Source organism: Paramacrobiotus metropolitanus, unplaced genomic scaffold (assembly GCF_019649055.1).
Source record: "Paramacrobiotus metropolitanus isolate TYO unplaced genomic scaffold, Prichtersi_v1.0 Parri_scaffold0000052, whole genome shotgun sequence".
NCBI lineage: Eukaryota > Metazoa > Tardigrada > Eutardigrada > Parachela > Macrobiotidae > Paramacrobiotus > Paramacrobiotus metropolitanus.
In genome coordinates, this window is record NW_026570272.1 from 916,304 (window position 1) to 986,367 (window position 70,064).

A 70,064-nucleotide genomic window follows, 5' to 3' on the forward strand; every position below is an offset into this window, starting at 1 on the left:
GGATTATTGCATAGAATACAGGTTTGCTCGTGACACAATCGTCCTAGCTCTTGCCGATCCTCACAGGACTCGCGACCGGAAGTTGTGGTTAGCTCGTTCCTGAGGGATTCCTGATCTTCTGTGTTCCTGATTCGTTCGTCTGATTTCCACCTTAGTTCTTCTGTTACAGTTTGAGAGTACGAGTGCCTACCGATTGAGCATTACAGGCGTGGAAGAGTAAAGATTGTTCATGGAGCCTTAAACGGCGTGAACGCTTATACACGACAATAGTTATTCGTGGGCCACTTACAATTGTTAGGTACGAGGTGCTGGTACTCTGGTAGCAGTGACACCGATAAGGAAATGCTTCAAAGAAAGTTGTTAATTGCATGCAGACTGGCGGTTTACAGTTTGTTTACTTTTAATCGTGATTCAGCGCCTGAGTACGTAAATTTTACGATCGTGATCAACACCAGCATCTTATTTGCACAGTTATCATACTGTATTGTAGGCTAGCTGCTTATTTTAATAGTAGAACTAATAAGAACTAACTAATTTTAATAGTAGAACTAGTAGATGTAACTTGACTAATGGTGATAACAACGGTGTAAGATAGCGACGAGATGTTCTTTATATAATTTTAATATATATTTTTAACTTAAATACTTTATTCGCAAGGTGTGAATATGTGACTGTATATATGAGTTTCACTCAGTGAATGCAATCAAATAAGACATCAATTTATTCACATTAAGTTTGGAATACGAATTTCCAAGAGGTAGTTTTTTACTGATAAACCCGTGGCTTCGAAAACCTCTATTCAAACAGGGAATTAGGAGATACAACAGTGCGTAACGGGTTTATATGGCATGTACTTATAGATACAATAAGGCGACTCAAATACAGAGTATACGTATAAGGACAAATTGAACATTTACAGAAAAGGCGTTAGACCATATCAGCTTGTATTAAATGCTAGATAAAAAATCCTCATGTGTCCATGTATACAATAAGTTTGGATGGCACTCATCATAGCAGTATCAGCCTTTCACGGCTTTATTGTTGCGAATACAGCTTTCATGCATAGCTTGAAAAATTTCAGATATGTTAAGAATAAATGGAAAATATTCAGCAAAACCACACCAGAGAGGATCGCAAATTTACGCTCCGTGTTGAAATAAACAAGTTCTTGGCTTTCCCCAGCAAAACCGGCTGCAAAAACTGTCACTAATGTAAAGGAAAAAATTAAGCCAAACGTTATTACAAGGCAAAACATGCAGCAACCAAGCGCCGTTATAATATGAAGTCCGGCAAGTTTCCTGTGGGTTTGTGAGATTTTTAAAGCGAACAGTCCGAAAGCGGTGGGACAATCAAACAGCAACACGATCCAACAGGAATCCGCAAATCTTTGCTCGTACAGATATGCAGCTACAAAATTAACAAATACATGTAGTCAAGCATAGAAAGCCCATGAGCCGAGAAATTACGGCTTCCTTACCGACGATAATTAAGCAAAACAAGATCGTCGTGGAGATGTACAAGCTAACGGAACGGACAAAAATCTTTTTCTGTAGCTGCTGCCGTGGATTTTGTTTACTCCATATCGCCGAATCCTTAACAGACATGATGGTCGATCATTATTACTGAAAGCTGCGGTCATAAATTTACTGACTCTGGTTCAAAATTTAATCATAGTACAATAGATTAGTGGATTTCCCCGAACTTTTGTACGCATACCGTAACATCTACTATCAGTCTAGTATCTACTGCACTTGCCTGAGTATCGATTATCGACCGGTCTATTTCAAGTTGGAACAGCCACGCTGGAAAGTGCCACGTCACATCATCGACAGACACCGGCTGTCATCAAACCCGGCACACGTTCAATGGATTTAATGCAACATGCTATATTAAACCAGCTGAGAATATTGCGTTCATTTATCAACAATACAATTAACGATGCCGGTTATCGCAGCTGTGGAACGACAGTTTAAATAAAACACCGTTAAGCGTAACTTACAAAAACTAATAAAGAAAATCTAGGGCTTTTGAGTAACACGTTACAGTCTCCGGGGTATCGAAAATTTCCGATTAAACTGCAGGCAAAGTAAAATTTTAAACTCCTTATTAATATCTAATTAGCTAGGGTGACGGTATACCGAGAAATATTTGCGGATTACGTGAATCTTTAATGTCCCAGCTCATTCCACGCCGTGACGCAATCCTCTGCGAACGCGCTCGCCGTGTGAAAGCCGCTTTTGCTCCCGGTGAGCTCCTCCCTGATTTGTTAAGCCGCTGATACGTCGCAATTAGCTATTCATGAGTGGAATGTGTTACTGCCCGGTTCCGCTTTGCAATTCCCGCTCTTCCCGGCAATTAAGACGTGGCAGTCTCTCTTCCTGTCGTAACCCGCAGGAGGAGGCGGAGCGGCGGCGTTGTGATTCCCGTATTACCGGCTCTCAAGCGGCTAATCATAGATCACCGCTCCCGTACGCTCGGATTCAGTTAGTCGCATCTTCCTGTTAGACTTCGCGTAGAATCCGGCTGGGTGTTTTAGTTTGATAATTAGCCACACGATTGCCGGGTTCGGCGCGTTGGGATCTTTTAAAATAGCCGCACTTTTCCCGACAGTAATCATTCAGTTTACGACGGCCAAGTTGTAGCTCATGCCGGTATTGTGCGGTTTCGTTCACAACTAGAGTGAACTGTGAGGTTTCACTACGGCGTTGTCAACATGTGCAATCAGACGGCGATGAGCCCGGAATGTAACGGGAGTTTCTATGAATTCCCGGATTATATTGTTATCGAGGATGCACCGCTGCCGTTGTCCTTCCGTATCAGCGCGACGGTGTTGCATGCTTTGATTTTCTGTGTGGGCTCCGTGGGGAATGTACTGCTGATCTATGTCGCCCAACGGGCCATTGCTCTGCGGACACCGACCTACATTTATCTGGTACGTCGCATACTGGGTGGCGTACGCCGTATTGGTAAATTTGACCAATGGTAGTCGTTCGGGATAAATAAAGTAACAAATCCCGAAAAAAAACGAAATAAAGTACCATAGAAAAGTAACATATTCCGAAAAAAAAATCTTTTTATTCAGTCTGTTATGGTAAGAAAAGAGGCCCAATGAATCATGATAATTAAATTCTTTTTCATTCCTCACAATTTTCATTTTTTAAACGAAAAAGGCATTGGGTATTTCAACTTCGCATAAATTTTTTTGGCTTGCCATCAATTTTGAAAGTTTTAAGAATTTATTCGAAAATAAGGAAAATTGACAGCAATCGTAATTCTTGTTCAGATTGAGTTGCCTTTGTTCAAGTAATTATGCGCCGCAAAGTATCAAGAAGGTGGGATAATCAATCACATGGCGTTCATTTTAATATGACATCTTGCAGCAACCGGATGTCGCGTGCACAAGCGATTTTCAATTTTCAAATATAGCTGTACAAAATCTTTTGGCATAAGCCGCATGACAAAGTATACAGAAACGTTTTAACTTACGCATACGCAAAACGCTCACTGATGGATATGGATTTGGTACCATGTATACCTGGTTCTTTTTTTTGGAGAAATCAGCAGCCTGGTTCAGATATCTCCGCTAATTAAATTAAGTACCGTCGACACAGACTTGGTTGCTTCAAAGTACCAAAATAATATGAAACAACATAACTTGCGATCGATTTATTGAAGCAGGCCGTTCTGGGTGGTACTATAGTCGGTAATACGGTTACCGATAATGCGATTGATTTTTGTAAACAGAAAAACAGGTTGGAGAAATAGCGAAAGCTTAATAAAAGAGCTTCGAAGAAAAACTGAAATAATCGCGGAAGAATGAATTTAAAGATCTTTAAATTATTGACGGTCTGTTGAGCCCAGCAGAATTAATAAATTTGTATTTTAATTGGTATTGGCCACTGATGCGTTCAGTGTGCGTGCATTATCTTCTTCTGCGGTTACCGCTGCCGCTTGTACGGTCCAATGAGTTTCTATAACAATTTCGCGTTAATCACTCCCAAAGTGATTATGATGGGTGAAAATTAAATAAATTTTTTCTGGTAGCCGAGATATTGTGTGCATGTCGGCAATGCCCGCGGAAATAAATTGTGGGTGCGCGGCAAGCACGAACTAAACAGTCTTTAATGTGTACATTTACCGTCCTCGAATGACTGCGTCAGTTGACTTGCCTATACAAAACGTCTCCACCGTTGTAATCGATTTTGCAAAATTCGTTTAGAAGTTTAGATTGGCGAGAATTTCGAAAGGTTAATCGAAAAATTATTGGAAGATTTATTTTTATTTTTCAGGCAATTATTACTTGTTTTTCCGAATACTATGAATATTTTAACTAATAAATTTAACTTGCTTATTTTCATTTCCAACTGCTGCTTTATTTTTATTTTCATTTCCAACTGCTGCTTTATTTTTAACTGATAATAAACTGTGAATAAAGCATGGAAGAAGACGTGATGAAAACTAATTAGAGAAATGTGTTGACATAATTTTAAACCAGCTTCTGCTCCCACGGGTGGGCGCAGACAGTGCTTAATGCGAAAAGTACACGTTCCAAAAGCGCAGCCCGGCGCGTTTCGCCAGGGAATTGTCTGTTGTCCGCGCTGGCCATTGCGCTAACTCTGTGTAATACTGTGCCTTAAGTTAGCGTGAGGTAACGGCCAACTCTCGTATGACGTACGTTCCTTTCTCTTCGCCATTTCCTACATTAACCGCTCTCAATAATTAATGGGTTTTCGCAGGAATTCTCGCCAAATATTTGACCGCGATCAACACTGCATTTGAGCGTGTTTCCTGTATCTTTTCTTCGCTGGAGGAAAATCCCGCAGTAAAGCTTGTCAAAAATATTTACCAAAATTTGTTGAAAGTAGCGATGACGCGACATTAGCTGCATATGCGTCGTTCCGTGCACGTGCGTATGCATATTTTATTTACCCTTTTTAACGGCAGCGCAAAGGTCTTTTTGAACCCGGCAGCGCAAGGGTAATTAATTCGGCAGAAAGCGCAATTACGGGATGCAATTTCACATCCTCCGCGATACATTTCCGGTGCATAGTTAATCGACGCTGCGTGTGTCTGTGTGCGGGGATCCCATGACAAATTGCATTCTCCTGAGAAACCTTGCAAGAAAATCTCAGGCAGAGTGATTAGGCCCGTCCTGGTGTACCGTTTATCCCGATGGTAGAACATTAGTTTCCCGTGCATCTGGCTGCCGGCATTCTGTCAGTGAACAATGTGCCGTTAATGTTGCGGCGTGCAAGATGAATGTGTCGTATAATCAGGGTATTAGTGGTGATTATGATGCCGATGGGCTGTATGATCTTGGTCTGGTGGACAATGAGACCCTGTTGCCGTTGGCGTTCCGTGTGGTGGCCACGTTCCTGCATGCGGTGGTCTTCTGTCTGGGATTTGGCGGGAATATGGTGTTGATTTATGTTGCACACCGGTCGGCGTCACTGAAAACGCCCACTTACATTTATTTGGTAAATATACTACGAGCGCAGTATTACTGCGGGAACATGCGAGATCCATATGGTACCGGGTTCCGCTCGAATTCTTTAAATGCTTCGGATAAGATACACATTTACTTCACAAATGGATGGTTTTCATTTTTTACTTTCCCAATAAATTAAAAATTTGTTAGCTGTTAGTAAAAATTATTTTGTTGTCGAGTCTTAATTTAATATCTTTCAGAACACCGAATGCCGAGTCAAGAGTTTTACGGATGTTAATTACATGGCAACGCTAAACAGTAATTAGGCTAACCGACTTTATCCCGATGTAAAATATGAATTTTTTCTACACATTTTACCCATAATAAGTAATAACAGATTATGAGATTTTATTAATTGGTCCTTATAATTATCCCGATCCGGAATGCGAAATTCTTTAATATATTTTTTAAACGTTTTCGGTTTTCATTTATTGTGATCTGCAGTATAACTTGCAGAGTCACACGGTCTGTCTATATTTAATTATTTGACTACGTCATAGCTGAATGTCAGGTGGAGATGCTAAATCTGCTACCCATCACGCAGCGCTCCAGTCCACGTGATGCTGTAATATCAAAACAAAATCCGTAATTCAATTAAGGATATTGCGGGATGGGTCGCTGTATTAATACCGTGATAATCCTAATCGGCAAAGTCGTTTTTAAAGCAGAGACAGTCGGCTTGTAATCTGTTTACCGTTAATTCCAATTCTGCATCCATAATGGAGCAGATACTGAGTATGTGGTGTTATCCATGAAAAGATCCATTGCATTGCAAAAGGTCAATTTGCAATGATTCCCAGAAATGGTTGGACGGTGTCTTGCTTAAGTAACAGTGCTTCAGTTGCGATTTGTGCTAAGCTAAGTTCACGGCTTGACATCTGTTTCAATGAAACCTATCATAGTACGTTATAATTTACTGTACAACCTTGAACGCGACCTAACAGTAACAGGATTCAGCCAACAATTACGCCGGTAACTTCTCTATAAAAAGAATCAGCTTAATTACTTGGTTGTTTTTGCTTGCAGCTGTCGTTGGCCTACGCTGACCTTCTGGTGATTTGCTGTGCCATTCCGGAAGCCATACTGTCATATCACGTGGGGAACCGGTGGGTCCTCGGCCAGCCAGCGTGTGCCATATTTATCTTTCTCAACTTTCTTGGCATCAACGCCGGCAGCTTAAGGTAAGCGTACAACCACCCAGTTTTCTTGGGTGTCCGGAATACCTGCAAAGCAGATATAATTAGCCAGTTTGCAATTATCACCAGCGCTTCAAGCCTATTGTCCTAACCTGCTCGCTGTTGACTCATGGCACTGTAACGGAAATAATTCGATGTGATTTCTTTGGTCACAGCATCCTGGCCTTCACGATTGAACGCTTCATTGCGATCTGCCGACCGCTCCTAGCCCGCAAACTGTGCACAGTGAAGCGGACTAAGCGCATCGTTCTTTTATCATGGCTGGGCACCACCCTGTACTGCTGTCCGTGGCTGGGCTTAACCGAGCTGAAACCCGACGAAGGCAACCCGGCGTATTCGCAGTGTCGCTTCCGGTTGTCAGTCAGTGTGTACTTGATCTTCTTCCTGGCGGATCTCGTGCTGTTCTACATTGTCCCGTTGGCGGTGGCTGTGGTGCTGTATACGCGGATTAGCCGTATTGTCAAACGCCGGGGTTACTTTTTTCGTCGGGAGGATTCGGGGAAATGGCTGTCGGTGGTGCAGCTCAACCAGATGAACGGCTATGATAGTCCCATGGTGGATCTGCATCAACCGTTTGCCGCACTGGAGCATCCGGAGATGTCGGTAAATCAATCTGGAAAAGCGGTATGTTATGTATGCGGTATACAGCACGTTTATTTTATCCAAATGTTTGTTTTTCAAATACTTTGTAATAATTATACAGTTATCTTTGAATCCGTACAATTAAAATGGCTCGATTATGCTATTCTATTAGTTTTTTACTTATGAAAACCAATCGGGCACAAAACATAAAAAAATTATTTAAAAATGTTTGTGTTATGCTTTTGATTTCACAATTATCATAATTATTTGAGTTCATTTTATCGGCTTATTCTATCTCACAATCACCAAAAAGGTTCATCAGCGAAATGCGGCGCATTAATTATTTTATTGCTATCAAATGTGCAAAACATATTTTTAGAGTTCACGTTTTGAATGAACTTCGTGGACGGTTATATGGTTTTTTAAATAGCGCATGTAGAATCAGGGGAAAACTGTTTGCGCGTATGCTGACATTATTTTTGTCTTTAGGTGCAGCAGATGTTGATCGTGGTTGTGGTGTTGTTCGCGGTATCGTGGCTGCCTTTCCGCGGTATGCTAGTGTACAACAGTTTTGCCGATGAGCCATGGCTGGATATATGGTACATGCTCTTCGCCAAAACACTCATCTATCTGAATTCTGCCATCAATCCGTTCCTCTACAATTTCATGAGCCACCGCTTCAAAGCCGCCGTCCGTCAGTGTCTGTTTCCGGACAATAAGAAAGCCAAGGTCTTGGCCACGGTCTACAGAAATCCGTTAGGAAGTACTGCCAGCAACACACGCTGATCTTTTTTTTGTCCCGAGCTGTGGTCAGACGATGCTTCTATTGCATTTGTTGACAGCGGTGCTAATAAGCCGAACTATGTGGGGAAATTCTCTCGAAGAATGAGCTTTCTGTTTAAAAATAATTTATTTGATTTTTGTTGTGTAGAAGCAAAAGACCTTTGCAGATATGTGTTTATCAGCATGCTGCCGTTACGTCGGTGTCGGTCGTAGCTTTTTGCTTTTTTTATTTCATTTTTAATTGTATGTCGTTAAGCCAATGTACAGATATTGCATACGTCAATATTCTTCTGGCTTTCACTAATGATTGATTTTGTGCATACAGCTGGATGCCCGGAAAACGCCACAAAATGTTACGGAACTAAGGAACTATGCACTTTATTACAAAAGTATCAACCACAACAGCAGAAACCGGCGAAAACTTTTCGTTTTGCTTTTCAGCGGGTCAAAACACCAAGTTTTTCCCTTTTTCCCGTCACACCAGCAGCAGAAAATCCTAACATCATTTTAGAAAAACTAAGGAAGTGACGGTCATTGAAGTCGCAGAATTACATGACAGGCAGTCATCGCCCAACCCAGAGCTGGGAAAACCGATTTCTCTCCGATGTACATTTCTCATTTAGCTAGGAACAAATAGAAAACATAAGTTTAATGAATAAAACTGTCAGACATGCACATGACCGAACTTTCCGCAGAGGCACACGAATTTGGTACAGCGGAAACTAGCCAAAGCGCGAAAAAGCCCCTCTCGTTCATCGAAACTCGAACATCTATACCCCATTTTTCGAGCATTGGAAGTGTGCTAAACAGCGCACAGACGCGCCGACAACGCTGCCGTCCGATGGTGTCCAGACACCCAAAGATCTCGAGCAGCATCTAAACTGGCAAGTGCAGTGCGTCCCCGTCTTCAAGTGGCAGCTTTTGTCGAATCGGTGTCCGAGGATTATAGCGGGTGTTCAGCCGTTCTCTAAAACTGCCATCCGGAAAGTCTGATGGGCAAAACACACTCTTTTTCCTCTCAAATACGGGGTCCTAAAATAAGATAAATAGTAATGACGGTGTTACCATTACACAAACTCGACACTTCTGCACTTGCAATGCAGTGTTTTTTGTTCTTCTGTACGCAACGTACTACATCGTATTTACGACGGTAACTACGAGGGTATTTTACGAGGGTGGGATTAGAAACTATGGTAACTAACGAAATTCCAAGCATGTAGACTGATTCGTAATATCAAACTTCTTCTAGAACGTACAAGTCTACGTAGAGTGAGCTTCCTGTCTCGTCGATAAACGTAAAACAGAGAATCCTTCGTAACAGCTAACGGGTAAATGTGATAACTCCGATCAAGTTTATAGATGATGTCAGAAGATAAAACAGGAAGTGGCTCGACGCCGGCGCGGCATTTTGCCGGCAGAGCACAATCCGATAAGAAATTCGCTAGGTTTAATGAGTCGCCTGTCCAAGTCGACATCCGATAGCGAGCGGCGGATTTGTATAAAGGGCAACAGCTCACAACTACTGCTGCCATCCAGGTACACCTTTACGGCTGCATGATCCCGCAGGGGGTCGTGGAAATCAGTGTGTAAAACACGCCCAAGACACCAAATCCAGGCGCCATGAGAATGGCTTCGAATCAGCGCCTGTACATCGCCTACACCGCCTTCAACTGTCCACGGTTCGTTGGAGCACCGGAATAGCTTTCCATATTCAACCAAAACCGAACGTCGTAAAGGATATAGAAGGTCCACAATTAGCGCAACACGTGCTACACCCGCGTCGGAGTTGGCCATTGACCAGCGCATTCACACTGTACCAAGCGCTGAAAGAATATTCGCATTCACCGTATAAATGCATAGTAAATGTTTAGGAACGACAGATTAACAGTAGAAGAGTTAATATAATGTCAACGTCAGCAGGATGGTTACTATTAGCACAACATTGCAGCTCTTTTTATTTTCTTCTGCAGCAGTAGTAATGCAGATAACGGAAAATGTGGCATACGTAAATAAGACAGTTGCCACACAGTTGGAAGTTGACAACGCAATACAAATTTGTAATTATGATATGCGCGCGCCGATAACTGCTATCACTTGGCAATTGGCATTACCATATGACGAGCATGCGATAATTTGTGGGTAAGGCAATCGTCGCTGAAAGTGGAAACTTTTGGCATACCCTACAGGAGTTTTCGGAAGGCAGTTGATTGCGTCTTTACACCGCAACAAGCGGCAGACATGCTGCTTAGTCGCTGTACTTGTTGTGGCTCCTGTTCTGACACAGCTGCCGTGAGTTATGACAAAAGTTCGTCACAAACTATACAGATTTCTTGCACCGCACATCATGAAACAGGGAACGTTGTTGAATACGTTGTCATGACTAAAAACGAACATTAGCGATAGGAAGCCCTAGACTATCGACAACAATTGCTTTTGGCATACTACGTATAAACGATATCGAGCATAATCTGCCTAAAGCTAATTAGTCCCAAACGCAATATCTGCATGAGCAAGTACAGTACATCCTGGAAATTTGCATCTACTGCAAGCATTCTACTGCATTTTGCTTGCATCTACTGCAAGCATTCTTTACGTTGAAATTTTCTACCTCGTAGACTCAGAGTCGGGATGGAAAATTTAACAAAGATTCCCTTCTGAGTCAAAGTGAATGCATCTGACTGCACAAAAGCTGTAAATTCACTTATTATCCTGTCTCCATTTTAGCGCTACTTTCGGACCGTTTTGTTTTGCTGAAGGAATAAGATGTTAACTACACAGCTGGTCAAAATCATTTGAAATAAACCGGCCGCAGACTGGGGACCACAAGAAACGCGGAGGCGAAGCCGAGGCTGTTTCTTGTATAGAATAACGTGCCGAAGAACAGCACTGGAATAACATAATAAAACAAAAGACAAGCGTAGCCATCCACTGGTGCCGATCAAGCTGCCCAATAGACAAGCGTTGACGGCCGGCTGCGACGCATTGTGGTTAACCAGCAAAAATTCGTCGCAGACTGTCCACAAATTGCACAGCATGTTGCACTGACAGCTGTTATCCTGATTACCCCGTCGCAAACCAAGAAATGCAAAGCGCATCGCACAATACGCATCTCAGCCGTCTTTGATGATGTTTCGCTGTAGATGAATACCCTTAAGTTCCAGTATTCTCTTCATGAGCTGAAGCTTGTACGATAAATAGCGTGCCAGTTGATCACAGATTTCTTCCGTCTCAATTAACGCCACGTCTGCGTCTTCTGACCAATTGCTCGGTCCAGCAACGTAACAAATGCGTGTTGGCATTTTCTGTGCTCCAAGGGAAATTCGCTGTTCCATGACTCCCGGGGGCGGATCGGGCGCAGATCGAGGACGACGTGATGATTACTATGTTTCTACCCAGAAGAAGCGTCCACAACATGCACACCCTGATTAAAAGCAAAACAGCTCACACTAGTAATCAGCAGATAGTGAGAATCCAAACAGCTGGAAGGAATTCGGAAAAGTTCGTGTTTCCGTGATCATTCGAAAAAATTTTAATTTTTAAGTTACGTAGGTAATCGCTTATTGGGAAGCAAGCCCGTAATAATCCTTGAAGTTGTTCTGAGAATTGTATTGCAAGAACCGCTGCGACAACAAAACTGCTTGCTCGTTCCATCCTACATAGATCAGATAAATGCAAGTTAGCATTACCGGCTTGCTCGTAACTGAGTGATGATATCCAGGCTAAGCAGTATACACGCAGTGATTGGATGTGGAAGGTCACTGATGCCAATTTCCCCGTCGTCTGCAAATTAGGCAATCAGCCAGGATTAATATGACCGTTGACTACTGGCCCATTGCAATAAGCGAAATTTAGCGAGCATTAAACAACCATTGCAAAGTGACCTTGCTTGTTAATGCTCTGAATTCCTAACTTTTTGTTCGTATTGTTGGATTATTATTTTCCTGATATTAATTTTCTCACCTTGCTGAAACGATGCACTGCCGCATTCGTCCACGATCAGTTTAGAAATTTCTCTCAATTGTTGGTCGTTCAGGTAATTTGGCAAGCCTCTTTCAAAGCTTCTTCATTCCAGAACATGCTGCGCTTGTCAGCCTTGCCATGCCATTCGGCGCAAACGAAGGTGACCGTGTCGATATCCGCTCGCACAAATACTCGACAGCCGGACTTCGAAATGATAGCGCACATTTCGATTGCGATGTCTCGCGGCGCACCGGAACTTAATTGTGTCAAAATGCGGAGACCTGTCGAAACGACAGCTGGCATCACATGAGTCCCTACTGCCCAATGTTATACGGCATGAACGGCCCAGAAACTTCGGCATGAAATGCACCCCGCGTAGCTGGTGCGCCTCTTCGAACCGAATAACATGTTTCCGGAAAATCACTCCGCTTCGTGAGAATAAACTCGGGTCTTCGTTCGCTAGCGGCAGCTTAGCAACAAACTGTGACGCGTGCACGACACAACCGCGAGTCGCACTCGTTGGATCCGGGTTATGTGGACTGACATAGTGGAGTATGCCCCACAAGCGCTCGAAATTTCGGGCCGGTCGGAAAACCAACGGCCAACCATCTCCGTCGCGCAGAGCAACGTGGTACGAAGGGCCGTGTCCATAAATAACATTGTATAAGCGATGGTGCCACAGAAGTTTGGAATGAATCCATTGCGCACTGACTGTGGTAGCATCAAAGTCCACAAAGAAGAGGTCGCCATCAATATCTTGAACGTATCCCAGCCCCCATTGCCCGCTGTCGCGCTGTACCAGAACTGTATTCCCAAAATTTATCTGTCGCGCATCAGGTGATTGCAGTTCTCTGAAGTATTACGTGGATTCGCATCCATGCTGATCAGAGAACGAAAGGTCAACTCTAGTTGCAATTAATCGTTCCAGCCTGCATAAATTATTGATGATGGCCCATGTGAGCTAAGATTGAACACTATCGTGTGCAAACACAGAAGCGCTGTGACATCTAGTGAATGTAGTTTCATCGCGGATCTCATAACGGATTTCGTGTGACATAAATATGGGGGGGGGTGTGCTGGTCGAGCAAACAACAAGGACGTATCTGTTGCCCTGCCTCTCTGACCTAGCAAACGTTTCTGTCGGCCACAATAATTTTGTACGCTGCTAAGCAAAATTTACCATTAGTATTCTGGTATTCCTGCAAAACGGTTTTGTCAAGATTGCTTAGACACGGCACATAGTGTTGTAGGCGGCATTCTCTGCCTACTGATTATCAAGCCAGCAAGCCAATCAGTAGCAGCCTGCGTGCGCAAGCTTTCGGTGTACGCGAGAGAGACACGAAAGTAGGAGTTGGGCCCAGGTCAATCGTGTACTTCCGGTTGTCACAACTGCCAGTATGACCGAGAGGAGTCCACCGACACCCTTATTTTTAATTGTAAAACATTGCCCTCGCCATCGAACCAGGAGTATGACATGTTCGATGTTGGCTGTCGGGTGTTTGTGCGGGCGAATGTCGATGCGATCACTTTGATTTGCGCCGAAGTGCACGAAGACGCAACGCGACACACTGCGGAAGGCCAAATAACCACCAAGAGCAGTATGTTCTGGAACGACGAATCCTTAAGGGAAGCGTGTGAAAACTATCTCCATGAGCAGCTAGCGGAACAACCTCGTACCGTAGAGATTCCGTCTGAGATCTTTCTTCAACAGAGTGAGTGTCCGATCGTTGACACAGCAACAGTGCAGTACATGTACTCTTCTAGTCGTTTGTTGTACTGTCCTAATGTATTTCTGTACAGTATTCCCGCGTTTCCCATAACCGTGTTAAATAATTATCTGTCAAACAGATGTGCCTGAGCCGTCTATCAGCGTTCTCGTACACCCGATCGTGGCTTCTATTCTGCTTCATCTAGATATCGAGACCCAACTACGGACATACCGGTACGTCTGCTATAAGAACTTTCGGATTAAGGGCAGCTAACCGGTAAATGGCCCCCCGGTGATCATGATCATGTTCATCATGAATGCACGAAAACGTTCGCTTTCGCGCAATTGTTTCGTTGTCATTGTTTTATGAGATCATATATGGAAAATGGACTGTATACATTGGCGCGAAAACGGTTTGTCCGCGCGAAACTATGGGTAAAATAAAATTCCACACGTTTTGCCTAAAATCGCTCATTAGCATGAAGACCGGAGCCAGGTTTCTATCATTTTTTTAAATTTTAAAATAGTTCTTTTTAATTTTTATAATTTATTTTAACACTTTGAAACCATCTTGGAAACTTATTTCCCTGTGAAATCGGTCTTCATGCCAAATTTCCATTTTGAGCAAAAATTGAGATGACCGGTCTATAATAAGACCTTTGGTGAACCTGAATACAGTTAAAGCGTTTTGTAATTCTCAGCCATAATTCGTCAAACAGACGCTGCACGGAAAAACATTTTTCACGCCTATGTATACAAATCATTCAGCTTCACACTGCCTAAATCGATGCAAAAAAGTGTCTCGATGCTTGAAAGCAAACGCTTTTGTGCATGCACACAAATTGGGTGCCATGTACCGGGTCGCGTTGCGTTAGTGTACTATTTTCTTGTTAATGACTCTGTACCTAATCTTGCACTCCCAGCAACGGGTTTTTCATGGTTGTTTATCAGGGTATGCGCGCTATGGAGGCTTCTTCTGTTTGAACCTGGAAACAATCGGCACATCATTTTTGACAAACGTCGAACACACCAAACGAAGCACTATGATCAAAATTCCAATGTGGAAAAGCAGTTCCGCATCTTTAAATTCATGACCATTCTCAACCGCACATTGACGCAGCAGACTCAAACGCTAGCCCTAATTGAAGACCAACAGGCCGATACTCGATTGAACGGCCGGTATGGTGTCAAGGATACGCTGTCGGGTATCGGGATGTTGCTAGACGCCAAAAGCATTCGACTGCCCTTGATCATCGTGACGAATGGAAGTGATAACCTATCATCTGGTTTTTTCTTGCCCAGTAGAAGCAATATTATGTACGGGGAAGACTATGGACGTTGGACGCTGACAGAGTTAATGTCGGTGTGTGAGGAACTGGTAATATTGAATTATAACGCGACAGCAACTATCGCTGGGCCCGCTCGGAGCATATGGTGCCAGTGTCCATTCAGGATGGACCAGCAAGAACGTAATACCGAATCTCAGTCGGATGTTATCATTCCATTCCTGCGCTTCCGTTCTGGGGAAACAGCTGCTGAACACAATCGACGCTTTCTAGCCGCCGCGAACGACAACTGTCCAGCTGTAGCTCAGCGTATGCGAGACAATGTCACAGCGATACATGCGCGCTGGCTCCAGACGTTTCCCTATTCCGAGGAATGGTTACCATATCCCGACGAATGGTTGCGCATTCGCATATTTCTGACAAAGTGAGGACAAACCACACAATTGCCGACACCCTGTATACCTGATTACACGTTTACATGAAAGAATCGCTTGCTATTAAACAGGTACAACACTTTGGGTTCCAATGACGATTCACTGCGATGGAACAGCATGGATCTGCGCCAACTCGACGTGTCCGCTCTTAGCAAAGTTACTTTCGCAGCATTGATTAAATGCTTGGAAGGCTAAACCATGCTACGGGTTGTATTCATATTCCACATCGTCTGTTTCTTCCACTACGTAGTTCATACAACTTAGAACAGTGGACGTCTGGTTTGCTAGCGTTACGGCTAATACCTAAACAACGTTATTTTCACGACTTGGGTTTCCATCCGTTCTATGAAATTGATGATATTCTCATCTGCTCTTATCTGATATTCTTATCGGCTCTTCTCTGTTCTCATCTGCTCTTGTTTTGCTTGTTTGCCTCGTCTGTTCGGTAAATACAGTACTCGTATTTGTATAAGGCCTTCTGGTCCTCGTTTTGTGTAAGAAATCTTGTGGTATTCATGATCTGTATATGGTTTTCGTTTGTGAAAAGCCATTGCTTCGTAACCCTTCATAAATGCTTCAAGAAAACATTACCGATAACATTCTTAATAACAGCAGACCTAATCCGCATCAATAACCGCTAAAGTAATAAGTATCTGCTTCTGGTGAATCTTCATCCAGTGTAGATCGTCGCTTAAAGACCACATACATTTCCAAACGGGCACACAGCTGTGCGTAGCTGAAGTGCTTCGGGTGGATAACTGCGTTCGGGACATACGCCGCGGTGTAATCGGCATTATACGCATGGATCAGCGTACAGTTTCGAAACACGATTTTCTCCCAGCAGAATGTTAAATTATAATAATCCCACGATATCACTTGCCGGTATTCGGCAAGCGATCGGTCACCCGCCAGTTGTAACTGGCAGTTAGCAAAAACCATCTGCTTAATTTCTGTCCCGAAAGTCGTCTGATTTAGGATGAACTCGATTTCCCGGGTAGTCGGCTGCCAGTTACTATATTTCGCATTAATCATGCAAATGGTTTTGGTTGCTGGAGTGAGACGTGTCAGCAGAATATTCATCAGTGTGAAATACGGCTGCCGGTCGTAGTAAGGGTACGGCGAGAGGGTTCTTTCGTTCATAGAGATACGGAAATCCCGGTCCAGCAGTGGAGACACTAAGAGTGAGTCCCACCGATTACAGACACGCCGACATCGATGTCGATCGATGGTGTCCAGACAGAGGAAGACCTCGATGACCAGTTCAGTCGGCACTGTGATGACGTGTACTTCACTGAAGGGAGCTTTCGGTTCCATCGTGTTTCTTTCGTCGAATCGTTTACGAACCCAGTTCTCGTAACCGGCTATAAAGGGACGGCCAGTGCGTCTTTTAAAGCAGTCCAAAGCTTCGTTCTGCATTCAGCATGGAAAATGCTTACAGTACAGTAACTGCTAAGAAGAAGAGCGGTTAGCCAGTTTTTCGAACAAAAAATATTTTCAACATTATTTTTTTTCCGTTGGACAGCCTTGACTAACAGGCCAGCTGTCCAGAACGTTTACGTTGTTGTAGCTTGCACGCGTATTCTCACGGGTTCGCACGGGGTTTGGCTCCGATCACGGAATTCGGAAACGGATTTGGTTATACACACGTCGAAATTTCTTATTTTTAAAGTGAAATTTTATTAAAGATGCCTAGTGTAATGTATTTTGAAAACCGGAATTACTATAAGGAGTTATGGTTGTTGCACGGTTTAGCAGGAGCTGATCGAGTAGCTAAAGCAGGTAACAACTTTGGTGTTATTTTCTATATTATAAGCATCAGTTTAAATTGTTTAACTCGTTATGTTCTTATGCAATAATAGAAACGGAGAACCTATATTTGCGGTATAGTGTTTCCAGAGTACGCACTTTGGTCACAATTCACAAGTCTTCAACAGCAACAGCGAACAGTTGGTCAGCGATGCGTGCGAAAACTGGAAGCTGGAATCTGCGTGTGAAGAACTGCCGTTAGATCTGGCACGCGTTCACCAATGCGTTTGGGATAACGCGGTAATCCAAAAGGATGTGGACACGTTGTGGAATATTATTGGTGTAGATAAAAGAACCGAAGCTCGCCTGAGAGCAGTCAGCACGAAGTACGCTGGGGCCTGGCTTAACGCCCTTCCCGCGAAAGTATTCGGCAACCTCCTGGATGATCAGACTTTCCGCATCTCTGTTGGCCTATGGCCTGGCGCCAAGATCGTAGAGCAGCACTCATGTGCGAGATGTGGCAAAGAGGTTGCGGAAAACGGATACCATGGGCTAGCTTGCAAGAAGTGCATCGGGAGAAGGGAACGCCATAATGGTATCAACGATATCATACTGCGAGCGCTATGTAATGCCGGCATTGAAGCATATCCGGAGCCCATTGGCTTTTTGCGTGAAAACGGAAAGCGCCCGGATGGAGCCACGCGTTGGAAGTGGTACCGCGGACAGCCGTTAGTTTGGGACGTCACTTGCAGAGACACGATGGCGGATTCATACATTGACGCGACTTCAAAGTGTGCTGGCGCTGCCGCTGAACTGGCCTGCCGGGAGAAGATTGGAAAATACAAGTCGCTTATGGATCGCTGTAATTTTGTCCCCTTTGCATGCGAGACTTTTGGCACTTGGTGTGAGACCGGCATTATTACGTTAAAAGAGATTGGTAAAAAGTTGTTTTTAAGGACGGGCGAGAGCCGTTCTACTTGTTTTTTGTTTCAACGTTTAAGTTTAGAGATTATGCGTGGCAATGCGATGAGTGTTTTGTGCACTGTCCCTTCCCATGTTAATTGGGACAAATTCTTCATTTGATCAGTTTTGTTGAGGGAAGCTCGCCTTATACATATTGAGAAATAAAATTTTAGAATTCACAAGTACAACGTGATATTCCACTATTTATGACGATTTCTGAGCCACATGTGTTCCAAGCCTGCACGTGCGAACGTTTTGAGTGAAGCTTGTAAAATCTGAATTTACTAGTTGCGAGTAAAACAGTACTATGCTACAGAAAGGAAATATTGCCAGTACATGTAGTTGTATTGTTTACCAGTGGGGTAGGCAAGTCCAGTTGGCTGTCCAGACGCTTGACATAGAACAGCGATGTGCTGGTCGCGACAACGAGATGCACGCAATAGTCCAGATCGAGAAAGTGTTTATACTTAGCCAACAACGGCACCGTGATCCCATCCCAGAAGGAAGCCGGCAATTCACGGCTGCTTATCATAAAGTCGCCGGGAAGCACGCGCCGGCTATCCATCTCCGATGCCGACGGCGGCAAGCGAGCCTGCCCTCGCGGCAGCACGGCCCATGTGGTGCGACCCGGTAGGCGCACTTTCACCTTCACTTGGTCGTAGTGGTGAAGCCGGCCAGGATACCAGATCCACGCAAGATTTGGACGAATGCGCAGCAGCACTTGCACATCACTGCGTTCCACCGGCAGAGAATCCCATTCTGGCATCACGGGCCACTGCGAGCTCTTATACGCTCTGCCATACTGTACGATGACTGAGCGCTGCAACGGACACCGAAAGTCCACAATTAACGCATCTGGCATGACACCGACGACAATGCCGTGCTGGAGCTGTCCGTTGACCATGACATCCACACTGTTCCATTCTACGGTGGAAGTTGTGTTCTCCCCGTAGAGATACATTTCTCTAAACGTTTTTAAGATCACAGTTTACCGAAATACTGCTTGGTTTATTAGCGGTGTACGGTGCATACGGAGCGTGGTACGCTTTTCATAATACAATTAGTGCGCGGCGGAATTTTACAATACCAGTGCAGGTGTAATCTTATCAGAGTCGAATAACTGAACCAACAGCTTATCTGTTGCATAATTACAACTGGCTTTAATGATAACTTTATAAGCGTGCGCATTTTAATACCATCGTGATAAATATCAGTCAAGTAGGTACAGCGGCCTGGTATCTTAATACAAAATCGCAGTATCCGTGCTAATTTAGTGTGGAAATTATTAGTGTGAAAATCACCTGAAGAAGTAGCTGATCAACTGCAGCGATTAATAATTTATTTTGTTGGTACATCGTGATCGTGATAATTTGTTGAAGTACGCAATGGATGCACATTATCGGGCCAAGATCAGAGAGACAGCCTTTCGACATTTCTTCCCAACAACGGCAATTCTACTGCTAAATATAATAAGTAAGCCAACTATTCAATAACAATTTGTGTTTTCCCATCCAGAATTTAGGACGATGGAGATCTTTGAATACTCAAGATATATCTGTAAATAATGACTTCTTTTGCAATAGAATTGCTTATCCTTAATCAATGATTCTGCGTAAGAAATAATTTAGCCGCGTCTGCGTGATCGATGGTCCCTTTTAGCTGGCTGTTACGCAAGCAGTCAAACCTGACAGAATTCTTGCAGTAATTTCCAGGATCTTTTAATTCAACCAGAATATGCTCGATATACATTTTTTATGTATGAGTATAACTGTAAAAAGTGCGGAATAAATTGACCATCAGGCAAAACACACATGCAGCTGCAAAAAAAATTGCTCGTTTAGACCGAATGTTGGGACATTGCGTCGTCTTTTTGCAAAGTCAACCAGAAAAATAGCTTATAATACGCAAAAATATAGTTGAAATAAACTACATTGTTTTAGTTATCATAACGTACAATTACGAGCGGGACGAAGGATTATGGCCCATATTAATCTACGACTTCCTGTCGGTGTTCGCCATGTTCGCTGCTGCCGTACCACGCAAGATCGGTGGCCAGATATTCTTGGGTGTAATCACACTTCTGCACGGCTTGGTCTGGTTGCTGTCATTGTTTTTTACATTCGTTTACTTCATGTCGACATATTTGATGATCGGATTTGCTCAGCTAAGCGAAGATAAGCGGTTTTTCAATACCGAGATGAACAGAGTATTTTTACTTGGTGGGATATTTTTGTCGTTTCTGTATTTATGCTGGTTGTCCGTCAAGCAGATTTTCTACTGCATCAAAGCAATGGTTAAATAATTAAACAAAGGGATCAATTAATAAAATGTAGCATAAAATTAAAAAGTAATTCTGATTTAAATTTAATGCTGATTTTACTAAACCAAATTTCTATTTTGCTGAGATGCAGTTTATGAGGTGAAGTTAGTCTTCACGTTTGGCGCATTATTACACTTCTGGTAAGTGAACAGTATACGTTTGTATGTACGTAACGATAAGTTGAAAGATTCTGCAATATTACGACAAGAATCATTACCATGAATCATCATTATTATTATCAACATAATTATTTGACTGGTTTTCTTTCGATATTTGTAGTAAAGAATTTCAGAGCTCAGGATTATACAGAATACGTATTTCCTTGCAGTAGCACATTAAAAAAAAACACCGTTAAAACAAGAAAATAGAAAGCTTAAAGAAGTAAGACAGTTTTATTGATCCTAGTAATACTGCGCACTGCATCTTTTCGAACAACTAAGGCGTCTCCATTTTATCTGCTCTGACTGAGGTGTGTCCATAATCCACTGGTGGGGCTTTATTTCCAAACTAAAGAGGTATTGTAGCCGTATACGTACACCCTCTTTCCCGGCATTCGCCCACTTGTACAGCGCCCGGATGTGGACCGGGCATTTTGTTCTGCTTTGACCACCTCATTCTTCTCCGTAATTAATCTGAGTGCCATGTTTTTATCCGACTTAGGATTATTTATATTGCACCGGAAATTTGCGTGAAGATGTCATATTGCTCGCACGCTGTATTGTCTAACAAGTGGGGCGTTTTTTTAATAACGCCGGATGGGCGCCGCTCTCATTGCTTCACAAGTACCTATTATGATACTTCAATAATGGTCGGTCTATTTGTGGCGCCAAAATAGGAAGCCGACAATGCAGAAACACAACAATCTTGAACAGCATGTGTTGCACCTTTTCCTTGCGGTATGACGTTCGATGTACAAACACACACTCAGCAGACACCAGCGATTCGGCGAATCAACGGAAGGGCTTCGTTACTTCCTGGTTTATTTCTCGTTAGACTTGTGTGCTTTAACGTCAGTTAACGGTGCAACATCTGCGTATCAACAGTATTAGCGTATAGATCAAGCTGCTGACTTTCTTTAAAGGTGAAGTTTAGCGCACGTTGGGCGTAACCTGACTTCAGCCAATCAAGAAAATTTTTCCAGTGCTGATCTCAGGATGCAAACAATTTAAGACGACAATATTCTCTTTCCAAAGGACAGCTATACAACTGATACAAGTATACCAGCTTACTTAAAATTTTAATGTTGCATCAGATGGCTGTTGCAATATAAGTTTTTTTACTCTTCAAAAGCGGTTTTGTACGTCACATATGTCGCAAAGACTAACATTCGTGCGCCTTGCATAAACACGTAATTAATTCATTGCTCTTTAGCGCTTTATATAATATGTGGCGGAAAGAGAATATTGTCCTAAACTGTATATTAATTCGCTGACGGGCCGTTAAGGCATATTTCACCGCCTGATGGGCGTAGACCTGCGTGCTTTTGGATTCGGCCAATCCGGTAAATTTGCTAACTTGTCGACGTCATCATACAGACCTTTACGCTGGGTATTATACAATTGTGCCTTTTTTACCGGCAATCAGACGAGCAGCTTTTGGCGGCCAACTGCGCCGGGATCTTTATACCAGCGCGATAGAAGACCCTCGACCAGCGGCTTAGCGGTCACGATACGGGGATTGGCAGGGGCCGTAAAGTGCGCAGTCAGCGCCCAGCCGGCATCAACATCCGCTCCTGCTCCACAAACATTCTGACTGACTTATGGCTTCCGGAAGGGCCAGGACACAATTTAACCGTATGAGTAGCGCGGGCGCCCGCGATTGTCAGGAATTACAATACACCCGGCACACGCGCATCCACGTAACCGCAGCTATATAATCGCTTGTTATGGGCCATTTGTGTGATATTCCCCTAAATGCCGGCTCACCGTCACAACACCCTTGCTGATTGTTTATTATATACATAACACGGGATGGGAGATTCGCGGAACTGTGCAGCGTCCACGCGTTTTATTGTTCCAGCGGAATAAACCTGCTTAAAAAGGGTTAAACGGGTGATGTAGTTGGAAATGAGTTGCGATTTCCTCTGACGGTTTAAATATTATTGGTAAAAGTTTATACTGAGCCTTGGTAGGGGTGTTGAATGCTCTCACCTTTTAGCTCTGTATGTTTGGAGCCATGCATGTGCGATATGCGGACATATTTTTACCATCGTTAGCTGTTTTCTCGTTATCATGGATGTCACAACGTATCAACGCGATTCCGCCCAATATGGTGCCACCGATGCGTACATCACCGGGTCTGTTTAAATGTCGGGGTCAAAACGGATATATGTGCCGCTTGGGCGTCTCGCAGTCATCCGGTTCCAGCTGGCGGTTTCCTTATCAAAATCTTCAACTGGGTCTCTCTGTAAGTAATGGACATCCTAAAGAAACTTTTGCGACCTAACGGACGCAAATTTAGATAGTTATTTTAAATCTAACAATCGCCGGAAAAACATTTTTTTGAAGTTTCAATAAAAACAGAAATTTGTTTTAATAGGTTTAATTAAATTTAAAAATTTATCTACATCGGTTCGCATTAATCTTGTAAGTAATTAAAACAACGCAAACTATTATACTGCTTTTATACCAATTTGTTCAAAACTGGAAAGGTCAGTGTACCTCCGCCGAAAACGAATAGACGATAATGATTAATGATAATAAATTTTTTAATACTTTGATACCGAAATTAAATTTTTATGATGCAGTATTGCAGTTTTGCTTGGCTCGACTTGCAGGTTAAGCCGGCAATGGCGAAAAAGAGTTTACTGACCAAGATTCCCGCCTGGGTCAAATGGTCGATGGAGACATCGAAACAATTGGATCACGAGAAAATGGCCCGCGCCAACTACAACCAGTTCAACGCCGCCAATTACGTTCCCAACTACGACGGCGAAACCGCCGTGGCCGAGAGTCTGAATGGCGATAACACGGAGCCGTCCAGCGGCAGTCCCAAACTTCAGATCCCTTCACCCCGTTCGATGGACGCTTTCATGGAGGGTGCGGGGGCGCTGATGGATCGCGAGAGCACGAAGAAGAGCTCTAACGTGGTGTGCTTCTTTAATCCGGTGTCGTGCTTTGGTCGGCGCCAGCTGCGCTCCCGCATACGGCCGCGTTACCTTCGCTTACCGCCGCTCGTTCAACCGACTTGACCTATATTGATAGAAATTAGCCTGGATTTTAACAGCTGCTGCGCTGCTGCTTTATTGCATCACGTTATCGTGATTCTTATACGCGTTAATTTTTAATATAACCGCGCTCATGCAGATTCAAACCAGTGATGTTGTGTAAAAGGTATTTGCTGTACATACACAATCCTGTACGGATAGTAATATGGATGTATAGAATTTTGATGTCGTTTCCGATAGGACTCTTATCAGCAAGGATTCGGAAATATTCTTTTGTTCCCAGTCAGCTAGACCGGGGCATCGCGTACCGCGTACCGTTATGTTTAGCCGAACCCTTCAGTTTGTCCGGTGTGCAATTTTAATTCTTAATTTTTTTGTTTTCTGGTACCCGTTAATAATGCTACTCTGAAAGGTAGTAGCTGAAATATAAGTACAAAATACACTAATCCCTGTGGTCTAGCCCAAGTGCACTAATCCCTGTTCTAGATCTTCAGAATTCCTGGTTAAGGGCAAGACTTTCTTTAATTTATGACAAAAACCTGAAACATCGAAAAATAACATCACCGCATTGCAGCCGTTTACGATAAACATTGAAAGAATAGTGTAATCTAAACCATCCCTTTCGCTGTACATCTCATTTTTCCGATGCAGCTATCTGCGCGCTTACAGTTCAATAATGTAATACTATAAACTTGTACAATCTCAATACAAGGAGGAGCAGTTGTCAGTTTATACTTATATATACGTACTTCAGGTACCGCAATTATTAAAAATTCGTGAGCATGCTTGGCTTTCGAATCGGCTATTTCTACGTCTAAAAGCATTGCTGCAGTCACTGAATAACTGCAAAGGACTAGCAATCAGCAGTCCTGATCATAGAATTGATTAAAACCGCCCAAAACCCTTGGGTGGGTTTGACTGGGCGCGACCATAGTTATTTAACTGCCACAACGGCCACGTCCAATCCCTCGTGGGCGGACGCACAACAGGTACTGGGGATGGATGCCTTATCCGGTCTCTGTAGAAGCCGTTCTGGCCACCGCTTAGATCCGCGGTATCAAAATTCTGATCAGCCGTGTTAATACTCGTCGCCTGTCCATTGGTGGCAGAAGCCGTACCAGCGTTAGCCGCATTACCACCGGAATTGGAGGCCTTGTTGAAATTCTGACCGGTACGGCCGCTGTTGCTGTTGCTGCCACCGTTGAAACCAGTATTTGGGAATCCACCATTATTATTAGAGAAGCCGGGGTTACGGTTGAAACCGGTACCTTGGTTACCGAAGCTACCAAAATTGGAGCCTTGGTTACCGAAGTTACCGAAGTTGGAGCTGGTCTTCTGGCCTTGCTTTTTTTTGGCTGGCGGTCTGACCACCGACTTGAGCTGCGACGCCGGCATTAATACCGCCGGTACCCTGAGCAGTGTTGGCGCTCAGACCGCTGGACTGGGTTTTCTTGCCATCGGCTTGATTGGCGGCCTTGTTGGTGCTCTGGGAGGCGCCTCTGCCACCGACGGATGCTTGATCGGCACCGGCAGCAGCATCGCCTTGCGCTTGGTCCTGCGACTGGAACGCGCTTTGATCTTGAGAACCTTGCTGGCCGAAAGACGAGCCTTGGTTATTAAACCTGCCTGAAAGTTACAAAATGCGTTTTTTTAGCATAAATAAGAGAAACCGACGATGTGCTACAAAATGGCCTTATTACAACATTTGCAGTGCTGGCTCACCAAACTCCCGTGCTAATGATCCGACCGCAAAAACCAAGAAAAGCATTCTGCCAAACATTGTGAGCAATTTAAAACGACCGTTAAGTACTCGTACATAACGCGGGCCAGAAAATTGTTTAGATCTAACTTCTATTACGCTGCGGTAAACTGGCTTAAATGCAGAGAAAACAGCAGAAGCTTTGTAACATTAAGCAACAGATTTTTTTTATGACTCGCATTCGTGCAGTAGCAGACCAACTAGATGCATATTGCCCAAGGGTATTTTTCAGCTGTTTTTTCTCCACCGTTTTAGAATCTACGTCAGAAAAAATGTTGTTGCCGTCCAACCCGGATATTTTATGACATATCTGTATCTGCAGCTGTGATACTCGAGGCTTACAATTCCTATTACACTTCGCAACATTGGTTCGTGCCAATTTTTATTACGAAGAAAATGAAAAGAATGCGGCAGTTATACTGGCAAGCTCAGCAAATAAATAATTTTTTTTGAATACCTCACACTCACAATATTATTCTGAAGTTGTCTGAGTAGACAGAAAGGCGAGTGCCAAGCGTAAGATTATCGTGTGGTCTAGCCATTTCATAATTCCACAGTGTGTGTTTGTGTGTGCAAATCACATAAAGGTGGGATTCCTTGAAAAAGACTTCGAAAAATATACATTGTGCGTTTTCTTAAAACACACGGGCATCATTTAAACATTTTTTCCTTCTCTTTCCGTCCTGTGAAGTTACCAGGCTTTTCCACTCAAAAATATCAAGTTTATAGTGTAAAGTAATTTTGAGGGCGTATGTGCTAGCACTTTTGCCGGCATGATGATAATCCCCGTGTATGTGACTACAGATTTAGGTATACTCGCTGTGTGCTGTTAGCGGGTTTGCACTTTGGTAGCATCAATACTGTAGTTGACATGAAGATCAACACCATGGTGATGGTATGTTAAACCCTGATACTTAGATTCATTGGACGTTTTGGACGCTTACACCCAATTAATGCTTGTAAAACGCCAAATTTTGTACGAACATCGAAGCGCTTGTTGATTGACGCTGTGTACGTAAAAACTTGTTGTCACTGGAGAAATCGAAAAAGGTACACAAACAAAGTAGCACGATCGTTTGTTTTAGAAACTCGAGGAACCCGCACTCGACCAAGTTTCTCGTGCGCGTTCACTAAGTAACTAACCAAAAATGCGAATTTTTCGCTGTGCTTCTTTCTAACAGTAGTCTATTGTTTCTCAAGCAAAATTAAAGCAGATGTTCAGTGCGTATCATTTTTTTACTAAAATTAAGGGAATCTGCTGCATTTTTTGTGCCTCCTCACAATGGGTCTGCACACCATATATACAGACCCACTGGGAGCGGTCTGTAATTACAGAACAATTGGAGTTACGACGGACATGCATCTTTTATCCAGTGACGGTTTAGCTACTGTAATTATAGCTGCATGTGACTAACATATTTAACAATTAAAATGGCATCAAAAACACCCATACTCCCCCATGTTAAAAAGCACGCCTGTAGCCGTCCAAAACGTCCGGACGTTTTGGAATGTTACACGCAGTTCTTAACATAGCCATAATATTCTGTGCATACCAGAAAATTTTAAGTGTCAGTCATTGTAGTACAGATAATACAGATCGAGAACGGCAAAGGTCAACTTATTCAACGCTGAGACGTTCAGCTGTCGCAAATCGACGTAATCCCAGAGCTGAGGGCTGCCATCGGTGCGAAGACCGTTGAACCTAAGTAGATAAACAAGAATTAAACTAGTTATAAGTACGGTAATGCCGTAAAAATACTGTTTCGCCACTCACGTCTGAAGGAAGTTGCGAATTCCTGTCCACTCTTCGGGATAGGCCAACGTCCGCACCCAGCGCGCATGCACCGCCGTGACCTTTTCCATCACCCGCTGCGTAACAGTCGGACAACTGTCGTTGGCTGCGGCTAACACGTTTTGACACTGTTCGGCGGGAGTCTCCGTGCAACGGAAGCGCATGAACGGGATAAGCACATCCAGGCGAACTTCGCCGTCCTTCCGCATAAAAACCTTTTCACTGTCCGGCCACGTGTTACCGCTACCGCGCCACAGCAACATACTATAGTCGCCGCTCCGATCGGATACGGTGTATTTAATCAGCACCAGCTCTTGACACATGGCCATCCAATACGACAGTTGAAGGCATTCACACTCTCCACTCTGCTGGTCTAGCCACAGTTTTAAGCCGGGAAAGCCAGTATACACCGTGCTTTCAAAGCCGTTTTTGGCAATGATCAGGGGCACCCGAATGCGCTTGTTTTCCAGTACACGGCGTATTGTCGACATTTTTCTTGCGAAATCGTTTTCACACTCGTCGAACACTCGGTCATCCGGTGTTCTCTTGTCTACCAACGCCACCACGCGTGTCTCGCTGGAAACGGTGCGTTCCATGATTGCTGCTAGCTTGTAGTTTGTGACACAATTCAAAGCGCACTGTATCGAGCTGCCCCAGTGTTCCGCTGCACACGGGGACCGTACGACGAAAATGATGAGGCGATGCCGAACGTAGTCATGCGAAATCAGCCTCCACAACGCGCAGACGCTGAAAGCGATAACGATCGACTTTGCACACAGTGTATAGTTAAAGTAACATGCAAGCAGAAGTTAATAGAAAGCAATCTGAACCCTACGAATACCGTTCCGAATACGAGTTCCCGCTTCTTTTGTAGACGTCAAAGCCCTATCCGTTTCGCAAACCTCTCGTAAAGCACGAAATTTAAGCTCTGAATCGTAACGTATCTCCGGATAGCTGTCGATTCTGCCTGTCTCAATGAAATTCTGTTTGCTTTGGATTGTAACTTAGTAGAGAAAACGTTGCTCTTTTTTATGAGTGTAACAAATTTTTGAAAACTTTTTTCACAATTTAAAAACAGATTTTTGATTGACACGGGGTATCTGAATTTACGTTAAAAAATTTAAAAAACGGGCAATTGAATTTACGTTAAAAAATTTAGCTTGTGCGAGTCGTATAGGCATACGCATCGAGCTCTACCGACCAGAATGAAATTCAAAAAAACAGCCGGATCGAGTGCAGGCTGTGCAGCTAACTGCAGTCGCCGACTTGGGCGGTTGAGCACTTCCGATCTAAAGCCGTTTTTTCTTGACCACTTCGGCCGCGATACGTTTCGGCCGCATGCTATCACTTCGGCAACATACAATTCGCTTTGCTCACTTCGGTCCGCACTCTATTCGGCCACCGTTTGAATGAAAAGAACGTGATGGGTTTGTCAGTTTTCGCCAAAGTTGCCCCGAGCGACGCACGTTTTCTTCAATGGAGTTCTCTGTAAAGGTATGTTTAACTTACTGGCTCATCCGCAATTGCGAAATGGCATCCAGGGTCAGGAAGGTGCTCGCAATAATCGCCGCCGGAAGGGCGTAAAAGCGCATTTCCTCGGTTTCTGTAAAAATTGTTATTGAGTTAATAGTAGGTCTAGCAACACGTGCATGACACTTCTAAATTCAACCGATATGCTTGAGACAAACTCAGGAAAATGAGCCAAGTCATTTGGCTGAAGATACAGAAAAATCACAACTCAAGCTAAAAACGGTCTCTACTGAAAAATGAGGACATTATAGCGCGGAGTTCATCGAGGGAACAAAGATTCAAAGATTACATTCTACCATTAAAAAAACATACTGTCCTCGTCGCTTTACCGGCAACCAGCTATGTATTACGTGCACTATTCCGACCTTGAGTCTATGACTTACTCACCGGATTGAAGAGGGGCCGCGGAAATGTTCAGCCCCATAATTTTTCCGGTTTGTGCAAACTTCCACGACCGCTGCTCGGCGAGGTAGCTTTCACATGCTCCCCGAAGAGAATTTTCATCCCAGAACATGCTTCGCCCGTCTGCGTCGTCGTGCATTTCGGCACAAATGAAGGTGACCGTATCACATCCTGCCCGCACGAACACATGACAACCACCTGGGAACCGATACCCAGGGCTCAAACAGTAGTGATCTCCCATATCGCGAAAATAACGGAAACAGAATTCGCACACTCCAGCCTCCCTTTCAAGTCGGTGGTTGTGAAAGCACCGGTCACCCGGGCCGAGCTTTAACTGGCACGTGTGCTCTGTGCACCAGAAACTCTGGCAAGCATTGCACATCACGCAATAGCCGCGCCTCATCAAAAGCGATGACATGCTTTTTGTATATTAGTCCGCTGACTTTCCCGAAAAAACTTGGCTCCGTGTTGGGTGGTGGCAGATGAGTGGTTAGCTGGCGCATTGGCACGATGCGGGGTTCAGGTGCAATGCTCTGGTTGGAGCCGTTGGGCTGATCCAGACTCACAACACAGTACATGCAGTAGAGAGCCTCAATGACAGTGGCAGGCCGGAAAACAAATGGTCCTCCGGGTTCGTCCTGTAGCGCCAAGTACATAGAAAGTCCGGGCGACGAGCGTTGAAGACAGAGATAGATCACAGGATGCGGCCACAAATGTTTAGCATGAATCCATTCGGCTTTGATTTTGCCGGCATCAAAATCAATGAAAAAGTAATCGCCGTCAATATCCTGAACGTATCCCAGCCACCACTGGCCGTTGTCGCGCTGAACCAGCACCGTGTTACCATGGTTCACCTCCCGCCCGCCAGAGCGCAACTCTCGATAGTAGCGTAATGTCGGTGCCATGCCGGATGGCGATGTTCCGGATTGGGGAAGATCCAAATGGTGATGAAACTCTCAACGTGTGTTACTCAGTGGAACTGGTAACCGCTTGTGTTTATTAAGCTACTGGGAATAGAATCAATAAGTAGATTTATGTACTTGATGCCCGGGACAAACATTTTAGTAAATGGCCCGCTTGGAAACATGGACATTGCCCTAAAACATGCAAAATGATTCCACAAATCTACGAGTGCACCGATATTTTAAAATGAACCATTTTATCTGGTACTAGCGGCTATACTGTAGGTGTACAGAGTCTGTATCATATGCCAGGATCTAAAGAAAAGACAAAGCAAGACAACAGTATGCAGGATATGCATATCCTGCATGCTTTAATGAAGGTCAGCCTTCATTTCTTCTGAAAAGGGCCAATAAACACAAACGTGTTGATAAAGTGCTGGTAGTGGCAGTTATTAGGAGCTTGGGAATATGGATACTGTTCCAAAACAGACAGATTGTTTCCACGAATCATCGGTGTTATAAAATGGAATATTTTTCATATACTCGCGGGCCCGGGGCTGTATATTGGGGAAATCAGCTGCTCACGATACACTTCCCCGGTGCAGCTTGAGTCATGCATACGGGTTTCCACATCATGGCTAAACAAAGCGCTAAATCTACGTATATCTGCACACCGATGCAGGAACATGTGCTCGGGCATTGACCCAACTAGAGATTTTGCAACCACATCATGAATGCCGCTATCAGTGTGCCGCAGCTACCGTCTGTACATGTATTAACGAAGCCGATGCGAGTGGTAGCTAATTATTCTAATTACGGAGATTAACGGTACTGAATGGCGATTTATTGCATGAAAATAAGCAGTGCTTGAAAATAAGCAGTGGATGAAAGTTCAGCACTGACACGTTCAGGTGTCGCAAATCGACGTTATCCCAGCGCTGTGGACAGCCATCCGGACGGATACCGTTTAATCTACGTAGATCAACATGAATTTGGCGTTTAAATCAAAACCAGTTATCAGTAATGCCGTATAATAGCGTTACGCCACTCACGTTTGTAGGAAGCATCGAATTCCTGCCCATTGTTCGGGATAGGCTAACGTCCGCACCCAGCGCGCACGTGCCGCCGTGATCTTTTCCAGCAGCCGCTGTGCGTAACGGCCGGACAACTGTTGTTAGCTGCGTCTATCAAGCTTTGACAATGTTCGGCGGGAGTCTCTATGCAACGGAAGCGCATGAACGGAATAGATACATCCAGGCGCCCTTTGTTATCATTCCGCATAAACGCGCGTTCACTTTCCGGCCACCACTGTCCGCTACCGTAGCACAACAAAATATTGTTAATACCGTCGTCGGTCCGTTCGGAAACGGTATAGTTAATCAGCACCAGCTCTTGACACATGGCCAACCAATGCGACGGTTGATGGCACTCAGACTGCCCACTCTGTGTATCCAGACACAGCTTCAAAAAGCGGACGCCATAATACATCGTGCTCTCATAGCCATTTTTGGCAATGACCAACGGCAGGCGAATGCGCTTGTCTTCCAGTACACGGACCATTGTCGACATTTTTTTTGCCAAATCATTTTCGTCTTTGTCGAACTTTCGGTCACCCGGCGTTCGTTCGTCTACCAACGCCACCACGCGTTTCTCGTCGGAAACAGTGCGTTCCATGATCGCTGCTAGTTTGTAGTTTGTGACACAATTCAAAGCGTACTGTATCGAGCTACCCCAATGTTCCGCTGTGTTTGAAGAATTGACGACGAAAATGATGTGGCGATGCCGGACATAGTCATGCAAAATCAGCGTCCACAACGCACAGACCCTGTAAGGCGTGTAAGCGATAAGAGAATACAACTAACAAAATGTATGTGCAATCATCAATGCAAAATGTAAGCTGGAGCTAATATTAACTTACTGGCTCATCCGTAACTGAGAAAAGACATCTAGGTTGAGGAAGATGATGGTAATAATCGCCACTGGAAGGTCGCAAAAGCGAATCTCCTCCGTTTCTGAAAAAAAAATAAATGAAGCGAATTCGATATACATTTGTATCTTATCGAATTCATGAACATCGCGATGTAAATTGATGATGTATGAAAACTTTCGCTTTCTCGCTCCCCCAAACACCATTTGACATCTTTTTAATACATTCTAGGGTTTACTGATTGACAGACTCTGATTGTATACATTGGCTTGAAACCCATTTGTAAGCGTAACATTCGGTTGGGAAGTAATATAATTCCAAAAGTTTAAGCGCAGGTGCACCAAAAGTCTCATCTATTATGAACCGATAATCTTTAAATTTCACATAAACACGAAACTTTACTTGAAATAAAAACATCGGCCTAAAATAATTCTTCATGTTGATGTGCGTTTTTACGCAAATTTTGAAGTTAATCGGCTCATAATGAAACTTTTGGTACACCTCCACGCGTTTAACGTTTGGAATTTCTATTCATCCATAACTCCCCAACCGGATGTTTCGCGCATAAACGGTTTCACGCCAATACATACACTTCATTTTGCTAAAGATGTAAACAAATATAAAAAAGTGTTTGGGAGTGCGCGAAAACGAAAGTTTCTGTTTATGTACACGAATTCGATGCCATGCGCCGGCACACTTCCCTTAATGGAACAAAAATTGCACGACACTTCTGATTTCTTTCGATATGCATAAAATAAAATGAGCACCATGGAGAAAAGTTATTTGGCTTAAAGCACGTTCGAACGAAAAAATCACAAATTAGGACAAAAACGGTCTCCCAATTGGCATGGAGGGCACCCAGTGCGCCGAGTTTATTTACTCTAGTGCAGCCTGGCAAGTTGCCATGACAGATTAAACTACAACTCATTCATTTTATCAACAGGAAAAGCATTTTATCCTCATCGTTTAAATGACAACCAGTGCTCTATTGCGTGCGTTATCCCGGCTACGATGTACTCCCCATATTGAAGAACGGCCGCTGAATCGTTCGCCTCCATAATTTTGCCGCCTTGTGCAAATTCCCACGACAACTGCTCGACGACGTAGCTTCGGCAAGCTTCCCGAAGAGAATTTTCATCCCAGAACATGCTTCGTCCCGCTGCGTCATCGTGCAATTCGGCGCAAATGAGGATGATCCTGTTATATTCTGCCCGCATGAACACATGGCAACCGATAGGGAACCGATACGGAGTGTTATACACACTATTCGCCCCATAGTGATCTCCCATACAGCGGAAATAGAATTCGTACGCTCCACCCTCCCTTTCAAGTTGGCAGTTCATATTGCACGGGTCACCCGGGCCGAACTTTAACTGGCACATACGAACCAGATACTCGGGCACGCATTTTACATCGTCAAAAGCAATGATATGCTTCTTGTATGACATGCGTCCGTTGACTGTCAAAAAAAAACTTGGCTCCGTGCTGGGTGGTGGCAGATGGGTGGTCAGCTGGCGCACGGGCACGATGCGGCGTTCAGGTGCCATGCTTTGGTTGGGCTGATCCAGACTCACAACACAGTACATGCAGTAGAGATTCTCAATGACCTTGACTGGCCGGAAAACGAACGGTCCACCGGCTTCATCCTGTAACGCCAAGTACATAGCAATGCCGGGCGACGAGGGCCGAACACTGAGAAAGACCACAGGATGCGGCCACAAATGCTTGGAATGAATCCATTCCGCTTCGATTGTGCTGGCATCAAAATCAATGAAAAAATAATCGCCGTCAATATCCTGAACGTACCCCAGCCACCATTGGTCGTTGTCGCGCTGCACCAGCACCGTGTTACCATGGTTCACCTCTCGTGCACCCGAGCGCAGCTCCCGATAGTAGCGTAATGTCGCGGTCATGGCGATGTTGCGGACCGGAAAACATTCGAATGTTGAAAAAGACCTGCCTGTTGAAAAAGACTGTGTTACTCAATGGAACTAACAAGCACTGGTACTGGCAATTAATAAATCAGTGTTTAAATCTCAGGACAAAAACGCTTCCTTTTTGGGCAGCGTGGGAACATAGACACTGTCGCAAACAAAAAATGTATCCACAAATCAACCAGTCCATCGGTATTATAAAATGATATATTTTACTTGTACTCGCGGCCGTGTATGCCGGGCATGTGAGCTAAAGATCATATTGTCATAATTGCTGATGCAAGCGTCTGCAACGTTGTATAACCTGCTTATTAGCAGGACACAATCCGAGGGAAACCGAGAAACGGCTGAAAAATGCACCGTCGGGGGAATCGAACCCCGGCTACGTCGTTAGATCCGCGTAGGCAGTACCACTGCACCACGGCGCAATATGTTGAAATCAGTTGAAAGATTTTGTCGCTGTACGTGAGCCGCTTCTCTCTTCACATGCTTTTGAGATTTAAAAAAAAGACAATAAGCAATGCAGCAGCATTAAGGACGTGAATGCGCCGCTGCTGCAATGAAGGGCAGCCTACCACCACATCTAAAAAGGGTAAAAAATAAAGCAGGAGTTTAGAATCTGAATAAACAACTTCGCCCACTATGACAGCCGATGACGAAAGGCAAATAAACTGACGTTTATAAAACAAGATGCTCCTCCTCCAGCGTGTGTGGCGCTTAGGATCACGGGTTAGACAAATCAGGGTCGTGTGCAAAAAAACATCGAGGCTAAAATCAATGCTCCATGCAGATTCTGAAAGATACCAGAACCGTCTTGCTTTACTGCAATGAGAGAAAACGAGTTGCGGTAAAGTTGAGGTTTCTGCCCGATAGTGGGCCAGCCAACCGGTGGTCGAGCCGGTATTCCACCAGCGACGTAAACGCTTATCCCATAATTTCCATGGTAAAGGTACAGACAGCACGTATTTAGCGCGAAGTTGCGCTACAAACGATTGCGGCTGCACTACGTCTACAACACTAAGAAATTTCACTCCTTTCAGGATTTCCGATAATTAAAAGGAGAAAAATTAATGTTTATGCAATGTAGTTATATCGATATTTATAACATACGATATTTGGCATGCATCAGTCATGCCAAATGCATGTAAAGCGTAACTAGTGTGGCCTGGCGTGCCGTATTACGGAGTTGGCGGGACCCGTGATTTTATGTACTAATTCGCTTTTCTGATGCGATGAAAATTACCGGCAAGCTTGTACATCATTCTTTGCTTGCAAAATTAGTCTTATTCAACACAAACACGGCACGATTCACTATTATCTGCATAGTCGCGTATTCGTAGCAGGCTTGTGAACAGACTACACTCTACATCTCGTAGAAATGCAACGAAACGGATGTATCATGTATCATACGAAGCAAAAATAATTACAAGATAACTGTTATAAGAATAATGTTTTCTAGTACTAAGTTTGTACTTGTGACATGATACTTATTAAAGGCAGCAATTCGTATTCATACGAACAATGCATTATAAGATAACAATTTCGATTAGCGAGTTCATCCTGTGTTTAAAGACTACAAAGGAGGAAGTCGCCCACCTGAAGGCGGTATCCGTCCCGGAAGCTGGAGTATGGATCCATGCTCTGCCTGCAGCATGTCTCGGTAACCTGCTGGAAAACAACGCCTTCCGTATAAGTGTGGCGCTGCGTTTCGGAGCACCAGTTGTTACACCAATTGTTACACCTCACGTGTGTGAATGGGGGTAGATGGTCGACAACTTAGGACGACACGGGATCCTGTGCAAACGATCAGTCGGAAGACTGCCTCGATACGACGGTATCAGTGGGGAGTTCACTCGCGGATTAAAGACGGCCGGTTTCTCAGCAAGAATGGAGCCGAAAGGTCTATCCGTGAAAGATAACAAGAGGCCGGATGTGATCACACTTATACCGTGGGAACGGGGAAAACCGCTAGCAGTGGATGTGACGTGCGTCGATACACTCGCAGCTTCGTATATTGAGCGCACCTTCGCTAACGTTGTGCTGCAGCCGAGCAAGCGGAAAGGAGGAAACTGGCAAAACACGCCTGGATACAATCGAGATATAATTTCACCGCTGCAGCGTTCGAAATTCACGGCCCATGGAGTGACAGGACTAAGCACCTAGTGCACAAGGTCGGGAACGGTATCGCCACTGGCACAGGCCAGAAACGGGCGAAAGAGTTTTTTAGACGGCGGTTATCTATCCAAATGCAACGGGGAAACGCGATATGTGTTATAGGTACAATCCCCGAGCAGGTTAGCATTCAAGAAATGTTTTTGTTATAAATCTCATCTTTTTAGTACTCAGTTTGTACTTACATGACGATACTTCATAAAGACTGTTAATAAAAATAATATATCCTGTGTTTGTAAATTGTCTTTCCCAATTGTCAATCGACATTAACCAGTCATACGCTGTTGACTTATCTGAAGATATAGAAAGAAGACACCAGCATGAATGAATGTCTGTTTTATAGTAGTACGAAGAATCAGTTCAGCAGTGCCATGAAATTCCAGAGTATATAATTGTTAAAACTGTTACAGAAGAATTTCTTTAATATAAAGCGGTCAGTCGTTCCTATCATACACGGCACGGTTGTAGGATAGCAATGATTATTAGATCTCGTAAGTCATCATCCGTGCAACTGCTTTTTAATATCCACCGGCTTTGCTTTGGGTTCCAAGTCGCAGACCGTACATTATTTTGACTTTTATCAGTGAATATTTTTAACTTGACAAACATGCCGCGCGCTCCGGTTGTTGGCATCGCATTAGGATCCGCGCACTTATGTGTGGCCGAACACCAGGTAAGGAAAGTGAACGCTTGTAACCGTCCAAAACGACCGGTCGTCAGAGACGACCGCCGGTCGTTTCAGCCTCTAAACCGTTCGAAACGACCGGGGGCCGCCAAAACGACCGCCGTAAATTTTGCCCTACCAGTTTTTTTCGCTCTTTCAGTCGCAAACAAAACGAATGAATGCAATTTCGTGTCTGGTCGTTTCTGCCGGAGTGTACTTTCGTGCCCGGTCGTTTCTGCCGGAATGTACTTTTGTGTCCGGTCGTTACTGCCGGAGTGTAATTTCGTTTTCTGTTGCTTCTGCCGGAGTGTAATTTCGCATTCGGCCACTTCTGCCGGAGTGTACTTTCGGGTCCGGTCGTTTCTGCCAGAGTGTAAATTCGTATTCGGTCGCTTCTGCCGGAGTGTACTTTCGTCTCCGGTCATTTCTGCCGAAATGTACTTTTGTGTCCGGTCGTTACTGCCGCAGTGTAATTTCGTTTTCTGTTGCTTCTGCCGGAGTGTAATTTCGCATTCGGCCACTTCTGACGGAGTGTAATTTCGTGTCCGGTCGTTTCAACTGGAGAGTTTCCACACTCCGGCAGAAACGACCGGACACGAAAATACACTCCAACAGAAGCGACCGAATACGAATTTACACTCTGGCAGAAACGACCGGACACGAAAGCACACTCCGGCAGAAGCGGCCGAATGCGAAATTACACTCCGGCAGAAACGGCGGAATATGAAATTACACTCCGGCAGAAACGACCGAATACGAAAGTACACTCCGGCAGGAACTACCGGACACGAAAGTACACTCCGGGAGAAACGACCGGACAGGAATAGTACACTCCGGCAGTAACGACCGGACACGAAAGTACACTCCGGCAGTAACGACCGGACACAAAAGTACATTCCGGCAGAAGCGACCGAATTAAAAATTACACTCCGGCAGAAACGACCAGACACGAAATTGCGTTCATTCGTTTTGTTTGCGACTGAAAGAGCGAAAAAAACTGGTAGGGCAAAATTTATGGCGGTCGTTTTGGCCATAGAATATGTTTTAGAATATAGAATCTCTCGTTTTGGCGGCCCCCGGTCGTTTCGGACGGTTTAGAGGCTGAAACGACCGGCGGTCGTCTCAGACGACCGGTTTTTTTGGACGGTTACAAACGCTGTTTAGTTTCATTACCGTAAAGGGTAGTCACAAGATAAACATGCCATTTAAATTTCAGGAAAACATCGAAATTCTTGCGAACAACCATAGCCAGCGCATCAGGCCTGCATACGTGTCCTTTGCTGATACAGAGCGATCAACCGGCGATGCCGCCCGCTGCAGAGCTTCGAGGGGCGCATTTACTGCAATTTATTCATTATATTTTAAGAATATTTTTTATAGTACGACGATATTATCAGTCAGTTTGATAGTCAGCGTTGCAATAACTGTCGCGCAGATTTGAGTCCGTTGCTTGCCTTGATTTCGCCTGATTTGTATTTGTTAACGCTATATAAAACGCTACAGGATCAAGAAAACGGGAAAACAGTCTTTGGTGTCATGCGGTTGCTCGGGCGCAACTGGGATGATCCTGAATTGCAGAGCGCCATAAGGTACTGGCCCTTCCACCTACCCAATGACGATAACGACCCCAAAGTCAGTGTGACCCACAACGGAAGGACCGAGGAACTCTTTCCCGAAGAGATTATCGCGGTACTTGTGAGAAAGATGGTGGATACAGGATCATACATCGCAGAAAGTTCTTGGGATGCGGGTTAATGATATCGTCCTGACTGCGCCGGTCAACTTTCCCACGGAACAACGCCAAGCTGTGACCGACACAGCCACTATTGCGGGTGTTCACATCATCCGAAAGTCCCGAATGATAAGCAAGTCGACAGCGGCAGCGTTGGCTCTGACTGCATTGGACTCATCGGTACTGCAGAAAACGTAATTCATGGTGTTTTTGTCACAAACTCTGTATTATTACACAAAGGAGAAGCAAGCAATATTTTATTCAAAATATTTTAATAGCGATGCTTGCAAAAATTGCAGAGCACTATACAACACGAAGCAACTTATGAAAACTAGCACGACGTAGCTTTAATCTTTGCAGAGCATTAAACAACATAAAACAACTCAAAAACTAGCACGACGTTGTTTTCCATTTTCTTTATAAATTTTGCCTTTGCAGACCAAAGACGAGCGCAACGTAGTCGTCTTCAGTCTAGGCGCCGGCGCTTGTAGTGTTCCTGTTATTACCATTGAATTCGACATTGTTGAAGTTAAGTCCAGCGCTGGAGACAATCACCTGGGCGGCTTTGAGTTTGAAAACCGTTTGATCGAACACTTTCGTCAGGAGTTTAAGCTTACAATTAAATATAAACGAGACAACACGGAAGCTGTCTTTCAGCACGATCGCGAGGCAACGTGGATTCCTTGGCGAGATCGTATTAAATATCATTAGCGTAACTATTAGGTTATGTGCCCAGCTGTGTACACCCAAAAGATGACCCAAGAAGATGTGATTGGAACCGAGGCAATAATTATTTTACGGCCTACAATTCTGTAATTTTAGTCAACGCCACGAAAATGTTTCTTTTTTTCGGCAGGATAGATAATGATTCCCTTCAAGACAATAACGGCTTCTTCAGTAGCATTTCCCGTGTGCGCCTTGAGGAGCTGAATGCTGACTTGTTCCAGAAAGCGTTAAATCTTGTTGAGAGAGCGTTAAAAGACGCTAAAATGGATCGGAGTGAAGTCCATGACATTGTCCTAGTTGGTGGCTCAACTCGTATACCAAAAATCCAAGAACTGCTTCAGGTACATACAGTAGTTCACAATTGTCGACAACATACAAAGAGGGCAAGACGCGCTCCTTTTGACGTAGCACGGGGACGTGATCTAACACTGGGACTGTCTGATGCGACGGATGCATGAATGACCGCGCGACTAGTGCACAGCTGTCATCAAAAAGTGTTTTGGGGTTATGATCAATATGACCTACTGCACACCTAGTTTTCCAGGTTATGTTGAATTATCGCAGTGCCTTAATTCAACATAACCTGGAAAACTAGGTGCAACCGCACTTTCGCTGCTATGCAGATTCGCTGATCTTCAGGCGTACCTTGCTTGCTCACTTTTCTAGCAATTGGTTCATTTAGTCTGGGTGCGTCGCTTGATGAGCATTGAAAACTATCACTTTATTACAGAGTTCAGTCAGAAAATTCATAAGAAATTAACACTGAACAACCAGAAAATTAGGGTTTCTAAGTAATACTTAAACACCTCTACACAACATTCATAAAGCTCGGACGAGAGGATATTTGCGTACAAGTTTCCTATACCTGAACATTTCCCGACAACAATCCGGGGTCATACCAATGGCACTCTGACTTTCTTACTGGGAGTGTCATGTAAGCGTATTTGTTATAGGAGTTTTTTCATGGGAAACCTCTGAACCACTCTCTCAACCCGGAAGAGGCCCCTGCATACGGCGCAGGGATTTTATCCGCTATCTTGTGTGGAAAGAAAACACCAGCTTGTTTGCAAGACATCTTGTTAAGGGACACGGTACCGTTTTCCCTCGGCATCGAAACGAACAGCGGAGAGGTGGAAACCATCATCCGGAAACACACAACTATCCCCACCAAGATGACCCCCCCCCCGCAGCAAGTTGCCCTGCAATGCGGGGATGACGGCACTAAGGGTTTACGAGGGTGAACAAGCCTTGACAAAGGATAATGTAAGAAAAATCGTTGCTCTGTTTAATGTTTTCTACGATTCGGACCAATACAGCGTGATAACGGACTTGCAAAGCGGAGACGCTAGCTGACTGTATTCAATAGCTTTCTATCGAAGTGACAGATTTGATGCGCGTCAAAAGTGTCATTAATGGCGTAAAAAGAAATCATTCATCTTTACGTATGTCATTAAATAGCTGCATTAACTTCTAAGTGATCAATCTAAACAATTTCACCGATGTTAGAGTCTGCTTGGTTTGGTGCTCCTGCCGACAGATGACTCTGAAAATGCAAAGGAAGACGATGACGTTGAAGTTTGGCTAGATGTGGACGCAAACAAGGTTCCGAGTCTTTCGGCTATAACTGAACGAACCGGCAGACATCATACAACGACAATACCGGAAACAGTCGTTTTACGCAAGACCAACTGGACCGCATGATTAAGAAAGCACAGAAATTTCGCCAAGATGACGACGCAGAACAGCGCCGCACTGCAGCCCGCACTAAACTTGAGAGTTACTGTTTTACAATGAAACAGAAACTAACAGTGGCCATGCACAGGTACGACGAAATTTTGCAATGGATGGATAACGACACGGTATCGGTAATTTGATTAATCGTCTTGTGACTGCTTTAATTTAGGTATTCCTGTAGGTATACCGTATAATAGCCGTGCATTGCTGTTTTCAGTTGATAAAGAGGAAGAGTACGAGAAGTCGCATGCCGCAGATCGCAGATCGCAAAAAATAATCGCAGACGCAACAATTTGAGATTTTATGTAACGTCCCATCCATAAAAACCCATCCATAAGGCTGCCGATTACGGGTGGAAAATATTACGCGAACATTTTACTGGTGGAAAACGACTCGGTGGTATCGACGTGAATAATATACGTACATGGAAGATGTGCATTTCCGTAATCCATAATCGACCGAAGCGAAGCGAAGGTCCTCTATGTTCACACAGACAGGACATTTTGTCGGTCATGTCGGTCACGCATAATTCTGTCCGTCGGTCACGCACGAACAAATTAAAAGTTACGACGTAGCATAGCCAAGTACATAATAACGACAAATTACAGCAGCATCCCAGTTATTTTACGCCGAAGCCTATAGGGGCGCATAGTAATACAATTCGTTTTTTGGGGCCTCTCCGTCCCTCTTGATTTAAATAATATCTAAACTACCGCAATACAATTTGCGCTCCCTTTCACCCCCGTTTGCCACCCCCTTCTTCGCACCTTGTTTTTTATAGGCAGTTTTTTTTATCAGCATTTAATTCAGCTGTTGGTTTTTATAGGTAACCGTTTTATTTTCTAGCTCTATAAGAAACGTATGGTAAGTTTTCTGCATTTCGGGGCAATAATAATGATATTCATGACCTTTTCAGTAGAGGACATTATCATTTCAACAAAAACGTTGGGTTTTCGGCACAGATTTCGCTTAACTCGTGATTTGCATTTTTTTAGCTTTGCTCCCTTGGTTAGTTGCTTCCCCTTTGATGCGAATGCTGGCGATGTCGTTAACTGTGACTGTTTCCTGACTTTCCTCTATCTTTCCTCAGCGAGCGGGTGGTAGTAGGTTGTGGCCAGTATCTTTGTCGCTTATCCTTAGGGCTTAAGTGTGCTCACATCCACGAATTCCTGTGCACGCTGTCAGAGGGACACCTTTCAAATATATTTTGTTCAATGCAGAAGGAGTGGTTTCTGCAACCGGGCGATCACGAGCGACACTGGTAACTTTCTGCTCCTTATGTACGCGTAACGCACACATTATAGGTACACCGTACAGCACTGTATCATGATACAAGTATTATCGAGTTAATCGAAAACGCACTTAACGTGATTACAAGAAAATAAGGTGTCTATAAACAAATTAAAAAATTATAAAAATAAAGCTCATAATTAACGGGTGCGGAAAATGTGTGGCTATAAAAAACCGGGTTGTTACGGGTGGCTATAGTGTCACCCTTTCTTTTTTGGTGGCATTTGAAAATGTGTATATATACTTAGCGAAAAAACTGTGACGAGTTTTGCGGTTTCAGTGAACTTGGCTTCTTTATTTTAAGATGTTCTGAGTTGTAAATTGGTCAGAAACGTTCTTATTTGCGCTGCATGCCTGCTCTGTGGTCACTCTCGCCATCATATTAAAATATATGAAATGCTATTACAATAACGTTTATGTGCCTCCCGCTTCCCAGTGTACATATTCCGTCAGTTCTTCTTTGTTTTGCGAATCGATGTCGGTAACCTAGTTTTAGATTACCTGATTTTTAGATCACCTTATCTACAGTACGTCTTCTAAGCAAGATAAACGCCATTAAACGGGCAAATAAAATCGACAACTACAGTACGTACTTACAAATAATTAATATCTATATTTATTTTGGCGCTTCGCTTCGGTCTTTTAGTGCCAGCCTATAGCGGTGCACTTCCCTAGTATACTGCCTCCATCCATAAAGTATTAATATACTCCACTCAAAAAACTTTTATGCATTATGTTGTGTCAAGCAGCAGTAAAATATCGTTAGGCAACGACCGCAAGGGTCTTTGTTGATTTATGAACCGAAAGCTCGTACTTCAGCTACGATACCTTTCCGTCGCTGCTCCTTAAGCATGTGACTGCATATCGACACAGCGGAGATGGGGTATCAAAATTGTATGGAAAAGTTTTCTGTTTTCGAAGGCTTGAACCCTGAAGCCCTTAATCTTAAAAACCGCATCCTTCGCTGTGCTGTGTTATGATATTCCCTGCATTTTATTTTTCGGAGCGCACTGCTATCATTTCAACTTACAAACAATACATAAAATGAGTATGAGCAAAATCGGAACAAGGGAAGTAACATGTTTCAGCGTTACAAAGACATCGAAAGTTCCCATCATCCACCGTGTCAGAACTAAAAAGCACCGCCATAGTCAACACAGCCATGGTATTGTGTTAAGATAAGGGGCTTTCCAAGGGCGAGGCATGCAATCACTGTACGTGCTGCCGTCACCCGGCTGGAGTATGGACAGAAATGGTTAAATCATTACGTTGCGGCACTACAAACGGTTAGTTCTGTGGTGCGACACATTAGCATCATGTTGTACAGAGACTGTTTGGCTCAGCCTTTTAAAACGTCCGTACGAGGTTTGATAACTTTTGAATCGTCAGTCGTTGTAATACACATCAAGAACGGCAAAGGCCAACTTGTTCAGCGTCGACACGTTCAGCTGCCGCAGATCGACATTATTCCAGCTCTGCGCACTGCCATCCGGATGAAGACCGTTCAATCTACATTAACCAGAAACTCGCGGTCAAACCCAACGAGTTGGTAGTAACGCCGCCTAATGCCACTGTCTACTCACCCCTGAAGAAAGTTGCGAATTCCGGTCCACTGTTCTGGATAGGCCAACGTCCGCACCCAGCGCGCATGCACCGCCGTGATCTTGTCCAGCACCCGCTGCGTAACGGCCGGACAACTGTCGTTGGCGGCGGCTATCATGCTTTGACACTGTTTGGCGGCGGCCTCCGTGCAGCGGAAGCACGCAAACGGTATTACTATGTCCAGGCGCCCTTTGTCTCCATGCCGCATGAAGGCACGTTCACCTGCCGGCCACTGTCCGCTCCCGTAGCACAGCAACATATGATAGTCGCTCGTCCGATCGGAAACGGTGTAGTTAATCAGCACTAAGTCTTGACACATGGCCATCCAGTATACTAGCTGGCCGCATTCAGACTGACCACTGTGCTCGCCTAGTCCCATTTTCAAAAAGGGAAATCCACAGTACACCGTGCTTTCATAGCCGTTTTTGGCAATGATCAGGGGCACGCGAATGTGCTTCTTTGCCAGCACGCGGTGCATTGTCGACATATTATATGCGAAATCATCTTCATATTTGTCGAATATCCTGTCAGCCGGCGTTCTTTCGTCCACCAGCGCCACCGCTCGGGTCTCCTGGGAAACAGTGCGTTCCAGCATCGCTGCCAGTTTGTAGCTTGTGACACAGCTGAAAGCGCCATGTACCGATCTACCCCAATGTTCCGTTGCGGAAGGGGAACGAACGACAAAAATGATGTGGCGATGCCGGACGTAGTCATGTAAAATCAGCCTCCACAACGCGCAGACCCTGTAAGCGATACCGAGCGACCAGTAAAACACTGTACAGTACTACAGTATGCTCAAAGAAACATGCAAGCAGGAGCAAATGTTAACTTAAGGACAATAACTGCTGCGTTTAATAATTTTAGCCAAGTTGGCTCCAGTGACGCGTTCCTATTGAAATAAAATCGAATTGACAGTATGCTTAACTTACTGGCCTATGCGTAGCTGAGAAATGACATCCAGGTTGAGGAAGACGCTGGCAATAATCGCCATCGGAAAGTCATAAAATCGCATTTCCCCCGTTTCTGCAAAATATTGGATTAATGAAAATAAAAGATTTTTGGCTAAAAGTACGTCTAAACAGAAAAATCACTGTCCAAGACATAAACCTTCTCTCAACTGATAATTTTTGATTTGAAATCTGCAAATGAAAGTTTTTTTAACAGAAGGGTACTTTTCTTCACTGTATAAAGGGTATAAAACCAGGTACCTATCTTCCACCGTTCCCCTGTACTGATGCCGTCACCCGACTGGGGTGTGACGTTGTGGCTGAACAAGGCGCTTCCGTACCGCGCCAGATTTAACCTATTTATTGCCGTAACGTCACACGTAACGTCACGTGACCTATTCCGGCTATGGGTCGGATGACGCACTCACCAAATTGAAGAGGGACTGCGGAAAAGTTCGCTCCCATAATTTTTCCGGTTTGTACAAACTCCCACGACAACTGCTCGGCGAGGTAGCTTTGGCATGCTTCCCGAAGAGAATTTTCTTCCCAGAACATGCTTCGTCCAGCTGGGTCACCGTGCAGTTCGGCGCAAATGAATGTGATCCTGTCATATTCCGCCCGCACGAACACATGACAGCCGATAGGGAACCGATACGCACTACTCGCCCAGTAGTGATCTCCCGTACATCGGAAATAGAATTCGCACGCTCCCACCTCTCTTCCAAGCTGGCAGTTGCTATTGCACGGATCAGCCGGGCCGAGCTTCAGCTGGCACGTGCGAACCAGAAACTCGGGCAGGCAGTTCACATCGCGCAGTGCATGCGCCTGTTCAAAAGCGATGACATGCTTTTTGTACATAAGTCCCTTGACTCTACCAAAAAAACTTGGCTCCGCGTTTATTGGTGGCAGATGGGTGGTTAGCTGGCGCTTAGGCACGATGCGGCGCTCAGGTGCAATGCTTTCGTTTGGCTGATCCAGGGTCACCACACAGAACATGCAGTACAGGTCTTCAACGACCGTAACGCAGCGAAAAACGAATGGTCCGCCGGGTTCGTCATGTAGAGCCAAGTACATCGAAAGGCCGGGCGACGAGGGCGGAAGAGTTAGAAAGACCACAGGATGCGGCCACAAATGCTTTGAATGAATCCATTCGGCTTTGATTGTGCTGGCATCAAAATCAATGAAAAAGTAATCGCCGTCAATATCCTGAACGTATCCCAGCCACCACTGGCCGTTGTCGCGCTGTACCAATACCGTGTTGCCATGGTTCACCTCCCGCCCGCCAGAGCGCAACTTTCGATAGTAACGTAATGTCGGGGCCATGACGAATGAAGATTTTGCAGACCGGGATGATCCGAATGGGGATGAAGGGAAGTACCAACCTGTTTCACTCGGTGGAATTACGAGGTAGAAACTAGAAACCGCCTGTGTTTAATAAGCTACTGCGAATAAAATCAATGAGTGCGGTCTTATTGTATTTAGCCATAGACAGCACTGCCCTAAAACAGGCAAAATGATTCCACAAATCTTCGACTGCATCGTTTTTTTTAAAATTAGCAATTTTTCGGTACTTGCGGCTACATACATAGTGCGAACTGTCAGCATTTATTGTCGTAATTGTTGGTCCAACGCTTCATTAGCTGCTTCAGGTTGTAAAGCAAGACAGCAGGATGTAGGATTAATAAAGGTGAGCGAGCTTTTACTTCATCTAAAAAGGGCCAATAAACACTGCAAAAACCTAGCGGGCGGAGTTTTCAATCAACTTGAAGCTGATTAAAAACTCCGCCCACTATGGCAGCGCTGCATGAGCTATCGGCTAACCGCAGACCAGTGGTAATTGCAAAGACTAGTGGAACAACAGGCTCCTCCTCCACGATTTGTCAGAAGTGGCTCAATCTGTACCAAACTTGTATTTCAAAGTCACTGACCCGTCGCGGACCAAACTAGCGCGACGCCTGTATATAACTGCCAATGCCGCAAAGTAGATATACCTTGCGAAACGACGCGATGACCGCGACACCTGTATAAAGCCGCGATGCACCGCGACACTGCGTATGCCGCAGGTAGGCATACCTACCGCGACGCCGCGATGGCCGCGACGCCTGTATATAGCCGCGATGCACCGCGACACTGCGTATGCCGCAAGTTGGCATACCTACCGCGACGCCGCGATGGCCGCGACGCCTGTATATAGCCGCGATGCACCGCGACACTGCGTATGCCGCAGGTAGGCATACCTACCGCGACGCCGCGATGGCCGCGACGCCTGTATATAGCCGCGATGCACCGCGACACTGCGTATGCCGCAAGTTGGCATACCTACCGCGACGCCGCGATGGCGGCGACGCCTGTATATAGCCGCGATGCACCGCGACACTGCGTATGCCGCAAGTTGGCATACCTACCGCGACGCCGCGATGGCCGCGACACTGCGTATGCCGCAAGTTGGCATACCTACCGCGACGCCGCGATGGCGGCGACGCCTGTATATAGCCGCGATGCACCGCGACACTGCGCATGCCGCGATGGCCGCGGCGCCTTTATACAACCGGGATGCACCGCGGACATCGTATAACAATTAAAAATTTAATTGCCAAATTTGTCGAAATTCGCGTTAAGAGCTATTATTGCTGATGTTTGTGCGAGCTGTTTTTTTGTATTGATTTATACGCACTAATTCCAGTACATTAGTATAGCTCTACTTGATAGATTAAGGTAATTGATCGACAATATCATCGGCCGCCCCGTTCAAAATGACCAGAAAAAACGACTGAATATATTAAAGGACTGTTAACAATTGACCTCAGCATGTTCGGAAAGGACCTCACATGCACTTTGTTTTCAAAAATATGAGCCCTGAAACAATCGCTGGGTTGCCGGTACCGGCACATGCAGGATTTCAGGGTGACCTTGAAAGACCCTTTGAAACATTGTTGCGTAGTTGCGTAGTGCAGTGAATGATAAAATGGTGTAACAAGAAAAGCGAAATTATTCAATTAAGCTTCTCCAAAACTTTCAGTCTGTTACAGTCATGTGACTACACAACTACACAAAGTAAAATTTGTTAATATTGCAAGCGCAACAATTTGTTTTAATTTCCACAAATTTGCACGGTATATTTCGAAAACAAAACGGTGGAACAATGATTCGGTATAACTATAAACGACCTGCATGTACAGAAACGTGCGACCTGAAAGCAAGTTGCAAAGTTACTTGCAAAATTCGGAGAAGATCGGTTCATACCTAACATAGGAGAGTTTTTGGCAATCCTGAATGCTTTTTAGGCAACCAAGAATTTCATTCAACTCATGTCTCCCAAGCGGATGCTATGCGCACAAACGGTGCTTACACCATCGTAGACAAATGATTTGGCTATAAAATGCCTTAGAACTAAAAAGTGTTTGAGGGTGCGTGAAATAGGAAGCCCTGTGGATATACACGAATGTAGTACTCTGTACTTTCAGTACTTCGTAATGACCGGCACGCTTTCATTATGTACGCATAGTTGCCGGTAATCGTACTGAACTTATAATACTGAGTTCAGTACGATTACCGAGTATGAGTACTCATAACTCACTGCTTAGTTTTTTAGTTCTTCTTTACTCATTTAATATTACTATTACAAGAAAAAGCTGCGGCTTCGCCTCCGCGTTTCTTGTGATCTACGGCCCGAATCAACGAATAGCTCGGTTCCTTTTTCACGTAGTGATTTTGAGCATTGGATAGTGGTGGTAGAACGGTCACTCACTCTGTGAATTAGCGATTTCGCTCACTGGACAGCAGGATAGCTCGGTCACGCACTCACTCAATGAGCGAGCTGGTCATACCAAAATTGAACAACCCGATAAATTTACAATACTTACGCACTGTAACTTCCAGTACTTACAGTAGTACTTACAGTACTTGTAACACACTATCCGTATGGTTAAGACGCCATTATTTTACAAAAGTGCCGCCAACGTGAATCGATAAGTTAAATTGTGATTACTTAATTTTTGGTTGGTATTTTACAAAAATAATTTCAGTTTATTCCGCCTAATCTGCGTATTTATTAATGTACAGACTACAGAGCAGACCTGGGCAGTTATAACTTATAACTCTATAACTTAACGCGAGTTATTTGCGAGTTATCGAGTTTTAACGTAACTCTGAAGCGTAACTCGCTACCCCAAAAACGTAGCTCTAACGTAACTCGCCCAAAACTTGTATATTATATTGTCTATGGTAGCGTAACTCGCGGTATAACTCGAAACTAGGTTTTACTTGCATGAGTAGCGTAACTCGTAGCGTAACTCGCAAGCTCCCTGTAACTCGTAACTCTAACGGTGGGTGCATTTTCCAAAACTGCCCAGGTCTGTACAGAGTATGTTGCGTATTGTTTCCAGGCAAATTTTTTCTAAGTTTCGAAGTCACCTTGAAACTGGCTTGGTTCGTGTGCTGGCATGATTCTGATCGGACGTATTCAGAAAGAAAAGTCATGTTACGCAGTTCTGAGCCACGGCCGAACTAACTGTGATACCAGATTTATTTTAAATTTTTGGTTACAGAGATCTGCGGTCTGTGGGGAGGCCGCGCGTAGTATTGATCTTTTTCTTAAAATGAGTACGAGTAGAAGGCGAAAACGCGCTTCGTCTGCTTGGTAGAAATGGGTGGAAAACCGCGAGTGTCTGACAGAGTAATCGAGAACTCGCGGGGTGATCGGTGCTTACCGGTTAGCATACCTTCAGAGTTGCTGGCAAGTGATCATGAGCGGGGGACATGAAGCATAAGGGAAGTGGCCCAGTACATGGTACCAAAGTCGTGTACATGCACGAAATCTTTCACTTTCGCGCACTTCCAAACTCCTTTTTCTTTTGTTGTATGACAATCTGTAGCCAGATGATTTGTATTCACCGGTGGGAAAACATCCGGTTCGGACGTTATGCGTCCTCGTGGTTATGAGCTTTACGTGCAAAATCTGAAAGAGATCAGTCTAAAACGAGGCTTTTCGTACACCTGAATGCATTTAAACTTTTTGTATTTTCCTAAAAGCCATAAGTTTTTACACCGATCCACTGTTCCAACATGTTATTCTAATTTTAAAATGAATGCTAAAATTAGAAAAAATTATGGAAATCTGGACCGGTGTAAAACCGATCTTCATGGCCATGTGAATTTACGTGCAAAATTTTGTACCCGGACATTTCGCCACGAGACATTTCGCCACGAGGCATTTTGACGCTGGGACACTTCGGTCAGGGACTATTAGCATTGAGAGATTTTGGCTTTGCGACGTTTCAACGCAAGACGTACGTTTGGTCGCGGACACTTCGCCGCAAAAATATTCGACACGCTTAATTTTCGCAGCTTTTCCGGGTTTCTTTTGAGGTTTCCTTAGGTCATTTAGGCTTCTTAGGTTATTCTAAATTATTCTTAGGTTGGTCTTAGGTTATTTTTAGGCTATTCTTAGATTTCTTAGGTTATTCTTAGGTTATTCTTAAGTTTCTTAGGTTATTCTTATTCAAACAACCTTTAATAAGTATCGTAGTACAAGTACAAACTTAGTACCAAAACAGAACGTCATTATAACAGAAAAACTTCCTCTATGCTAGGTTATTCTTGGGTTTCTCAGGGTTTTCTTATGGTTCTTAGCCTTCTTTCTTTCATAGTTAGTTTTTTTTAGTTTGTCAGATATGACACAGAGCATTTAAACTTTTCGGAATTTTCTCACAGCCTAAACTCCCGAACCGGATGTCACGCGCACAAACTTTTTTCACGCCAATGAATGCAACTCGTCTGGCTACAGAATGTCATAAACCGAAAGCAAATGTGTATGGGAGTACGCGAAAGTGAACGTTTTCGTGCATGTCGACGAATTTTGTATCTTGTACTTGGCCATTTGGTACCATGTTCCCTTAAATACGATCATCAAAACCGTCCGTGTAGTGCTTGTCCAGTCTCTGTGCAGTACGAGACTACGGATCAGGCCAGCCGAATTAACGGCATCATGGTGGTGACATTAGTGTTCCAGGCGTTGGTTACCAGAAATTAATGCCTGTAATGAGAACGGAACCGACACCCCTGCCAACTGCTCAGTGCTTGAGCTGTCGAACGCATAGAATTACATTTACTGGGAAAGGGCCATCAATGTAACAAAAAGTGAATTCGCGTTATACTAATTAAAATGATGCATAGCATTGCCCAAAAGGTCACACTTTCCAGTGACCAACCCTACGGGAAAACGGGTACCTGCGTGACCACCAATCAGGCCTGTTAATTAGACGGAAGTTACAGGATCTTCTAATAGTGTTCGTAGTTAGACCATATGAGAAGGAAACCGTTGGTCCGTTACCAATGCCTAACGCAGATGCTCATACTTTAGTTGCTAAATGAACAGAACCGTGCCAAAGCTCACTATGCAGCGGCCAAGCCTATTTAATATAGGGACCGGTTGCCATTACCCAAGATAAACAGCCTACATTATCACTGCCCTTTGATCATTATAGCACTGGTTCAAACAAGCTGAAACTGATGGCATTTACGGTTTTGTTTCATATTTTTGGCTATTCTTACCAACAATTATTTGGCAGAAGCGCTCCATGCAATCCGTACAAATTTACAAAGTTAATGTCAGATTCACAGTTCACCAAAAGCAGCTGGCAGCTGCAAAGTAAAATAACACCCGATGGTGCAAAACCTTGTGATTATTTGCCATCGAAGTTACCGGTAATAAATTGAATTGTGAGAAAAACCATGGAAAACCTTCGGTCACCGCTCCGCAGGAAACAATTCCGCAGAAGATAGTTCTGGGCGGAAGATGAGAATCCGAATGTATGCCGTATCGTGAAGCCTCAATCATTTCATTAAAGCATTTGGCATTTTAACTTGTGTAATGTGTATATATCGAATCAAAATATTATTATACAGTATCTACTTTCTTGAATTCATATATAATTAGTGGCCGCAAGAGCATCTGAGACAGAACTAAAGTCTAAAGCGTGCGAAGGCCTATCAATTGTGGTGATGATTTTGACGATACGTACGAAAAATAAAATTTCTGGTTTTCTGGCCTTGAACGCTGTTCTTAACGTGTACTGAATAAGCATTTAGACTAGGTAGATGAAACACAATGTGAACTTTACTTCCACCGTTTGCAAACTGTCTGAGATATGGGGAACCTTTAATTTTGGAGACGTGGCTTTCACAGAATATCTCACGACGCCGCGTTTAGTAATGCGGTTTTGCAGCAAGGCGATTAGACTGTGTATAAGCGTAAGCGTAAAGATTCATTTAGACGCTGCGAAATTTAGATTACACGGCGTGTTTGGACAGGGTGTAAAAGGTGGCAGTGGGACATGCCGCCTTTGTTACTGGAACTAGCAGCTTACTGTTTAGCGGTAAAACATGGCAACTAGAAATTGGCAAGATATCATGTTTTCTAGTGCATTAAAAATTTAAAATAGATTATAAGACCACAGTAATCTGAATTCGTTGTTCTTCTCAATATTGTTTATTGAACGGCAGGCAGGTAACCCATTAAAAGCTAGGATCGAAATCTAGCATGGGAATTAATCATCACGATGCCTGTTATTAAGCCAGGTTAATTAGAGCAAAAGCCATTAATGCAAAGAGAAGGAAGCAAAGAGTATTAACAAAGGAAGGCAATCAAGTTATGCTAACATGTTTTAGTGCATTACGAAAAACAGCAGGCCAACTGCTACTAAGGATGTCGTTTCCGGCCTCGGTTAGCTGGCTCATAACGTTGGTCGGCCTCCATGCCAATGTGGACATCCCCGTCCTTGTCCTTCCCTGTCCTTCGATGAAGGTCCTGTTTCCGCTTCAAAGGCTGTACGGTTTCGCATGCTGCTTTACGACGACCATTTCGCTGAGGTAGTGGGGCAGTTGGAACTTGTATCATCTAACTAATCATCAGCATCCGAAGGTTCAGATCACACTAATCATCAGCATCCAAAAGTTCAGTTCTTTCGAAATATCTTCATGTACAATATATGCTCTACGTTTTTTCGAAGGATGTAGCGCTGCGTATGCATGCGTCCTAAAGATAACTACGTACGTACGTATCATTTTCTTATTTCACCAAACACGGATAGAACTGAGAATCAAACACACAGAACTTATCACTAGCGGTGGTTGCGAACTACATCATTGCACGAGCGCGAGCGCCAGTACCACTGGAACATGGTATTGGGATTGTAGAATTGTAAAAGCGTGACGTACGCTCTTCGTGGCGTCAGACAAATTTTATGCTCTTGACGAAGACTTATTGCAGCATGTCGCGCTTCGCGCTCGGTGCAAAAAACGTGCAAATGTATTTATCGAGAAAGATAAATATTGACAGAATGTAACCTGCGCAAATGCTTGAGAAAACGTTAGAAAATTGCGCAAATGCAGGAAAAAATGCACGACAGGGTGTGACACTACAGGCCAATAAAAGAACCATAGCAGGATCGCACCGCGGTATTTCGTCGAGCAGGGCATTAGGTTGCAGACATTTCGTCGCAAGTCTTATCGCGGAGCTTCGATCGTCACGGAACATAGATTTTACAGCGCAAGATATTCCGTCGTGTGGCCGTTTTCGGCGCAAAGAGATTTCGTCGCGTCGCAGCCGTCGCGGCAGGTATGCATAACTGCGGCATACGCAGTGTCGCGGTGCATCGCGGCTATATACAGGCGTCACGGCCATCGCGGCGTCGCGGTAGGTATGCCAACTTGCGGCATACGCAGTGTCGCGGTGCATCGCGGCTATATACAGGCGTCGCGGCCATCGCGGCGTCGCGGTAGGTATGCCTACCTGCGGCATACGCAGTGTCGCGGTGCATCGCGGCTATATACAGGCGTCGCGGCCATCGCGGCGTCGCGGTAAGTATGCCTACCTGCGGCATACGCAGTGTCGCGGTGCATCGCGGCTATATACAGGCGTCGCGGCCATCGCGGCGTCGCGGTAAGTATGCCTACCTGTGGCATGCAGTGTCGCGGTGCATCGCGGCTATATACAGGCGTGGCGGCCATCGCGGCGTCGCGGTAGGTATGCCTACCTGCGGCATACGAAGTGTCGCGGTGCATCGCGGCTATATACCGGCGTCGCGGCCATCGCGGCGTCGCGGTAGGTATGCCTACCTGCGGCATACGCAGTCTCGCGGTGCATCGCGGCTATATACAGGCGTCGCGGCCATCGCGGCGTCGCGGTAGGTATGCCTACCTGCGGCATACGCAGTGTCGCGGTGCATCGCGGCTATATACAGGCGTCGCGGCCATCGCGGCGTCGCGGTAGGTATGCCTACCTGCGGCATACGCAGTGTCGCGGTGCATCGCGGCTATATACAGGCGTCGCGGCCATCGCGGCGTCGCGGTAGGTATGCCTACCTGCGGCATACGCAGTGTCGCGGTGCATCGCGGCTATATACAGGCGTCGCGGCCATCGCGGCGTCGCGGTAAGTATGCCTACCTGTGGCATGCAGTGTCGCGGTGCATCGCGGCTATATACAGGCGTCGCGGCCATCGCGGCGTCGCGGTAGGTATGCCTACCTGCGGCATACGCAGTGTCGCGGTGCATCGCGGCTATATACAGGCGTCGCGGCCATCGCGGCGTCGCGGTATATGCCTACCTGTGGCATGCAGTGTCGCGGTGCATCGCGGCTATATACAGGCGTCGCGGCCATCGCGGCGTCGCGGTAGGTATGCCTACCTGCGGCATACGCAGTGTCGCGGTGCATCGCGGCTATATACAGGCGTCGCGGCCATCGCGGCGTCGCGGTAGGTATGCCTACCTGCGGCATACGCAGTGTCGCGGTGCATCGCGGCTATATACAGGCGTCGCGGCCATCGCGGCGTCGCGGTAAGTATGCCTACCTGTGGCATGCAGTGTCGCGGTGCATCGCGGCTATATACAGGCGTCGCGGCCATCGCGGCGTCGCGGTAGTATGCCTACCTGCGGCATACGCAGTGTCGCGGTGCATCGCGGCTATATACAGGCGTCGCGGCCATCGCGGCGTCGCGGTAGGTATGCCTACCTGCGGCATACGCAGTGTCGCGGTGCATCGCGGCTATATACAGGCGTCGCGGCCATCGCGGCGTCGCGGTAGGTATGCCTACCTGCGGCATACGCAGTGTCGCGGTGCATCGCGGCTATATACAGGCGTCGCGGCCATCGCGGCGTCGCGGTAGGTATGCCTACCTGCGGCATACGCAGTGTCGCGGTGCATCGCGGCTATATACAGGCGTCGCGGCCATCGCGGCGTCGCGGTAGAGTATGCCTACCTGCGGCATACGCAGTGTCGCGGTGCATCGCGGCTATATACAGGCGTCGCGGCCATCGCGGCGTCGCGGTATATGCCTACCTGTGGCATGCGGTGTCGCGGTGCATCGCGGCTATATACAGGCGTCGCGGCCATCGCGGCGTCGCGGTATGCCTACCTGCGGCATACGCAGTGTCGCGGTGCATCGCGGCTATATACAGGCGTCGCGGCCATCGCGGCGTCGCGGTAGTATGCCTACCTGTGGCATGCAGTGTCGCGGTGCATCGCGGCTATATACAGGCGTCGCGGCCATCGCGGCGTCGCGGTAGGTATGCCTACCTGCGGCATACGCAGTGTCGCGGTGCATCGCGGCTATATACAGGCGTCGCGGCCATCGCGGCGTCGCGGTAGGTATGCCTACCTGCGGCATACGCAGTGTCGCGGTGCATCGCGGCTATATACAGGCGTCGCGGCCATCACAGCGTCGCGGTAAGTATGCCTACCTGTGGCATGCAGTGTCGCGGTGCATCGCGGCTATATACAGGCGTCGCGGCCATCGCGGCGTCGCGGTAGGTATGCCTACCTGCGGCATACGCAGTGTCGCGGTGCATCGCGGCTATATACAGGCGTCGCGGCCATCGCGGCGTCGCGGTAGGTATGCCTACCTGCGGCATACGCAGTGTCGCGGTGCATCGCGGCTATATACAGGCGTCGCGGCCATCACAGCGTCGCGGTAAGTATGCCTACCTGTGGCATGCAGTGTCGCGGTGCATCGCGGCTATATACAGGCGTCGCGGCCATCGCGGCGTCGCGGTAAGTATGCCTACCTGTGGCATGCGGTGTCGCGGTGCATCGCGGCTATATACAGGCGTCGCGGCCATCGCGGCGTCGCGGTAGGTATGCCTACCTGCGGCATACGCAGTGTCGCGGTGCATCGCGGCTATATACAGGCGTCGCGGCCATCGCGGCGTCGCGGTAGGTATGCCTACCTGCGGCATACGCAGTGTCGCGGTGCATCGCGGCTATATACAGGCGTCGCGGCCATCACAGCGTCGCGGTAAGTATGCCTACCTGTGGCATGCAGTGTCGCGGTGCATCGCGGCTATATACAGGCGTCGCGGCCATCGCGGCGTCGCGGTAGGTATGCCTACCTGCGGCATACGCAGTGTCGCGGTGCATCGCGGCTATATACAGGCGTCGCGGCCATCGCGGCGTCGCGGTAGGTATGCCTACCTGCGGCATACGCAGTGTCGCGGTGCATCGCGGCTATATACAGGCGTCGCGGCCATCGCGGCGTCGCGGTAAGTATGCCTACCTGTGGCATGCAGTGTCGCGGTGCATCGCGGCTATATACAGGCGTCGCGGCCATCGCGGCGTCGCGGTAGGTATGCCTACCTGCGGCATACGCAGTGTCGCGGTGCATCGCGGCTATATACAGGCGTCGCGGCCATCGCGGCGTCGCGGTAGGTATGCCTACCTGCGGCATACGCAGTGTCGCGGTGCATCGCGGCTATATACAGGCGTCGCGGCCATCACAGCGTCGCGAACGTGGCCGCGACTTTCGCGCGATAAAAGTTTGGTACCGATTGAGCCAGTTCTACAAGGTAGACACACGACGATTACTCCGGCTACTAGTACCGTATCGTTATCCATCCAATGCAAAGCTTCAATCCATCTTTCGTGGGCAGTGGCTGCATTTCTGAACGCAAAAGTGTTGCGCAACAATCGCCTAAGCGGCATTTTGTAGACTAATGAACTAAAATTACGATTCCCATGTCGTCGCTGTTCCTCAAGCAAGTCCGCACCGCAGAGATGGGTATCAAAATGGCACAGGGAAGTTTTCACTTTGCGAAGGTAAGAATATTAAGGCTCTTACTCCGAAACCATATCTAATGCCATGCGGCCCATGCCGTATCAAGATATTCTAAACGTTTTATTTCATTTCAGGAGCGGACTGCCGCTAGCAATCGGCTACAAATTTAATAAACACAAAGTGTACGGGCAAAGTCGGAAAAACCATAATTATAGTTTGCTCATACAGATTTATAGCTCATATCTGCACAATCTGCAAAGCCAGCGCTCCGCAAATAACCAGAGACTATCAATGCTCAGCACGCTGCGTTAATTAGTTATCCACCAACGTGCCTAAGAAGGCCAGTTTGCGTGGGCGACATTCAGTACTTCAGCAATGCAGGTCAGAAATTGTGGCCGTCCGGATCTATAAAGGCACGGCAGCCCACGTTACGGTAAGAGAAATCGCTGACGAAGCCGGAGCGATGGTGAAAACGGCAACAGTTATTAAAAAGCTGCCGAGCCGAAAGCTGATCTGCTGGGTCGGTCTCATTGTAGGGTTCACACCGCCGGTGCCTTGAGCAGTGTTGGCGCTCAGACTGCTGGGCTGGGTTTTTTTGCCATCGGCTTGATGGTCGGCCTTGTTAATGCTCTGAGCAGAGCCTGTGCCACCGACGGATGCTTGACCGGCACCGGCAGCATCGCCTTGCGCTTGGTCTTGCGACTGGAATGCGCTTTGATCTTGAGAACCTTGCTGGCCGAACGACGAACCTTGGTTATTAAACCTGCCTAAGATAAACACACACATTTTCCTGTATCAGGGTTTTACTGCGAAAAACTGCTTTGTTATGAGATTCAGAAAGCTGGCTCACCGAATTCTCGTGAAAAACCTCCGACGACAAAAATGAGAAGGAGACTTGAAACAGTTTGGCGAAACATTGTGGACAAATAGGAAACAACCACTAAAGAAACATGTCGAAAGGCAGAATAGTTTTATACTAAGGCCTAAGCTAAAACACCCATATACTCCGATAAAACAATTTTTTGGCACGAACTCTTATTTACAGGCAGGTGCAGTTGTTCGAAATTCAACTTTTCAAGTCACACGTCCGGTGACGTCCCCAAAAATATACAAATGAAGCAATGCATGCAGCAGCTGACAAAACATCAGCAGTGAGCAGTCAGCACTGCCTAGGGATATTATTGAGACAATTTTTTGTAATTTTTGACAGCAAAAAACTTTGTTGCCGACGAATACGGATTTTTCTCGACAGACCTGAAAATGTTGCACTTGCGACTCGAAGATACTGTAATCAATATCATGCAATGCATCATATGGCTCACGTCCATTTTCACTACGACTTATAATTATGGAGGTGAGCCAATTCTTTTGTCACGCTGTACCAATCAACTGTTTACAAACAACTACTGTTAAATCATCTTTTCAAACAGCCCCACAGACGTCAAACACCTCCGAGAAATAGCTTTAACAAGCCATGAGAGCGTTTTATGTTTTAAGGAAATAAAAACTACTAGAATACGTACATTATTTTCGGTACCGGTAGATCTGCAAGTATACACACTTAAAGATTTATTTGTCGGTAAGCAGCAAACTACCGCCTCCAGTAAATGCGTAGTATATTTTATTATGCACTATAGTCAAATTTCTTTGTCAGTGTGTGGAAAAAATAACTTTTTTAACCGAAAATACTAGTTTTCGGTTATGTAATTTTTAGTCCGAAATCTGTCAAGTCCGCGAAAAAACGCGGCGCAAGTAATAAATAATTAAAAAGAGGGAAGGTGATACGTGGCAGTGGAACTCAGTAACTGAATGTACAGTACATATCTTAACCTTAATGGAGTCCGAGAATAGGTGAAACCCGGCATTGCAATATCTTACAAAATTCCACAAGGTCAAGAAAACATGTGGCCGGATAGCACTGTAACAGACTAATTTTTTTTAAATGTGGTGCCTGTAGCTTTTTCACAATATGGAGTGCGAGCATTAAAATTGAAAAGGGGCCGGTGCCAATAGTAAAACGGGGTTCTAAAGGGGTGCCTGTAGTAAACGGAGGTGGAAGGGGGTGCGTATAGCTATTTCCTTAATATTTTGCTCAAGTCAGTAAAGCCCAATCTACACATCATAAGGATTAAGTGCTACCTGCTGGTGTCTAGTCCGGTAATTCATTCCGGATGACCCTACCCGGCCGCTACCATCCTGTCGCCGCCGGTAACATCTGAATGCCAGGGAACGGCATAAACGCGACGCTCTCCCCTTGGCCAGTAAAGCGGATAAACGGGAACAACCCAAACTCCTCAGAAGTATTTCCTTAACCGTCAAACAGCTGTCTTAACTGCACTCTAATCTGTCTGCCGGCACTTGTTATACACGGCTGGAGCAGGCCGCTCCTCTCAAGTGGAGCAAGATTAACGCTCCATTTACCCCTTTACGAGTGCTGGCCAAGAGGGAAGAAACTCACACTCCCATTCCTGTTGTAATCTAATCCGCGGGATTGATTACAATCCACTTCGGGGCTGTGCCGCTGTATCGCTACCACGAAGACCGGCTGATATATTGCCCATTGCGCCGTGGTGAGATGCATTAAGATAACAGCAATTACGGACGATCCCTTTCATCTGACGGCCATTTGATATCCTCTCGCGTGTAAGCCGTGTGCGTAATCGTGCGGTTTCGCACATAATCCCCGCACTGCAGATTGACGCCAATTACGCTGATATTGCAGACGGCCAGCGCGGAAGTGAGGGGAAAAGTTTGGACTGATATTATTGTCCTTGCAAGAGTATCATATTGCTCGTCTTGATAATTTCTAAGAAAAAGCGTAACGCAGTTCTTAGAAAATCCCGGAAAGCCTTGTGATAATGGTCTGCTTAAATACGGAAAAAAGTTTTCGCTTTAATCACTGTTATTTTGACCGCGAGCAATGGATGCCAGTGTGTGTTTTCGCTTAGCCGCCTCCTTGGTGAATTGTGCGCACGCAATTATGGTGAGTGATAAGTTGAAATTTCCAGGAAATGTCGGTGAGTCAGCTCTTACGACAAACTGATATTTAGGGGAAACTGTTTATCGTGAGCAGTTGATGTAGTCGCATGTTTTTGGCGAATTGTCTTGTTCCAAAGTACAAGCTCAGTGATTTTTTTTCGCGTAAAGATACAGCGAGAAATACAAAATAATGGGTAACGCTAATCTCCATCCTACGGCCCGCCAGGCCACTCATTTTGCGCGTTATGTCATCTTAGGTGCATTTGGCATGGCTGGTTGGTACATGTCAAATATTGATATGTTATAAACATCTTATCATAAAACCAAAGAATTTAGTGATCGAATTTTTTTTTATTGTCTTAATTCATGTATACTTCTATCTATCGTTGCGATAAGTGCTGGCTGCTCTCCATGCGCCAGCATGGTGCTTAATATGTTCTATGCACATGTATCTTTATGAAAGAAATTAATCACAGGGCTTGTACACATGTTAAGTGACTTCACGCTAAACTCCTTTCACAAAACGGTTTGTTCTCCAGCTGCCATTACCTGCGGTACGCCCGACACCTCCCCGTGATTTGATTGCCCCGCGCTGATTTGCACAATCGATACGACATCTCGTGCGCAACCAGCAGCCGTAAAAATTCCTCTGTGGCCCCGGAGAATTACGGTACAATCGTTCTCGCCCCGGCGACTAATTTTCTGCCAGATCCGGGATAATTTTACCTGGATGATATTGCACCGGCCGGAAACGCGTGCGAATCGCCGTTATGGATACGTAATTTCTGTACCGTATTGTGAGTCGGGAATACAGATTGGCCTCCGGTCTAAACCTCGCTCGGGTGAGCGTGCCGCAATTGCTATATTGCATAAATCAGAATCCAATTAGGTAAATGATCGTGGCAGTCAGTTATTGATCTCCTCTCTCTGGTCTCTGTGTTTCCCGCCCACCCGCAACATCTCGGCTGACAAGGAAGATATGTACAGCGTCTTGTTAATCAGCCATGTTCACTCTGCCGAGATTTACCGGGTGATCCGAAGCCGGAGGATGGCGAATACCGTTCTTAATTAACTATTTTATATCTGCCGGCTTTTTTTCCATATTTCCACGCAAGCCGTGCCCTTGTGTCTTATCTGTGTGTTTACGAAAAAACTCAGTCTGTACTCGGCTTGCTGTTGAAAATGTCTTTTACTTACTCAACAATATTTATCAGCATTAATCGTCGGAAGTGCGTTAATTCATTCAAGCAGAAGTTACAACTATTCTTCTGCTTGGCCGGCTAATAATATTCAATGCGTCAACATTGGATGTCCATCATTCATCGGGCCATCTCCATTAACATTCGGCGCTTCGTGTGTCCGGCGTAATTGCTCACACTGACGATTATGGCCCGCCGTGCGACGACAAGGAGAGAGTAATTTTACGGAGCACTGTCATCTGAGCATTGTGTTTGTCTGTCAAGTGCCGGTGATGATCCATAAATCATAACACGCCACACAAGAAGACAAATCGCGGTTGTTGATGAGACTTGTGGTAAGTGCGCCAATATTACCGGCTATTTTCAGCAGTAGCGATCATATATTTTTAAAAATTATTTCTCTTAACACTGGTATCGTGTTGACTCGTGTAACATGAGCCCGAAGAGAGCGCGAGAAAGAGCGGCTTACTAATTTGGACAAGCTCTTCATTATCCACTTCGACAATGTGATGTAATCTGGCAGCGACAAGCGACAGTAACAAACCCGACAGTTTTCTTCGTATTTTCTTTTAATCGCAGCCTGCACAGTGTGTGTACTCAAGCCGCAGTTGTGTGTATATCACAGGGCTGGCGATCATGGCACCGCCTGTAATTAAAAATCAACCATCAAGTTCCATCTGATTATCGTCAATGATGGTCCCTGGAGGATTGCCGTGTATGCAGCGCTTATCTGCCCTACAACACCACTTCCTGTTGACGCCAAACTCCGCCCTTTAACCCAGCCAATTCCCCCGCGACATCGCCGCAACATATGGGCCCATTAACGGCCGCAATCCACAGCGGACCGGTTGCTGCACAGCACTCTGTACAGAAAACATACACCGCGTCTAATTACCCCAACAGGCAGCAGCCATGACCAGGATCGGATTACTCTGAATGTATAATTATCTCCGGGATCCTGATTACCAACCCCGGAGTAAATCAGCGTGTGTGTAGTGTGAGTATAGTTCGGTGTGGATAACATTTCCTATATAAACACCACTATCGCCGCCAACATGACTATCCACTTGGTCGTCATCAATTCCACCAACGACACCATGGACGTGGATCTGTTTAACCGTAAACTCTTGGAGACGGACCTGGAAGATGAACGGCAGCGCTGGATCCAGATCAGTATACTGTTCATTCTGGGAATTTTGGCGTTTGTTTTGAACATCTACGTGATTGTGACACTGGCCAGGAAGCGCTACCATAGTGTACGGTTTAGTAATATTGATCTGCTGATTCTGCATCTGGGGATTGCGGATATCTTGGTGGCCGGTTTCTGTGTGCTGGCCGATGCCGGCTGGAAGATTACGTACCAGTGGCTGGCCGGGGATTTTATGTGCCGGGCGGTGAAATACATGCAGATGTTCTCCCTGTACGCCAGCACCAATATTATTGTCGTGATCAGTCTGGACCGGTGTTTTGCCATTGTTAATCCCATGCCGCGGATTGATCAGCATCTGCTGGTTAAGCGCATGACGATGGCCGCCTGGATTGTCGCCGGTTTGTGCAGCATTCCACAGGTAACAAAAATAATTCTTGCAGAGACAATTTGGGCATTCTAATTTAAAGCACTGAGGCGGCTTCTGATCGGTATGAAATCTTGCTACATCCACTTAGTTAATTCCTTAAATCTTGCTCAGCATTTGAGCACTAAGTAGTGTTTTCGCTTGCATTTTTGGGTGCACTTAGTTTCTTGTGTACAGATAGACATCCACTTTCTTTGATTTTTGTTCAATATCTCTTCTTGATCGGTAAGATTTCGGTCCGATTATTTGTCTAGTATTTATTTCCCGACTTTTATACTGAGTTAGCGTAATATTTGTTACATTTTTCCTTCCATTTTTTGCGCATTAAGCTACTAAGCTTGTTGCGAAAAAGGTTTGTTAGTTTGCTGTTCGCCTAATTTTTATCATAGTCTGTTTCTCGGCATCGCGATTTTTTGACAATTTTCTTTCACAAAATTGTTTTCTCAACAACTGTTTAAATGATTTTAATTTGTATTTTCCCTGCATTTTAATACACCGGCGTTTCTGCGCGAAAATTCACGCAGATTCGCAAGTATGCATCATGTAAAATTCATCACAAACGTGCTGAGCTAATCCTTGGGGTGCGGTTGGGCAAAACAATCTCCAGGTGGGCGCTGAACGATTTATGGGAACAATCTACAAATATACACCGCATTAATACTGCCATTTCGGGCCGGACAAACAATTCTCTTTTATCTTTATGAAAAATGCAAGCAACCTTGATCTTGGTTGATCCATAAATGTCTGTCCGATCGCGATACAAATTCCCAGCCGAAACAATCTCTGCCTAAAAGCAGCTCCGCTGGAGCCGGAAGCTGCCTGCTAGCATAATTAGTCAATTCAGTTGAGCCAGGGCAAGAGAGAAAAGGGGAGGTTAATATTGTGACAGTCCGTGTTAAGTGGATAGTTTTATCTTCATCTGTGCCAAGTGGATCGTTTCTATCTGGCAACCAAGAATGTTTTCGTCGGGCAGCTGCTGTAGGCGCGCAACTGACGTAAGCATTAAGCAGTAAATACTGACGCGCTTCCGCTGCTGAAACAGTTAAAAACATCAGCATCATTGTCTCGCTTAGAACCCGCATTATTCTTCATGTCTCGACAGACGTTTATTGACAGTAAATCACTTTTAAAAATTAAATTTACAGAGTACATGTTTTTAATGCGGTTTTACACAAAAATCGCGTGCGATACTCAGCACGATTGTTATTGTATCACTAAAACAGTAGGTCAAATTTTCATTGTATTTCCTAACAATATTTATCGACAACGGTTTTGACTTATGCTCCTGTAATCGATCCCTGCCGGCATCAATATAAACACGGTCTGGATCAATAAGTCGCTGAATCAGCTGCCAACGCGTGCTTCCGAGAAAAATGGCAATTACAATCGTCAAAAATGCCGGCTTCGTTCATGTAGCCAGCAATTTCCGCTATAGTTCATCCAGAGCTCCCGAAAAGGTTAATCAGCTTAAACGGCGCTACACGGAACCGGAGTTGCTGCTTACAAACAAAATGCTGCTCTTTTCTGCTTACGTAACGCCCGACATTTATCCATAATTAACGCTGTTCCTGGTAATCGTCAGCCAGTTCGTTCGCTCGTGCGGTTCCCATTTTTCCGATACACGACAACTCAAACAACACCCCGTAATTTCGCTTTTTCTTCCTCTGTCTCGTGCGATCACTGGCGCGTATAACAAGTTCTCAGATTCGCAATGCAGAAATGGCAATGCAGCCGGATCTAACTGACGAATTAGCCGCAGTATGACGCACACTGGCTGACAATCAACCGGGTGCGACAATATGTCAACCTAAGCATCCAGCGGATTGTAAACCACATGCCCATGACGCACAGGCAACCTACATAACAAAAGAGACAATCATTATCACTTGTAATCGCTGTAGAAATCTTCGTGTCGTTTTTGTCGTGCTTCCGAATTGTCGGTATAGACTAACCCGGTGCGCGGTTGGGTGTGTGTTGCAGGTGTTTGTGTTCGGTGTGATGAAAGCTCCGTTTGAGACGGACACCGGGGAATTCTATCAATGCGTGACCCATGGCGCCTACACTGCTAAATGGCAGGAAACCACCTACGTCGTCTTCACATTCTGTGTAATATTTGCCCTGCCTTTGCTCATTATTATCATTTCCTATGTGCTGATCTTCGGAATCCTCCATAAAGAATCACACAAACGCTCAAGTGAGAATTACCACAACTATAGCCAAACCTGTAGCTTATAAGTATTTACAAACCGATACCCCAACCACGTTTACTAATTTGGATAATATACTACTAAATAAATATAAAACAAATTTAGACATTGTTTTACACTTGTATAAACAAACAATAATTACTGAAATAAGTAATGTAAATAAATTAAAATCGAGAAGAAGACCGACCCTGGAAATTTAATTTTACTCATGTAGAATCTTATTTCAATAAGTTATCCTAGATTAAATCGCTCTACTAACAATTTCTTGGCAGTATCTCAAAATCTAAGAGTAAAATTTATCGATGACAATAAAAATCAATGCAAGTAGCTCCGTATGTTACGTTAATTTTAGTAATTAAGCGTATTAATATTTGCATGAACAGCACGTGGAAAATTGGCGGAGTAGAGCGTTCAACCTTTTTGTGCCCTTCGGACATAAATAACTCGTTCTCATATCGATGAATTAATTTCCAGAATTTTCCGAGCATTTATTACCTTAACGTTTCCTAAATCAACAATAATGGGCACACAGTAAATACCTAAAACCGAATGTTGATAATTGCAGAGCGTTACAGAACTTACAATAAATTTTCTAAATTGGCTTAAGTAGCCAAATCGTAAATACGTCTTTTACACAATTAAACTGGATGTTATCATGTTGTGTCGAAATAACGGTTCACATTGTACCAAATTACAAAGTATTTCAACGGTGGCGCTCCCAAATCAATATTTGTGAGATTAATGCAATTTCGTGATGTTACAGTAACAAGAATTAAATTTGCGAAGACTATTTAGACCGTGAGTAATCGAATCGTAATTCGTAAATACGTCAGTACACCATAAAATACAGAATAGTGAGAGTACCTAAATCTAAATCATAAGTGTCGGCAGCGATAAATAAAAGGTTCGATTGCGTGCAGTAGAAACCTCCGGAAACAAATAAACAAATCTAAACGTAAACGTAAAAGTCGTAAACGTCTGCCAGAAAAATAACAAATCACAGTACGGGAAAAATGGAAATCGATTGTTGTTGCTTGTACAGCGGATATTGATGGGCCATACAGTGAAGGGCATCAGAAGGTGATAATTGCACGCACCCAGTCCGACACATCCGGCGTCAGTCGGCTACGGGAGCATACCATGAAAAAGGCCAAAACGAAGACATTGTGGATATCCGTTCTAGTTATATCGGCATTTGTTATTTGTTGGGGTAAGATTTTATTGCAGTATTTTTTTTATTTTAATGTTTTTTCCTGTTTAATCATAAGATACGCCTTGCTACATGGTTGGCTTGGCGAATTGTTATAAAATAGTATAGAATACTATACAATATGGAATGCAGTTCTATGGAATATGGAATACGGAATACAGTCCTATACTGTATAGCAATATGGAATACAATCCTATAATGTATGCGTATTTCATTTCTGTCTTCCTGCATATATAAAACTTGCGCACTCGTTTTTTTCCCTTGCGAAGTTGTGCCGCAAAGACTTGCTAATGCAAAGGACACCAAAGTACATGCGTTTCCTTAACGTTACGGAAGCGCTTATAATTTTGCTCTCGATTCAATTCGCTTTGGTAATATTCGCTTTGTATTACAATCATACGCTGATCCAGTTATAAAAATCACCATGCAAAAGCCACATGATGGCAAAATCATGCGAATTTGTTTTCTAGCTCCCTATCATCTTGCCATGATCCTCTTCCTATCAATGGAGAAGCATATTGATAACGTGGACGATTACAAGATGTTTCAGCACATTTTTTTCTTTGGTAAGTTTGCGTACGAATCACTATTCCAGTAATTATAATTATTGATAACGTTTAATAGTTAACAAGGCAACGCTTCGTTTTTAGGAATGAGTAATTCAGTAGCCAACCCGTTTATCTACGGGGTATTTCACATGATTGCCCGATCCAAGAAAGCCTACAAGCAGCGCTCTCGAAGGGAGCGGAAGAATCTGATGCTGCCGAAAACGACAAAGTCCTTCGCCAGCGTACTCTGACGCCCCGTACCTGCACTTTCTAATTTTCTCAAAAAGACCGCTTGCTAAAAGAAATATGGCATGTGGTAACGTTAATTTTCATTTTTTTTGTATGACAGTACAATCCAGATATACTTTGATTTACTCCTTTGGAAAGATGATCCGCGTCACAATAATGCAACTCGCTCTCGTAACAAGGCGGCGCTAATTGATTTTGTACCTGTTTTTCCGTGGATAAGCTTGTCTGGCAGTTGGAGCAGAGTAACGCAACCAGAGCCCAATAAAATGGAAGGGCATCTCATTTTGAATGACCTATGTGCTATTGCATCTCTGTGCCGCACCTACAGTTTACGTTCGTCGGTTGTCCCGAAACAGACACGCCGAACTGCATAATGCTGGCTGGAAAATGTTTCCAAGAAACATATCAATGGCTGACGTCAATCCGTCTGGCTTGGTTGACAAGAATTAATCAATGTATAGCCATACTCCATTAAAAAAGTTTTGTACGGAATCGCGAGACACAACCCGTCCATTCCCGAGGGAGAAAACTGGAAGCCACAGTGCAGCTAGTACAATCAGAAATGTTTATAAACACTAACATATGCAGAACTGACTGAACTGCGACCGCAAAAAAAGATAAGCGATAGAAGCTCCTTCTTAGGTCGAGTCAGTTACTAAGCCAATTCGCCAAGAATGACAACTAGCAATACGAGTTACGGAGTCAGTGGAGATATCATAACCATTAAGAAATGCGCATATAACCAACAATGTGCGTTTGTACATAAAGTCAATTACGTACATTATGTGTAAATATTATTGACGCAAGCCGTTTCGATATTGTTGATGTAATCTTGTGGCTCGCTTTCGCAGTTCAATCAAGTAACAACAATAATTTTTCCGATTCCGCTCGCCAACTGGTCACTCATACTGCACGGTTCAGCGACTTAATCATTCAGCACATGACACTAGATCATTTCATGTGTGCACACTGGTCATCTGGATGGTAATCGCTTGATTATACGATGGATCCATACTTTTCACTGTGTGGTTTTACTAACCGACCACTTTTTACTGTTCGGTTCCAATCGACTTCCCTTCAAAATGAACAGTTGTTTCAACAGTTATGCACAATTTCAAACATTTAAAGAGCTGTTCACCATCACGTGTGTGTCTTGGTTTTGCGCGAGTTATTATAACTTTGTCCGACCTGGCGCGCCATACAAAACACTTTTGACATGGTGAATATAAAATTCTTTTGGTAGCTAACAGATTCTGAATAAGCGCAGTCAATTTAATCGGAAGAAGTGGCGGAAACGCGGAAAAGCGATTTTTCTTTGAACATTAATGCGATGGCTCGAGGTAGCGGCCAGCTGCAGGGCGCCGCACCACTCAGGTGCGGTAGTTGTTTTCAAGGGTGAAATAATACTTAATAACTATATTTCAAAAAAGAAGTTTAATGATTCTCTTTGCTGCATAAGCATTTCTGGCGCGTTTATTTGTGAAGTGCTTGCAGTATCCAGGAAAACCGAATGCTGACAGTGGCTAACACTTGAAATTCAGCTTAAATTTTCCATCAGCACTTCAGAATTAACGAGCATCATGGGCACTATGTGGTGGTGTAAATGCAAAACTTGCTAAAAATCGGGAAAATCTCCAGAAAACTGCAATGCGTATCCATGTGACCTACATATAAACCTTGTTTTATGTGGTGGCTGTAACTGAACAGTAACGCGCACGTACGCATGTACAGAAATTAATAAATTTTTCTGTTTTCGAATAATATAGTTGTTCGCCAGTTAGTACCTTTTTGTCAACTGTATTTCATCAATGCAGTTTTCGGTTTACATTGTTGCCTCGGGTGTATATGCCCTTTCGATTTTGCTGAGCGGTTTAGCCGCGGATGTGGAGAATCTGGATCCTATTACATATACGGAATCCTTTCGCACATTCGAATATGCTTTCGAGGTAGGCGAGATCTTTTTTTAGCTGGCTTTATCGCAAGAAATTGCCGTTATTGTTTCGTATATTTATTGTTTCGTTTGCTTATTGTTTCGTACGAATATTGTTTCGTACGAACTCTTAGATAGCTAACACTATTAAATTTGTCTTTTAAACAAAACAGTTTACCTTTATTTAAGAGTGATTATCCATGAAAAATTCTGGCAGTCGAAATGCTGATGAATTTGAGCAGAATTACAATACTTTTGGATCAGTCTAATATTTGAGTCTGTTGGTACAGGTAGGCTATCGCCTATCGAAAAGGATTTATTTACTGTAAACTTTTCTCTGAATGAAAAATATTTAAAGTGCAAAATTTACGCCACCTTGTTAAAGTGTTTGCCATAGATCCTAGTTCCGCCAGTTAACAATTTTGCAATAGTTTGTATTAATTACTACTCCAGTGCACGTTGCATCCCTGGAAGGAGGATGCGGATGATTTATACCAGGCCATTAGTCATCAGCCGGGAAGTTCCTGTCAATTGCATAACCTCACACAGTTGGGTGGTCCGCCAAAGGGAGACGACGCGGTCAAATACGAAATTCGCTACGGTGTTCGTACGAAAAAATGGTACCTCCTGGCGCGCTTCTTTATTTACTGACTTGGTACCTGCTTACAGTGTCGGCGACCCAATAAACCGGACAACTGCACCAGCGCGAACGATACATCCCAGTGCACCGTAGAAAAAGCTTGTCATTGCTGTACCGATATTCTCGTTGAGGAATTGTGTCTGTACGCACGGTTCTCCTTGGACCTAATTTCCAGCCAATGTAAACCCATCCCGCTTGACCAGGCCGTGGCGACGGCTGTTGAGAGCGCAATGAAGTCGGATAACGGCACTATTTATGTTGAATATTCGCCACCAGCCACACTGCCATTCAGACAAAGTACAGACGCAAGAGTTTTTAGTAGAATCTGTCGGTTTTCACTGTTGATAACCCGATATTAAATTTAATGTCGTTGATTTAGATACACCGTACTGCACGAGCCGCTTAGATTTGCCGGCACGCTGTTTACAAAAGATGTTGGTCCTTGTGGACACCGGGAAATGTTTGCTTAAAATAATCTTGGATGAGTATGGCGCGGTACCCCCTGATACTATCTGGAATACCATGAAACCCATCACCAACGAGCAGTATACACAGTTTCTGGGCCTGAGTGACCATGGCATTAATTGCTATCGTCACAACAACAACAACTGTGATGCTTGCCTGAGCCTACCCCTGGTGCAGGATATCAAGGAGAACGCATACCAGATAGAATCAGCGCCGGAATAAAGCGGTTTGCCGGTGTAGCTGTTTTAAATATTTAGAATATAAAACCAT

The 70,064-nt window shown here is 44.8% G+C and overlaps 6 protein-coding genes and 2 long non-coding RNA genes across 11 annotated transcripts in view; 6 read left to right on the forward strand and 2 right to left on the reverse strand.

The window, feature by feature from the left end:
- Positions 1-2,555: 2,555 nt before the first annotated feature.
- On the forward strand, positions 2,556-8,191 carry LOC129592453 (thyrotropin-releasing hormone receptor-like). The gene is made up of 4 exons (XM_055488498.1): positions 2,556-2,932; positions 6,515-6,669; positions 6,840-7,308; positions 7,756-8,191. The coding sequence occupies exons 1-4, from the start codon at positions 2,714-2,716 to the stop codon at positions 8,050-8,052; spliced, it is 1,140 nt and encodes a 379-aa protein (XP_055344473.1). The 5' UTR covers positions 2,556-2,713; the 3' UTR covers positions 8,053-8,191.
- Positions 8,192-8,520: 329 nt separating this feature from the next.
- On the reverse strand, positions 8,521-19,145 carry LOC129592458 (uncharacterized). 2 transcript variants are annotated; one of them, XM_055488502.1, is made up of 2 exons: positions 18,502-19,145; positions 8,521-9,081 (listed from the first exon to the last, which is right to left on the reverse strand). In XM_055488502.1, exons 1-2 carry the CDS (start codon positions 19,105-19,107, stop codon positions 8,926-8,928), a joined length of 762 nt encoding a protein of 253 aa, XP_055344477.1. In that variant the 5' UTR covers positions 19,108-19,145; the 3' UTR covers positions 8,521-8,925. The 2 variants fall into 2 exon arrangements, with proteins under 2 accessions (XP_055344477.1, XP_055344478.1); XM_055488503.1 differs by lacking the exon at positions 8,521-9,081 and adding an exon at positions 16,209-16,612.
- Positions 11,392-12,134, reverse strand: LOC129592459 (uncharacterized). The gene is made up of 3 exons (XR_008690974.1): positions 12,010-12,134; positions 11,736-11,829; positions 11,392-11,470 (listed from the first exon to the last, which is right to left on the reverse strand). It is a non-coding gene; the product is annotated as an uncharacterized LOC129592459 (long non-coding RNA).
- Positions 19,146-19,382: 237 nt separating the features above from the next.
- On the forward strand, positions 19,383-20,474 carry LOC129592477 (uncharacterized). The gene is made up of 2 exons (XR_008690978.1): positions 19,383-19,619; positions 20,087-20,474. It is a non-coding gene; the product is annotated as an uncharacterized LOC129592477 (long non-coding RNA).
- A 960-nt stretch (positions 20,475-21,434) lies between these two features.
- LOC129592412 (uncharacterized) lies at positions 21,435-24,193 on the forward strand. The gene is made up of 3 exons (XM_055488439.1): positions 21,435-21,967; positions 22,051-22,872; positions 23,243-24,193. Exons 2-3 carry the CDS (start codon positions 22,630-22,632, stop codon positions 23,654-23,656), a joined length of 657 nt encoding a protein of 218 aa, XP_055344414.1. The 5' UTR covers positions 21,435-21,967; positions 22,051-22,629; the 3' UTR covers positions 23,657-24,193.
- A 12,464-nt stretch (positions 24,194-36,657) lies between these two features.
- LOC129592396 (heat shock cognate 71 kDa protein-like) lies at positions 36,658-40,413 on the forward strand. Its single transcript, XM_055488417.1, has 5 exons — positions 36,658-36,723; positions 38,218-38,403; positions 38,885-39,015; positions 39,303-39,513; positions 40,126-40,413. The coding sequence occupies exons 1-5, from the start codon at positions 36,658-36,660 to the stop codon at positions 40,411-40,413; spliced, it is 882 nt and encodes a 293-aa protein (XP_055344392.1).
- Positions 40,414-59,403: 18,990 nt separating this feature from the next.
- LOC129592418 (gonadotropin-releasing hormone receptor-like) lies at positions 59,404-67,044 on the forward strand. 2 transcript variants are annotated; one of them, XM_055488445.1, is made up of 7 exons: positions 59,404-59,776; positions 60,312-61,306; positions 61,597-62,539; positions 64,526-64,739; positions 65,795-65,962; positions 66,433-66,528; positions 66,613-67,044. In XM_055488445.1, exons 3-7 carry the CDS (start codon positions 62,027-62,029, stop codon positions 66,759-66,761), a joined length of 1,140 nt encoding a protein of 379 aa, XP_055344420.1. In that variant the 5' UTR covers positions 59,404-59,776; positions 60,312-61,306; positions 61,597-62,026; the 3' UTR covers positions 66,762-67,044. The 2 variants fall into 2 exon arrangements, with proteins under 2 accessions (XP_055344420.1, XP_055344421.1); XM_055488446.1 differs by lacking the exon at positions 59,404-59,776 and adding an exon at positions 59,946-60,047.
- A 1,363-nt stretch (positions 67,045-68,407) lies between these two features.
- Positions 68,408-70,064, forward strand: part of LOC129592474 (uncharacterized) — a 1,707-nt gene continuing 50 nt past the window's right edge. The window contains exons 1-4 of one of the 2 annotated variants that reach the window (XM_055488519.1): positions 68,408-68,705; positions 69,143-69,292; positions 69,359-69,626; positions 69,709-70,064. The exon at positions 69,709-70,064 is cut by the window's right edge and continues 50 nt beyond it. In XM_055488519.1, coding sequence (XP_055344494.1) covers positions 68,568-68,705; positions 69,143-69,292; positions 69,359-69,626; positions 69,709-70,016 — 864 coding nt within the window. In that variant the 5' untranslated portion in view covers positions 68,408-68,567 and the 3' untranslated portion in view covers positions 70,017-70,064. The remainder of the gene's footprint in view (positions 68,706-69,142; positions 69,293-69,358; positions 69,627-69,708) is intronic. The other variant, XM_055488520.1, reaches the window with a different exon arrangement.

Coding starts and splice junctions, on each gene's coding strand:
- LOC129592418 (XM_055488445.1), top strand. CDS start 62,027: ATGACTATCCACTTGGTCGTCATCAATTCCACCAACGACACCATGGAC. Junction 64,740..65,794: donor AGAATCACACAAACGCTCAA/GTGAGAATTACC, acceptor TTGCTTGTACAG/CGGATATTGATGGGCCATAC. Junction 66,529..66,612: donor TCAGCACATTTTTTTCTTTG/GTAAGTTTGCGT, acceptor CTTCGTTTTTAG/GAATGAGTAATTCAGTAGCC.
- LOC129592458 (XM_055488502.1), bottom strand. CDS start 19,107: ATGTATCTCTACGGGGAGAACACAACTTCCACCGTAGAATGGAACAGT. Junction 9,082..18,501: donor TGGACTTGCCTACCCCACTG/GTAAACAATACA, acceptor ATCTTATTTTAG/GACCCCGTATTTGAGAGGAA.
- LOC129592412 (XM_055488439.1), top strand. CDS start 22,630: ATGTTTGGAGCCATGCATGTGCGATATGCGGACATATTTTTACCATCG. Junction 22,873..23,242: donor ATCTTCAACTGGGTCTCTCT/GTAAGTAATGGA, acceptor CTCGACTTGCAG/GTTAAGCCGGCAATGGCGAA.
- LOC129592453 (XM_055488498.1), top strand. CDS start 2,714: ATGTGCAATCAGACGGCGATGAGCCCGGAATGTAACGGGAGTTTCTAT. Junction 6,670..6,839: donor ATCAACGCCGGCAGCTTAAG/GTAAGCGTACAA, acceptor CTTTGGTCACAG/CATCCTGGCCTTCACGATTG. Junction 7,309..7,755: donor TAAATCAATCTGGAAAAGCG/GTATGTTATGTA, acceptor TTTTGTCTTTAG/GTGCAGCAGATGTTGATCGT.
- LOC129592396 (XM_055488417.1), top strand. CDS start 36,658: ATGCCGCGCGCTCCGGTTGTTGGCATCGCATTAGGATCCGCGCACTTA. Junction 38,404..38,884: donor TTCCCGAAGAGATTATCGCG/GTACTTGTGAGA, acceptor TTGCCTTTGCAG/ACCAAAGACGAGCGCAACGT. Junction 39,016..39,302: donor AATCACCTGGGCGGCTTTGA/GTTTGAAAACCG, acceptor TTTTTTCGGCAG/GATAGATAATGATTCCCTTC.